Below are 72,089 nucleotides of genomic sequence, written 5' to 3'. Positions count from 1 at the left end.
AGCAATGCATGTGATGCCATCCGAATAGACGCAGGTGTATTTAAAGGAGTCAATGATTCACTGCGAAGAAGGGCGAAAGGATGTGTCAGGATGAGTGTCATCCACATGCAGCACTGCCTATACTGTCAACTTCTACATAACAGCCACATGGAAATGAGTCCAGAGACCCATATCTCAACGGGATCTATTATTATGGGAACTATTCTTCTAGTTTTGAGCACTTCTACGTCCCGTAAGAATATGGGAGGTTTTATTTGAACACCCTGTATAAAAAATAACACTTGCTAAGGATCTGTCGCACTAGTCGCACAACTGAGACCTTGTGGTCAAGGAAGGCAGGATTCGGTTAAGATTGTGGACGGGGTCATAATCAATTACTATTGGTTGGCCTTTCTTTTAATAACACACAGTTTATTTAAAATCAACAACAAATTAAAATAATGGCAATAATTTAAGAATTTTTTTCACGGCTGAAGGCCTTAAACGCCATGAATGGCAATTATTAAAATACTTTAACAAATATACATAAAATACAGACACAGCAAATTTTGTTTTGAAAACAAGCCAATGTGGTCGCAATTAGAATTTTAAGGCAAATAACCACAGTCACGGCTAAAGGCAATAATTTTAAAATAAATTTACAACATACAATAAAACAGCAAATATAATAACAAAGGTTAATTCAAAAGGACAAGTAACTGATCCCCAACCGGGCGAGACAAATGATGGTAACTTGGTAATACGATAATAAATTAATAACAATAAAAAACACAAGGGCCAGTCACAGATGGTGTTCCAGGAACAGGCCTCTGAGTAGGTCAGGCCAAAAACACTTTCGCGAACGATGAAAAAAATGTTCAAATGTGTGTGAAATCTTATGGGACTTAACTGCTAAGGTCATCAGTCCCTAACCTTACACACTACTTAACCTAAATCATCCTAAGGACAAATACACACACCCATGCCCGAGGGAGGACTCGAACCTCCGCCGGGACCAGGTGAGGATGAGAAAGGTAGCCAAAAGTTGCATTCCCACCACAAGATGGTAACTCAGATTAGTGGCAGTCTAACGAATGACTAATGATAATCTTGGTGAGGCTACCTGACGTCCAATAAACCAAATGCAATGATGTTAAAATACTCCAAAGCTGGAACCGGTGATGTGGACTCCGCCCGCTGAATACTATGCTTAGAGTGCCCGAAACAAAAAAGGAATCACTACCACCAAGGTAAAAGAATCGCCAACCATCCTAAAATCAAGAAATCTGTCAAACTTACACGCCACACCGGACAGCAGGGGAAAGGTAAGCAGACGTGCACTGCCGTTACATACACTAACCCCAATGGCAGGTAAATGGGGCGTTAGCGGCCACCAGGCAGAAAAATAGCACTGGTTGAACTTAACAATCATAACAAGCTGAAGGTGGTAAATAGTAATTTGAAGCCCAGGAAAGCTAATCAGATCCGCCTCCCCAAGCACTGTACTCGCTGCTCTTTGCCTCGGTGACACTACCAGCGGCAACATGAACCCAAGTGACTGGAGAATCGCGAGATTTCACACTGGTGGAGGTTTCTCTACTCGAATTGAAATGCACTCAACCTAAAACTTGCAGGGTCCGGTTTCGATGAGGTCGTGCACCCTCGTGACCACAGCCCTTCGATCCAGCAGTTCATGCGCGCCGCCAGTAGCCCGGCGTGTTGACGCTCTGCACGAACCTGGCTCCTCCTGCTTCCCCAACCGAACTGCTCACTCACACCACACAGAAGAACAACGGCGTCACCCCAAAGATACGGCCACAGTTACGACATATGGATAACGCCGCTGCTGCCACTAGCAGACAGTCAACGCTTGCGAAACCAAGTGGCGCCATTCAACACAAGAAGAAGACAAAGAACCGCAACCATGTCAACTAAACGATACAGCCTGGCCCCCAACAGAGGACGGGAACCTACAACAGCAGCAACGCGAGCCGGAGCACGGCTCAACAAGATACTTGAAATCCACGGAAAAATACGCGGAATGACATGTATGTACGGGAACAGAGACTTAAAAATGTAACAGATAGCAAAGAGAGAAATGTTCAGAGCAAAAGGGTGAAAGGTAGCTGTTCGTCCTGAACATCGAAGATGTAACGAAGGAAATAAAAAATCAGTTCTGACGATTGCTGTCCTTTGTGAAAGTGGAGAAGACTCGCGGGACATGTTGAGTGGAGTGAATAATTTACTGAGCACAGAATACCATTCGTTATGAAATAGAGGAAACGAACAGCACAAATATACTTAGCGACAAATTTAACGTCAAAATTGGGGAGCAATTCCTTGCCAAAAGACGTCTGTTACTATCAACCGCAGCCTTTATCTTCGGAATTCGTTAAAAGTGCATATGACAGATAATGTTGTAAGGAAGAGCATCATGGACTATAGCAAAAGCGGTCAAAAGGAGAATCGAAGCTTCACAGAAGTAGTGTTACAAAAGAATGTTGAAAATTAAGCTACCGCTGAAACTAAGAAAGAAGTTCTCCTTAGAAACGAGCAGGAAAAAAATGCCTGGAAAACAATGGCAGAAAGAAGGGGCAGAATGACAGGGCATATGTTACGGCATCAGTGAATAGATTCCAGATCGCCGTAGAGGAGAAAAATGTTTAGGGGATGTTCGTATATTTATAGTAAATAATTGATTACATTGGGTACAAGTGCTGCTCTGGCATGAAGAGATTGACACATAAGAGGGAACCGTGGTGGGCTGCTTGGAACCATTCATCATAGTCATGAGATTAGAAAATACTTGCATCTCTATAAATAAAAGGCAACGTCCTGACTAATTGGCTGACTCACCATCGCCCAGCCCAAAACGGTAAGGATCGAAACTTGAAATCTGGAGATAGTGTTGATCTTGAACTGTAGGTATCGTTTAAGAAGGAATTTTTCTAAATTCCACCCCTAAGGGTGTGAAATAAGGGATAAAAATTTTTCGAAAATATGTCGCTATTAATGCAATTTTGAAGCTAGAACTACGAAAATGCTTTTTTGTTTCTCGGTCAGATATAAAAGGATATGTGCTTTAGAATTTTTGGAAATTCAACAACTAAGGAGGTAAAATAATGAGTGATAGTTTTTATGGAACTATTTAATTACGAAAACATTTTTGAAACTTAATCTCTGAAAATTTTTGTATGGCCTCTCGGATAGAAATTTAAAAATACCTTTTCGATTTTTTCTTTACTGCAGCCCATAAAGTGGTGAAATAGGGGACGAAATTTTTTATGAAAATATTTCGTTCTATTAAAACGTTTTTAAAGCTAAATCTATGAAACCTGTATTTGACTTCTAACGAAATATGTGTTAGGGAATGAAATAGGGAATGAAATAATATATATAGAAATCATACAAGTAAATAGACAGGATTAACAAAGGTTTCCAACTGTAGCTACCAGAAGCGGATTTTGGTCAGAGGTACATTCTTACACGGCAACAATTAATGTAAAAAATTTGTTTAATTTGTGAACAACATAAAATTCCTATTAAAAAAAAAAAGCTGTGTACACTATACAGACTATGCGAGCGAAGGAGCGGAGCTGAGGTAGTAGTTCATAAAAACATAAAGGAATAGAAGTAACTTTTTTAGCGTTGTTTCATTCCCATTTAAGATAAGGTGTAGTTGGATGGGAAATTCCTCATGTTTAAAATTTATCTGCGAATGGAGAGAGAGAGAGAGAGATTATATTACTGTACTATCTATTAATTCTTGGTACATGATTATAGACGCAAGATAATTCCAGTAATCACGAGTAATTTCATCAGTAAAGGACAGTTGCTTCGGGCTTCGGGGATCTAATTCGGCATATCCTTATAGAACAAAGAAGAATGAAACTATTAAGATCAGCAGAGCCAACAATGGACTGTACGTCAACCTGTTGTTATACATTCTAAAACCAGGCTGTGTTGTACGATAAAACGCTAATCATTTTTACTTTCTTCACTGTCAGACTGACTAAGTAAGAGGGAAAATAACGTACTTTTACAGATGAAGTTTTATAAATTTAAGCTTGCATCAACTGGAAAAGGACCGGCTTTTGGCAGAGTTTACTACAGTTTTAAACCTTAAACCTTCAACGTACATCCATTTTCCGTTAGTCATGTATACTCAACACGTGTGTGTGTGTGTGTGTGTGTGTGTGTGTGTGTGTGTGTGCGCGCGCGCGCGTGTGTGCATCTGTGATATATTTAACTCTGTTCATTTGCGTGGCACATATATTTCAAATTAGAAAGTCTGACAGTGAACTGTAGCGTTCATTCGTTAGCCCTAGCGAGTGTTATAAATTTTTGCGAACTGCATATTACACCGCCACCGTGGCGATCCATTATCGGTGCAGCCCATAGAAAGACCAGTGACCTGTTAAACTATATATATCAGAAAATTTGAAGCTTTTAACACAGCCTCGAACAGCTATATATATTCGACGTTTTTAATTTAATGTAATGGTAAGAGCACTGCGTGGGTAACACTTCAGCTAACAAATTTTTATACATTATATTTTTTCTCTTGTGACATATAAACTATCACCGTAACCCATTTGGAAACATTCAAACTAACCATAGAATAATTTGATCTAAGCAGTAGCTGATGAATCAACCGAATAAAGGACTGGAATAAGCAGCTGCACTGCTATGAGGTCTACGAGTATCACTTTTGGTCGTCCAGAGTTTATATGAACAACTAACTGATGACAGTATCGTTCCCCACAGAGTCAAACGTACTTGCAAACAGCTGAGCTTCTCATAGAGAAGGAATACACAAATACCTTGTTTCGTCTTTGTAGATATACGTTTGCTATGCACCAAAATTCTCGAACAGTTCCTTACCGATTTACTTCAAATTTTTGCACAGTACTGTAATGAACATACGGATAAAGACTATATATTTCTTAATACTTATAATTTATAAATAACTAGATGCGGTATGTAAAGGGAAAATGTTGTTATCCAAAATCTCGAAACGTTCTTGACCGATTTACATCCAATTTTTACATGATACTCTATTGAACAAGGGCGTTTATATTTTAATGTAGGTAATATAATTATAAATATAAACGAGTACGTAATGTTACTAGCAAAAGCTCGACATGTTGTTGACTGATTTATTGCATATTTTGAAACGATACTTCAGTAAACATTCAGACAGACATAAGTCATTAATATTATTTATTTACAAGTGGGAAGGGCCTTATCGACCATACGTCAGCTCTACAAGCCTCTTCTATTCCTTCTGTTGAGTGAGCTATTTGTCCATTCAGTGTTGGTGTTCAACCTGGTTGTGTCCTCCTCTTCCTCTCGTTCCATCTATTGTCCTTCCAAATGCTATTTTACGTAGTCTCTTTTCTGCTTTCTTGTTATATGACCTCTCCAGTTCAAATTTCTCCTCTTAAGCACATCTACGATGTTAACGGTGTTTGTACAGCTCTATTCATTCTTCATTTTCTCTTATCCTCCATTCCTTGTTATCTTCATCATATACTTGACCAAAAATTTTCTTTGCATTTTTCTTTCAAATATTAATAGTTTTTCTTGATCTTCCTTTCTAAATATTAATGCTTCATCTCAATATAATGTTATTGGTATAATGGTTGACGAATACAAGCGGATTTTGAAGTTATTACTAGGTGATATTTTCTGTAAGTTTTTGATAAAACTAGAGAGTATTTTGTTCGCTGTTGCTAGACGCGCACCTACTTCTATACCCATTCCATTATTGTTACTAAATAGACTCCCTAAGTATTTGAAGCGGTCAACTGTTTTGAAAGTGCATCACTTTGGTTTTCCTTACTTATGACCAGATATTCTGTTTTTCTTCATTAACATATAATCCTGCTTTCTCAGCAATTTTGTAATAATTTTACATCATTTTGATTGATTCTATTTTGGAACCACTTATTAATGCTACATCATCTGCATAGGCAAGTCTAGTAATGTTCATCTCCTGCATTTGGATCCCTTGTGGATTAATTGTACCAAATTCTCTATCGATATTCTCGAAGACGAGGTTAAATGAAATAGATGAAATGGCGTCTCCTTGCCTCAGTCCAGGGAACACCTTAAAATTTTCAGTTTCTCCGACAGGTGTCCTCTTACGACATCAAGTTTCATCTGTACAGATTTTAATTAATCTGATTAGCCTCGATGGTATTTCAGATTCCCTCATCATATTTAGAAGTGTCTGTTGGTGTACGCTATTGTAGGCCTTTTTGAAATCTGCAAGTAATATGTGTACAAACACATTGAATGCGCACGGCTTTTCAGTTAGCTGTCTTAGAGTGAAAAGATCGCCTAATGTGGATATATTTCGGCTGAAACCGCATTGGTGGTCATCAATTAATACTTCAGTAATGGGGATCAGTCTGTTTAATAGGCACGTCGATAGGATTTTATAAGTAACATCCAGTAAAGCATTTAATCTATAGTTGTCGCACACAAGGGGATCATTCGTCTTAAATATGGGGCATATAATTGCGGATTTGCAGTCTGCGGGTATGTCTTCTCTCTATTGAATATTGTAGTTCTATTTCCAGTTATAGTCCTCCATTCTTTAATAATTCAGCGTACATCTGGTCTTCATCGCAGGCCTTGTTATTCTTTAAGTTCTTCACAAAAATTGGTTCAAATGGCTCTGAGCCAATGCTGTCTCTTCTTTCAAGTATACCTGTTATCTGGTCGTAGTGCACAGGACAACATGGAGTCGCCAATCAATAAAATTTTGCCTAGCTGGGCTTGTGCAGCGTATTTTAAATACAAGAAGTTAAAAATCAAGCTGGCGATCACAAGTCAACATATCCAGTTCAACAAAGAGTGTATTAAGAAAAATGTTACCCCACGGTATGTACAGAATTATTTTAATATACGAAGGCAAATGTGCGCAGTGACAATGAAAAAATGCGAACTGGTTTTGATGAGAAGTGAAATTAGGAAACTGTTTTTTAAAAAAAGTGTTATTAATTCTCAACTGTTCGAAGCACACGCCAATTTGGGTGAACTTGTCTCTCCTTTAACCTTAGATTTGCTACTCTCAAGAGTAAATGAGATTGTGTATAATGTAGTTAGTAAAGTAAGAGCTAAACATGTCAAAAAATAGCTAAGCTAATGGGACAAGGGAAAAGACAAATGTTAAATGGCGAACATAAATATAACTTCTATCCTAGAGTTAAAAATTTAACAGATATAGTATTTAATCAGGGAGAAAAGGAACTTTTGAATAAGGGTTTAAAGTACAACATACATAAACAATTAGATAGGAGGGCAATTAAGAATACACTAGTGCAGGTAAAATTCGCGATGGCTAGTTGTAAAATAAATAAGGTAGAACAGAATGAAATGGCTGTAGCGGTAGAAAAGCTATTAAAGAACGACGTAGAAAAAGAAAATAACCAAAACAGGAGGGACCGTTTGACAGTGAAAAGCTTGAATAATAAATTACAAGGAAGTAATGCAATTGTCACAAAGGCAGACAAAGGGAATTCTGTTATTATTGTTACAAAAGAAATGTATGTAGAAAAAACTTTACAATTTTTTCAAGAAAACGGTATTACATCAATTGCGAGAGACCCAACGAATGAGATCCAAAGAAAGTTAAATGAAAAACTTAAATCACTTTCAAATATAATAACCCCTCGTGAGATACAGTATCTCAAGATAATGAATCCAAAAATTCCTAAGCTACGATCACAATTCAAGGTTCATAAGCAATCTAATCCCGTTAGACCGATAGTTGATGGGAGAGGGGGCCCGTTGGTGAATATTGCGAAAAAATGCCTAACTATTTTGAATAAACATTATAAATTTGCGCAACAGTTCTCGATTAAAAATAGTACCCAATTAGTAGAGAAAATAAAAGATATACCTATTACAGGCACTATGACGTTTCTTTCGCTGGACATTGTCAATTTATATACGAATATCCCGATTGATGAAACAATACAAATTATTGACGCTAATCTCAGAAACCACAGTAATATGTCCAGCGTGGAAATAAACGAGTTCATAGAATTATTATCATTCTGCTTAAAGTATAACTACTTCACATTTAACGATAAAATTTATGTCCAAAAAGACGGACTCAGCATGGGAAACTCTGTATCAGGGATTATGGCAGACATCTTTATTAACTATCTTGAATTGAAATTACTAAAAGATTTTCCAACATTAGCTAAAAAGATCGTATACTACTATGAGTATGTAGACGACACGCTATTGCTTATTAATGGTAGTCAATCTGATATTGACGAAGTCGTCAGTACATTTAATAGCTTACACAACAAAATTGCTTTCACAGTTGAAAAAGAACAGAATGGAGTCATTAATTTTTTAGACCTAACCATTGGAAGGGAAAATGGAAAACATACATTTGACATTTACAGAAAATCAACATTCACAGATATCATCTTAGATTATGATTCACAACACCCAGACCAACACAAAAAAGCGTTTTTCCACTTTGCATTTCATCGTATGTTCCGATTACCATTATCTAATGAAAACCATGAGAAAGAGTTAAACATAGTTAAACAAATTGCAAGAAATAATAGTTACCCGTTGAAATACGTCATGAACATTTATGAGATGACATCCAAAAAATATAGTAAAGACAATTTAAGGCAGAATGAGACAAGCGAAACTAAAAATCAAAAATTTATCACATTGCCTTTCTATGGTCCCATTAGCAATAAAATTGCCAGTGTATTCAAGAAGAGAAATATTAATGTAGGTTCTCGACGGCGAACAGACTGGGCGTGCTTTTGAAGAATAACATTCATGAACGCAAAGTCTTACATGAATCAGGTGTTTACAAACTTATGTGTGCCACGTGTAATGCAGGTTACATAGGGCAAACCGGACGAAAATTAGAAACAAGGTTCCGTGAGCACGTTGCACTTGAGAGGAAAGATATTGCTGAAAAATCGAATTTCGCAGCCCATCTGGTAGCAACTGGTCATACAACTCCAGATTTGACATCGCAATTGAAGTTGTTGCACAAGGGTAAAAAAGGTCGCCTCCTCGACCTTATGGAAGAGATGGAGATCTTTTGTCATAATAAAGCTCCAGATATCGCGCTACTTAACGAGCAAACGATATCGAGAAGCACACATTTTTGGGAATGCTTCTCCGATTTCCTATGAAATAAAGTCAACTTGTGGTCAGTTATCACAATCAGCAATTCATAGTCAGTTGCTTGTTATCCCTTATATACAACGCCTCAGTCATAGTCGCTACGAGAACACGTACAATGGCCGCTATTTCAACTATCTCAACACATTGACACACATGTTTTCAGTTTGTTTTAATAACATTACTAATTTCGGTTTTTAAAAGATGCTTCTTCCTTTTTTGTTCTGTAATTTGCAGAACTCATGGACGCCTACTGAACATAATTTTACTACAGTCGACATCTCGTAGGCGTTAACACAAAGTAATACAAACCGGTTATCACTTTACGTAATTATTTTTAATGTATGTTAACAATTCCTTTGCTTTGAATAAGTGCTGGATATCGTGCATAGTGTATGTTTAATTTCTCTAAAGTACGATGTATATTTTGGTATAAGTGACACTATTACTTATCCTTCCTCATGATGGTTTCTCGATGATTGATGTATACTACTTGTTCGCACCTTATATTTTCACAGCATTTTAATTATTAAGTAACGGCAGTTTCGTACTGTTATTATTTTTATATATTTGACTCCTTGGTCTTAACGTTTGTTACATAAATTACGAACGTTGTACTTCTGACTTACCACGCCAGATGGTGGGTATTATGTTTTTTAAAAAACCTGTATTACACCTCATTTTATGTTATTCATTTATTATTCTTTTGCATTATCTTTTGCTTTTTATATGTTCTGCACTCTAACAACGTATCATCGATCTATTTTATGTTTTATAGTTAATAAAAAACAATACGCCAACGTATTTTAGATATTTCCTTCCCCCTGCGTCTGCTATGTGTTGCACGTACATTTTAAATTTGAATTACTACACCATTCACAAAAGTACAAGAGTTATTTAGTGTTAATAATTCGCAAAACCAGTAATAGTATGTCTTCACGTGACACATGTCACATAGAGGGCGTGTCAAGCCCGTCACACCGAGGTCTGCTGAACAAGTGCAGGTAAACAGCGACCTCAGTCTATGTGATTGCCGTAAGCTTAGTGACAACAGTGCATCCTAATTTCAGTTATACAATATAGGTTTGTTTCTACAAGTGTTATGTTCATATGCAGATGTAATTGTGATTTTCTATGTTATACTCTCTGATCGTAATGTGAAAAAAAAATTTTAACTTCTAGCACTGAAGATGGTCACTCAGTGACAGAAAATCGATTTTGCGATAGTAAAAAATATACGACCAATGCTGTCTCTTCTTTCAAGTATACCTGTTATCTGGTCGTAGTGCACAGGACAACATGGAGTCGCCAATCAACATAACATATACATCGGAATCTTGCTCACTCCGTAAAACAGAATAGTATGCTATCTATGGCAGAGTGCATTGGTGATACAGGCACAGGTGCTTACGAGCACACCGTTCAATGTACTTAGGTGAATAAGGAGCTACGTAGCACACACGTTGAGTTTTATCCAAACTTGTCCCCTGGTTGGATGAATTACGTTCCGATTGTCGTGTCCAGATATGCCATCACCTAGGCAAACGGATACTCTAAATATGCCCCACGCCATTTGACACAAGCCGGTTGGGACAGCATTATGCTGTTCAGGGCTTCACCTCGGTTACCAGTGTGCATGTGGTACTAACGAAATTCACCCTTACAGCTGTGTATTAAGTGCACATCCACAATTTTCATCACGGCTATTAACAGCAACTGTGAGTAACTTCAGTTGATAAAAAAAAATCCAACCAGTTGCTTGAAGTTTATACATTTAAACTTGACCTAGGTTTCAATATTACTATGAGTATATTCTTCAGAAGTACATTCTGTTACCTAAAAAGACAGTCAACAATTTCTAGCTACCGGTTTGATGAAGTTAAGTAAAATTCGCAATTGGAAAATCAAATCATTACTTACATTGGTTACATTCAAATATGTTACGTAAATCAAGAACTAACTAGCTCAAGTCACATGCATTTTAATTTTCTGAACTACTTCAATACTGTTACGTTATTTTCCTACTGTTACAAAAAGGACTCTTATTTGTTTGTTACGATGCCATGTAGGTGAATAAAAACATAAATTTTACATAACCGAGTTCTTCATTTCAGCTTAGGATCGCATAATGTGGTGCGTTCTAGAGTAGTTTACTATGGTTAGATGGTACGTGTTTTAGTTCGACGTTTTAGTTCGACGTTTGCCTTCGTTGAACAGCTATACCTATCTAAAATTTACAGTTTTAATGGAAATTTTAATTAGAGTTTAATTATATTGATGTGACTTGAGCTAGTTAACTCGTGATTCATGTAAAATATTTTAATGTAACAAATGTAAACTATTTCATTTCCCAGCTTACTTACCTTACATCTTAACTGGTAGCTAGAAATTATTGTTTGTCTTTATTAGATAACACCATATACTTCTGACGAGATATTCGTAGTAGCATTGAAACCTAGATCAAGTTTATTTATTTAAACTTATATTAACTGGTTGGATGTTTATTTTATGATTTCAAGTGAACGTTACTGCTGACCACAGGCATTCCTCCATTCTTGATGCGTTTTCCAATGGCGAGCATCAGGATAACTACTCACGTCACAAGACCAGAATCGTGTTACAGTGGTTTCTAACATGGTAGTGAACTCACGTTGATGTCTTGGTCTATCAAATTCGCTTAAAACTATGCCAATGGAAGACATTTTGGATGCTATCGAGCGCCAGGTCCACCCCAACAAACCATCGGTCCGTAATTGCCTGAGTTATGCATGGACATCTGGTGTCACCTCTGGAAGTATAGAAAGGGCGTGCAGAGTCCACGCCACCCAGAATTGCTGCTGTTTTGCTGTTCTAAAGTGGTTCAACACGCTATAAAGCAGGTCGTCAGTTCGATTTGGTTCATCATGTAACTGAGGACCACTGCAGGCAGAAGAGATTGTCACACGAGGTGAAAATCGTCGCCTGCCGAATCAATGAAGTAACCCCCAGCAACACCCTCACATTCAAATAAAAAAGTCGAGCTCCCTGAAACAAACTTATGCTTGCTTTAGCCAGTCAAATCCCATGCAAGGAAGAAACTTAGTTGTACTGTTTTTGGCTTTACAGATGTATCGCTTGCTTCAGTGCTTCACGGGCGTTGCGTCAGATAGCGTTGTGTAAACTGCACAATATTTTCACTAGGCAGCGCCTCGTTATCTTCAGATGCTTGTCAGTAGTCTCTTAGAAATATTGTGCAGTTTACACACTATCTGACGCAACGCCCATGGGAATATTGATCAGTTTACACAACACTAACCATGAACTACTGAAAAAAAGAGATTAGTATTTGACAAACCAGGGGAGCAGGAGTGGTTGCATCACGTTCCTGATCTCCATAAATTGTGGTCTTCGATTGAATTTCATATTCCGACTCTCTGCAAAGTATCTCATAGTAAGAATATGAGATACCATCAATGGTACCGTGTGACACAGATACAAACTTGAAAAATCATAACGAGTATGAGAAGGCCACTATGTCCACTAAGGCCATTTCACAGTACAGAACTACAGCGTGTTTCGCAAACACTAATTTCTTGAGTGAGCGTCTGACTTTCGATCTGCTAACTGAACCCCGGTGGGGGTAACAAACGACGTGAGTATGTGTGTCTGCATAATGTTGTCTCCACAGTAGAATTCTCATACCTATAAATTATTAAACTGACCTTAACATTGGATACCTAATTATTGGAATTTCCTTGGTCGTACCACAATTTAACGCATCAAACCATTCGTTCTTATCGAGAAGCTACTAGAGTGATTTATAAGAGGATACTATTAGTTGTTTAGACTTTCAATAGCATGCAGAATAGAATGCAGAAAGTTGTACAAATATGAAATAGACGATGTCGAATACTACCCTACATGTAATTTTGAGATTGGCAGAATATACATTACTGGCCATTAAAATTGCTACACCAAGAAGAAATGCAGATGATAAACGGGTATTCATTGGACAAATATATTATACTAGAACTGACATGTGATTACATTTTCACGCAATTTGGGTGCATAGATCCTGAGAAATCAGTACCCAGAACAACCACCTCTTGACGTAATAATGGCCTTGATACGCCTGGGCATTGAGTCAAACAGAGCTTGGATGGCGTGTACAGGGTAGAGCCACGGGTCGTAACACATCTGAATTGTGACGTCCACTGTTCAAAGTGCCGTCAATGCGAACAAGAGGTGACCGAGACGTGTAACCAATGGCATCCCATACCATCACGCCGGGTGATACGCCAGCATGGCGATGACGAATACACGCTTCCAATGTGCGTTCACCGCGATGTCGCCAAACACGGATGCGACCATCATGATGCTGTAAACAGAACCTGGATTCATCCGAAAAAGTGACGTTTTGCCATTCGTGCACCCAGGTTCGTCGTTGAGTACACCATCGCAGGCGCTCCTGTCTGTGATAGCGTCAAGGGTAACCGCAGCCATGGTCTCCGAGCTGATAGTCCATGCTGCTGCAAACGTCGTCGACCTGTTCGTGCAGATGGTTGTTGTTTAGCAAACGTCTCCATCTGTTGACTCATGGATCGAGACGTGGCTGCACGATGCGTTACAGCAATGCGGATCAGATGCCTGTCATCTCGACTGCTAGTGATACGAGGCCGTTGGGATCCAGCACGGCGTTCCGTATTACCCTCCTGAACCCACCGATTCCATATTCTGCTAACAGTCATTGGATCTCGACCAACGCGAGCAGCAATGTCGCGATACGATAAACCGCAATCGCGATAGGCTACAATCCGACCTTTATCAAAGTCGGAAACGTGGTGGTACGCATTTCTCCTCCTTACACGAGGCGTCACAACAACGTTTGACCAGGCAACGGCGGTCAACTGCTGTTTGTGTATGAGAAATCGGTTGGAAACTTTCCTCATGTCAGCACGTTGTAGGTGTCGCCACCGGCGCCAACCTTGTGTGAATGCTCTGAAAAGCTAATCCTTTGCATATCACTGCATATTCTTCCTGTCAGTTGAATTTCGCGTCTGTAGCACATCTTCGTGGTGTAGCAATTTTAATGGCCAGTAGTGTATGTTTCACTTCAGATAGCGTCGCCCTCCGTTATCAGACGGTCGCAGAATTGGTTGATACTGAATAGCGGTGAGAATCAGGAGACTCACACCCTGATTGGCACTTTCAGAAAAAAGCGCTGTGGACAATCAGATGGAACTCAACACATTAAAGGTGCGTTTACACATGTGCGTATTTCCTTGCGCACAAGCGGCCATTGTAGGAAGAGGCAAGGAGGTGCATACACCGGTGCGAAGTTGCACGTGCCTTTGAATTCTGCGCACAGGGGCGCAGGAGTCTCCCCATACCAGACGGGAAGACACGTTCCTCTGCTTGCGTGTGGCGGATGCACAGGCCCACGGCGACTAGCCACAAGCTGCACAGGTGTAAATGCATCTTTACAGTGATCGTGTCCCTGTCCGCCGAACTGGAGTGCGGACAGCAGTTGTATAGCACCGACGGTCTACTAACTGGTGGTTGGCCGCTGTGCAGATCATCTACGTGGCGTACCTGCAATTCTCTGTCTACTCACTGGACGCAGTACGCCGTCCGCAAACTGCTAGAGGTGAAATTTGTATAAGACAGAACAAGAGTCAAGATTTCTGTTTGCTCACTAGCCAGGAATAGAAATTAGACTCCAGTATTCTCCCGTAAAGAAGCACTTCAGTGTTTTTCAGTCTCCAGAGAGAGCTGAAGAATCGTCGCTCTAATAAGCAGCATAATAACTCCGTCTCAGAGAAACTACTCACGCGCTCTCTGGGTCGAATTCTTAAAATTTGACTGTCATCTCACCTGCTATGGCTATCTCCAGCGAATTCTTCTAGCGATGTTCAGTCCAGTGCTCTCGATCGCGTAGTTTGTGATCCTGCGCGTTCCTTTGCACTAAAAGGGTATCGTTTCCACATTCTTCAGCCCCCCAACGCTCTTTCTCCAGGGACACTATTCTGAAATTTTTTCGTCTCGCTAGAGGATATCTCCCGCCCTTTATGTCCGTGCTAAGTGGCATCTGTGGCCTCTAACATCACAAACCATCGCCGTCGCGCACTGTTCTCTTTCAGGGCAATAAATGTCGGCCCTTACAGAGTACAACAAGATGCTTCCCAGCCGCCCTTAGCCGAAAGCGGCATCTGAGGAACGCACCGCCACTCGGCCGTCAGTGCCCAGCCCTAGTTAACATCCAGACATTCAGTATCACAGAAATCGTTAGTGTAAGGTGCTAGATCCAATAACAGCCAATGAAATGATTAATCCGATTTTGCATCGTAGATATCATCTAAGGTAAATATAAAACTACAAGAATATTAAAGGTTTGGCAGCAATATCTTGAAACCTTACAGTGAAATTACGCGCTTCCTTTCGTATTTACTATCTGTACGTGTTATAACCATGAATAACACAATAACCTCTTCAGTCTGGTTTATTAAATCACAAATCACTTTTTAACAAATATGTTAGCCAAGCGTCTACCCAGGCTCACACTCTGAAATAATGCAGAATTAAAGTTTGGTTATACCAATGTCCTAATGTGCATGGTGGGGTGCACGTCCCGTAATTATTCCCAAGTCCAGTGAAGTTCAGTCTGTCCAAATGAAATCGCAAGATTTTCCGCCGAGCAGCCAGGTAACCTCGAGTGGTGCGGCGAGTCATCCACAAGCAGCTGGAACACGGCGTACTGCACTTCCCGATGAGAACTGTCGTTTGCGGCGGTGGCCGGGTTTATATAAGGCTTGCTAGTTAATGGAGCCGTCGGCTGGGGTCGGCAATGTTTCCTGGCGTAGCCAATTGCTGTGTACTGACTAACGCGCGCGCGTGAAGGCTGCCAGCGATGGTAGCCGCGAGCCGCCCGGAGAAGTGGCGGCCAGCGATGTATTTCTCGGCCAAGTAAGGGAGCGTGCGTGTGAAGACGGCCAGCGATGGAAGCAGCATGCCGCGCAGATAAGTGAGGCCAGCGATGTATTTGGCGGCCGAGTACTGGAGCGCGTTGTTCGATGTTTGTTAGAAGTGGTGTATACCACAGTACGTTTATCATGTAAACTGTGCTATTTAGCAATTAGCTCTTTGAGTGCACAGTTTGCTTTTCCTATCATGAGTAAATGAAAATAAAAAAATTACACCAAATTTCACTTCTACAAACTTGCTTCTGCTCGCACCAGTGAAGATGTAAACAAAATGCAGATGGACGGTTAAGATCAAGTACGCAAGCTCTGCCGTGCTGGCCAAGATTGAACAATCGGGACTGACTGAACGCCATGTCACTCTCTGCCAATAGAGCCATCTGGATGCAGTATGAAGGGACGTGGGTTCGGGATATCGTTCTCTCGGCCGTTGTCGGCTTTCTTGAACTCGGAGCCGCTACTTCTCGCTGAAGTAGCTCCTCAGCTGGGCTCAAGAGGCTGAGTGCACCCAATTCTATTACTCCCATTAAGGAAAACCCGGATCCATCACCGTTCTGCTGAATCAGACAGATAGAGAATGATTGCAAATCAGAAATTACAACATCTACAACTGGCTGTTATGATATACCTATTTCACAATTATGATTTCAGCACATATGACATTCTGAAGTGATAAATCACCATTTTTTTTATCATCAGTCTACCGACTGGTTTGATGCGGCCCGCCACGAACTCCTTTCCTGTGCTAACCTCTTCATCTCAGAGTAGCGCTTGCAACCTACGTCCTGAATTATTTGCTTGACGTATTCCAATCCCTGTCTTCCTCTACAGTCTTTGCCCTCTACAGCTCCCTCTAGTACCATGGAAGTCATTCCATCATGTCTTAGCAGATGTCCTATCATCCTGTCCCTTCTCCTTATCAGTGTTTCCCACATACTCCTTTCCTCTCCGATTCTGCGTAGAACCTCCTCATTCCTTACCTTATCAGTCCACCTAATTTTCAACATTCGTCTATAGCACCACATCTCAAATGCTTCGATTCTCTTCTGTTCCGGTTTACCCACAGTCCATGTTTCACTACCATACAATGCTGTACTCCAGACGTACATCCTCAGAAATTTCTTCCTCAAATTAAGGCCGGTATTTGATATTAGTATACTTCTCTCGGCCAGAAATGCCTTTTTTGCCATAGCGAGTCTGCTTTTGATGTCCTCCTTGCTCCGTCCGTCATTGGTTATTTTACTGCCTAGGTAGCAGAATTCCTTAACTTCATTGACTTCGTGACCATCAATCCTGATGTTAAGTTTCTCGCTGTTCTCATTTCTACTACTTCTCATTACCTTCGTCTTTCTCACCATTAAGTACGTTAATTTATACTGATAAGTATTACGATTTTTCCTCATGTTCAGCCACACTTGCTTACTTCAGTTCGATAACAAGTGAAGTCTGACGCAGACCAGTGAATCGGGATGCGCCCTGTAGCTAGAGCACATCCTAATTTCGTCATGGGAATAGGATGGTGAGGGTGCCAGGCCCATCGCCCCAACCGCCTAATATCCTCGGAAATTTTGAAATTTGTGGTAAGAGCGTATGGGACCATACTGCTGAGGTCATCGGTCCCTAAACTTATACACTACTTAATCTAACTTAAACTATCTTTTCGTAAGGACAACACACACACCCATGCCCGAGGGAGGACTCGAACCTCCGACAGGTGGAGCCGCGCGAACCGTGACAAGGCGCCCTAGACCTCGCGGCTACATCGCGCTGCAATGTCCTCAGAAGAGGCCCCAATACTCATTTGACAGATAGAATGGACCTGGGGCTTTCTGGACGGATTGGAACGAGGAAAAATCCCCGCTCTGTTACTGATCCTGAGTCTCCCAAGGCAGGAGGATAGTGCCCTACTCGTTAGAGTAATACGGCCAAATTCGATGCTTAGGAATAAGCAAAGATTTCTCGTTGTCTGAATAAAAGGAAGACGTGGCACCTCATACAATTCCTACTGAACTCAGTGTAAATACTGGATAAGTATCGTCACACTTCATGTTCGTAACGCAACACGTGCGGAAATTAAGAAAGTGAAATAAAGCACATCGATAACAGTTCAGACGAAAAATACGGAAATATCAACTGCAGCACTCTAGACGCGAATAAACCTGAAACTAATGCCTGGCAGTTATTTCTGTTTCGTATATTTTTAGGAGTTTAATATGGTACTGTAATGCAGTGTACATCAAAAACGTTTCGCTGTAATAGACAGCTAATGTAATATTTGGTGCTAGGGCTCACGTCGGTAGTTTTCAGAGAAGCATTTTCTCTTGAAGAGGGCCACTTCTTGCTCCAACTGGTCGAAAGGTGAAGGTCGACGTTCCGTCTGATATCGAATCGGAGTTGGCGCCAGCTTTTCTTCCAGGCGCAATCGGCAAACTCTCTCGAATGTCCATTACTTACGGAGCGCCGGAGGTAAACAATTCGGCGTAGAAAAGTCGAGGAAACAAAAGTTAGGATCTCCATCAGACCTCAGCCGCCTGCCTGAAGGATGGCGGCGGCAAGCGGTGGAACGCTGGGAGGGGGAACGCGAGGGATTGGCGGAATGGCGAGAGGGGTGGGGGCTGAAGGGAAAGGATTGGGCGGGAGGGGGGTGAAGGGGTGGCAAGTTTTAATCCCATCGCGAGGCGGCCTCTCGCCTCTTTCCCTCCGCGTTCCGCCTTGAGGAATGCGAGGAAGGCGTCGTGGTCCCAGTAGCATACCGCCACTTTGCGTGATTGTGGGAATGCCGACGCTCCCGTACCCTCGGCCACAGCCTTACCGCTTTCCTCTCGTAGTTGTCCACTTTAACTGCCCCTCAGCAACAAAGGGATATCTCGTCGATTTGTCACTCTTTGAATAATGCATCTGGAGACTCCTAGTAGTTCCGTTGCTTCGCTTTCACGTTGGTACACTGCTGGCCGTTAAAACTGCACTAAACGTGAGATTAAAGCTGCAGTCTCTTTCTGGTTCCATATGCCAACAGATATGCTGTCATTTTTGTATAATCTGATAAACTACTCCTAGTAATAGTCTTATCGTGGTTAATACTATCAGATGTCTTTGATGGCAATTACAGAGGAAACATGATACCACGTACGTAATTGCCATTGGACTGTAAAAATTTGACGATGTCAGTCTGTGCGGATACCGGAGTATGCGGCTATGATGAACATTACTCAAATGACTGTTTTAAGACAAAACTTGTTTTGTAAACGTACGCTTCCGCGACAGTTGTCACAGTCAATGAAATTCTTCTAGTACTGCAATACACCCTGAAGAAGCTGTCATGCAATAGTCGCCAAAAAGTCGGAATTTTATAGTTGACAATGCGGTCTCACGCCCAGAAGAATTTTATTGACTGCAACACTTCTTTTACTGCTACGATTTTGTCTCTTGTGTGAAAATGGGATGTTAACTTAAAAATGTCTGGATGTATAAATAAATAATAAAGCTTTGTTGTTGGCGATTGGCGGTGAGACATGACAAGGACAAAAAAAATCTCATACAACTGTCCAGCGATTAATTTGGAGTAAAACTACAGAAAGTTATTGTTTTTTCCTTCCTTAGGCATTAGACTTTAGTTAGTAGCTACACTGTAAATTGCAAGAGAAGGAAGAGGATATTATGAAATTTTAGAAATACTTTCAGACTATATTTCTCTCTGATAATGTAACGAAGAAGGCATTTCTGTACAAGACCTTGAGCAATTGCACGATGTCTACAGGCGTGCCACAGGGGAGTGTTATGGGACCATTGCTTTTCACAATATATATAAATGACCTAGTAGACTAGTGTCGGAAGTTCCATGCGGCTTTTCGCGGATGATGCTGTAGTATACAGAGAAGTTGCAGCATTAGAAAATTGTAGCGAAATGCAGGAAGATCTGCAGCGGATAGGCACTTGGTGCAGGGAGTGGCAACTGACCCTTAACATAGACAAATGTAATGTATTGCGAATACATAGAAATAAGGATCCTTTATTGTATGATTATATGATAGCGGAACAAACACTGGTAGCAGTTACTTCTGTAAAATATCTGGGAGTATGCGTGCGGAACGATTTGAAATGGAATGATCATATAAAATTAATTGTTGGTAAGGCGGGTACCAGGTTGAGATTCATTGGGAGAGTCCTTAGAAAATGTAGTCCATCAACAAAGGAGGTGGCTTACAAAACACTCGTTCGACCTATTCTTGAGTATTGCTCATCAGTGTGGGATCCGTACCAGATCGGGTTGACGGAGGAGATAGACAAGATCCAAAGAAGAGCGGCGCGTTTCGTCACAGGGTTATTTGGTAACCGTGATAGCGTTACGGAGATGTTTAACAAACTCAAGTGGCAGACTCTGCAAGAGAGGCGCTCTGCATCGCGGTGTAGCTTGCTCGCCAGGTTTCGAGAGGGTGCGTTTCTGGATGAGGTATCCAATATATTGCTTCCGCCTACTTATACCTCCCGAGGAGATCACGAATGTAAAATTAGAGAGAGTAGAGCGCGCACGGAGGCTTTCAGACAGTCGTTCTTCCCGCGAACCTTACGCGACTGGAACAGGACAGGGAGGTAATGACAGTGGCACGTAAAGTGCCCTCCGCCACACGCCGTTGTGTGGCTTGCGGAGTATAAATGTAGATGTAGTAGATGTAGATGTCTGTCCTTCGCTGAATTCGACGTTCCAATGAAGTGACGTTAACCTCACGTGAAGTGGACCTCATCAGTGACACACAACTAATTCAATTGCTAACGGATGCTAGTGCATAGTCCAGAAATAAATCCCCGACAGTAACAAAATTAATCGTCCCAGCATTCACAAAACTGATGTAACATAAATATGACAAATTAGGATTTCTGGACAAGATTTAAGCTAAACCTTCAAATAATTTCTTTCCTTCAGGTGAAAGTACAGATTATATTGGAAAGTAAGTTTAACTACAGCTTGACAGCCCGAACGTTCTATGTTATCGAAAACTATTTCTTCAAAACTACTCCTAATCCATGGACGAACTTTTATTCAAAAACTGGTAACCTGTGGAAAAGAACTCGACAAATGCGAGTAGGATTCGTGCTCTGAGAATTCCCTAAAAACTTAATTATTTATGTACATAATAATAATTTCGTGTGGCATCGTTTTTATGTGGCCGCCCGATTGTCGGAGAACGACCTCGTCCCCAACTTGGGCAACCAAGTGCACTGGCGCCCGACCACAAGGTGGCCAGACCTGTTGCCGGTGTAAAGGAACGCCGCAATACGAGCCAGAAGAACTAATAGAAGCAACGCAACCGTTAGGAAGATTCAGACGAGAAGACAACATCCAACACCCCCAGGAAGAAATAGGAAAGGCATGATCCGCCCATCCTGCAACTCATCGGAGTATGAAGCTCCGTGAATTTTCGTAGCGTAGCTCCGACAGTCAGTGAAATCCTCACGAGGATGGCGGAGATGGTCATCGAAAGCTCGAGGATTTTATTCGAATTGACGCAGCTTGAAAAAGGAGAACGTTTTATTCATGAGGAGCTACTTGATTGAGAAGTAGCGGCTCCGGTCTCGGAAACTGACATACGGCCGGGAGAGCGGTGTGCTGACCACATGCCCCGCCATATCCGCATCCAGTGACGCCCGTGGGCTGAGGATGACAGGGCGGCTGGTCGGTACCGCTGGATCCGCCAGAGCCTGTGGATAGAGTTTTATGGAGTGCCTTATGGTTACCATAATTTCTATTATGGCGTACCTTGTGATTTCCATACTACCTGATTATGGGGTGTTTTATAGTTACCATACTTCGGCTTGAATTCACTGCTTTGATGAGGATTTTGTGCTGTGGCCTTCGAGTTGAGTGGAATTGAAAGTTTACTTTATTGTCATCATTCCTCATTATGTGAGTGTGTCTTATAAATAAACCATAGAAATTTATATCAGTGTGACCAGGCACGAAACTATGCCTAACTATTAACAACGAGAGGGAGAACTGACAAGAAGTATAAATTCTTTTCACGGTTGAACCCTGAATTTACTTTCAAAATCTTTTCTTAAAGAATTTACTTTATTTACTATCGATTCATCAAGAACGTTAACACATTTAATCACACTAGGTGAACGTGGAAGTAGTTACCACGGAGTAACTGATGAAAATGAAATTACCTTTAACAAATGGGAATTTTATTCATAAAAGCCTTTTCAAAAACAGATTTAAAATTTATAAGCAGAAAAGCACCCTCTAAATATCAAGCTACAATTTTATTTAAAGGCAGAAAGAACAATATTGACAGTAGGAGCCTTCGGGCTGAGGAACCTGCCGCTCCCTTTCAACACGGCCGTAGTCACGACCGCTCACAACAACCTCTGAAAGACTACACTGGTGCAAATCTACAACACACCAGATTAATTTAAACTAAAAGTTTTAGCAACTCACACAAGCAGATTACCTATGCACCCTGTAAGAAGGATGGAAATGGTACAAACACTCACACTAAGAAATTATTTGCCACCGAAAGTGCAATTTGTTTTTAAAGGGACTCTTACGGTGGAAGGGTGGCAACGTTATAAAAATGACTATGTAAATAAAACCCATGAAATTCAGACTTACATAAAATGTACAACCTACTCTACATTACACATATACCGCCTCGCAAGATGACAGGCAATATAAAAACATATTTCAGGAATTCCGTCTTTACACCTTAATTCTATAAATTCAACACCGAATCCAGCCGGCCAGGGTGGCCGAGCGGTTGTAGGCGCTATAGTCTGGAGCTGCGCGACCGCTACTGTCGCAGGTTCGAATCCTGCCTCGGGCGTGGATGTGTGTGATGTCCTTAGGTTAGTTAGCTTTAAGTAGTTCTGATGACCTTAGAAGTTAAGTCCCATAGTGCTCAGAGCCATTTGAACACCGAATCCGACAAACAAGACAGAGGTAGCTAAATGGTTCAAATGGCTCTGAGCACTATGGGACTGAACATCTTAGGTAATCAGTCCCCTGGAATTTAGAACTACTTAAACCTAACTAACCTAAGGACATCACACACGTCCATGCCCGAGGCAGGATTCGATCCTGCGACCGTAGCAGTCCCGCGGTTCCGGACTGCAGCGCCTAGAACCGCACGGCCACCACGTCTGGCTAGAAGTAGCTATTAACGTATGGCAGACAGACAGACAGACAGACAGACACTAAGTACCTAACAAATGCAGACGAGAGACAGACGAGCAAGCTGGGGACGAGAGACTGACCAAGAAAACAAGTAGAATTTAGCAAGTAAATGAAACAACATGTCTGCATTCACTTAACTTCTAATAAACTGCGATTTCTGGCGAAAACCTGGCGCAGCACCCCCAAAACGCTCTCCCGAACCGTCCGCTGCCAGCCGCTTCAACGGACGCAGGAAGGCGCGCCGATCTCCCGTCTCACGGCGTCGCAGCTCGCCTCGGCCAGACCGATGTCGTGGGTTGACTTGACACCCCCGGGATAACAAGGCCGCCCAGCAGTGTTAGTGACGTCACACTAAGCGGCCCATAACCGACGCAGCAGTCCACGGACACCTCCGTACAGACGCGCCTGATGCTAACGATCCTCTGTCCGTCATACAGAAAGGAGCAAACTATAATTCGAACCAAAGACCAAATTATATATAATCTTGCAAACAGCATAAAGGTTCATAACGAAATACCGATTACATATACGGGCAGAAATAGGTTCTAGAACTCTTCTGAAAAGTGTTCATCTTCAGTACCAGAATGAACATCAAATTGTCAGGTTTTCTAAATAGAAAAGCACTTTGTTAGTAACAGACAGCAATAATGAGACTTGCACATGGTGATTTCTACGTGGAAAAGGAAATAAGCTGTAGAGAGATTGAAAATGGTAAGTAAAGAGAGCCTCAACCTTTTGCTCACACTCTTACACGTAATGCACTTGGTTGTTTTTAATTTCCTTACTTTTCATAACATTTTTGATATTGTTTCAAGAAATGTATCTTCAATGGCAGAGTGAACTTCAAATTTTCAGGCTTTTCTTAAAGGAAAGAGCAGTCCCTTAGTATCACAGTGCAAGACAGAATCTTGTGTTCAGTGATGTCTATGTTAAAAGGAGAATTATTGATATCTATCTTTTGTTTCCTTCTTTATTACTGGGGATACACTTATAAAAATTCTTGAAAAGAGCTGTCACCATGAACATATGAGTAAATTCCAAATAATCATGTGTTTTATGAGATAAAGCGCACTCTTGTTACCTTATTGTAAACGAAAGTTGTGAGGATTTTGCTATGTATGACAGTGTTTAAGATATTTACTTTCAGTGTAATAGCTGTCAGTTGGCATTTGTCACCACCTGTATGCGAGTTTTAAAGCTAAATAGTGTTCTGACAATTATAAAATAGTGGCGAAGTTCCTCAATCGATTAAACTTATTCCTGCCCGTATATGTAATCGGTATTTCGTTATGAACCTTTACGCTGTTTACAAGAATATATATAATTTGGTCTTTGGTTCGAATTATAGTTCGCTCCTTTCTGTATGACGGACAGAAGATCGTTAGCATCAGGCGCGTCTGTACGGAGGTGTCCGTGGACTGCTGCGTCGGTTATGGGCCGCTTAGTGTGACGTCACTAACACTGCTGGGCGGCCTTGTTATCCCGGGGGTGTCGGTTGACTCCTGTTGCTCTCGTGTAGGCCGCGAAGCCACTACCCCTCGCTATACGGCGCGGCCCACTGTACTCACGTGGCGACCTCATATGCGCCGACACTGAAGACGGACAAGTCATCTGGTGCCTCACTGCACGACCGACCAACCGATCGATCCAACCGCCAATGCCCATTGCCTGAGCAAACTCGAGAAGACTGGCGACCTAACACATACTAGCACTCCGGACGACAGACAGACACTGACCGCCCCACACTGACACGGCTGACCAACTGACCAGACTCGCCCTGAGACTGACACTGACCCCCTGCCGAGTTTTTTTTTCTTTATTGTGATTTTAATACCCGTATAAAAAACAGGTAGGCTGGCAGCAGCACATTACGCCACTCTTCAGCCCAAGATATACAATGGTAAAACAGAGAAGACACATAAGTTGTAACAAAACGGCGGGGAAAAAACAGTAGACACATGAACATAAAAAACATGAAGCCGTTCACACTCGATGACAATCCACACTACAAACTGTTGACACGACACACAAGCACTGATGACTTTGATGGTACACGTGAACGATGGAGCGTGACGGTGAACACTGAACACAAGACACGACGGCACACACGAGACACGGATGGCGATGATCTCCGGCGCGCGAATGTCCACGTAACGTGTGCGAGTCCAGGGACCTGCCAAGAGGGGAAGAAGGGTGAGGGGGGGAGAGGGGAGAACAAAGATGCCAATGGCAGAGGAGATGGGAGGAGGAGTAGAGGGACGAGGGAGGGGAAGCCCAGGGGAGGAGTGGGGAGAAAGGGAGGAGGGAGGGAAGGGGGAGAGAAGGGAGGGAGGGTGCCCAAAGGAACAAACACAGGAAGAGGGAGGGAGGATCAAAGTTGGTAGGAGGGGTAGATGGAGGGGAGGAGGGCATCATCAGGGAGGGGGAGCTCGCGGAAGCCACCTTGGGAGAGGGTAAGGAGGGTGGAGAGATGGAGAGCAGGTGGGACGTGGGAATACAGGCGCAGCAGCGGGCGGGGGTGGGAGAGGATGGATGAGATAAGCGGATGAGGAGGACCGAGTTTACAGGAGGTGTAGAGGATCTGTATCCTTTCAAGGAAAAGGAGGAGGTGGGGGAACGGAATGAGGTCGTACAGGATCCGCGTGGGGGAGGGGAGACGGATGCGATAGGCGAGGCGGAGAGCATGGCGTTCAAGGATCTGAAGGGATTTGTAAACGGTAGGGGGCGGAGATCCAGGCAGGATGGGCGTAACAGAGGATAGGGCGGATGAGGGATTTATAGGTGTGGAGGATGGTGGAGGGGTCCAGATCCCACGTACGGCCGGAAAGGAGCTTGAGGAGACGTAGTCGGGAGTGTGCCTTGGCTTGGATTGTCCGGAGATGGGGGGTCCAGGAGAGGCGACGGTCGAGGGTGACGCCAAGGTACTTAAGGGTGGAGGTGAGGGCGAGAGGACGGCCATAGATGGTTAGATAGAAATCTAGGAGGCGGAAGGAAGGGGTGGTTTTGCCTACAATGATCGCCTGGGTTTTGGCCCCTGCCGAGCTCATAGCGCCCCTTAAATGCACCGAACAGGCAACATTTCCCCTTCCCCGTCGGAGGGAGACACAAAGCTGCGATTGCCTCAGCGGCGCCACCACCAGAAACGGAGAGCGACTGCTTCACACTACGCGCTGCTGCGCGCTCTTCAAAACAGCAAATTTTACCACGGCTTTTATGCATAGGAAAAGTTTAAATTCTGTCCGAATTTGGAGTGTCATCGCCTATCTGCCACTGACACACTCGTATGAGAACCACGCTACCTCACAATTTGTTAAATCTTAACATATTTAAAAGTAATTGTTCACAAAAGAATGAACTGTTTCTTCTTTATTTTTCTGCCTGATGTAATTGATCAACTAAAGCTATTCTGACGCTATTAGTGACCTATTAATTTCAGTGAATTTACAAAAACTATTGTCGTATGATTTTGTGGCTTACCCTTCACTTTTTTCAAGTCTATATTCATCAGATGACTGTATCTACATTCTATCTTTCGCTAATCTCATTTCTAAGTAGTTATTATACCAGACTAACACCTTCTGTAACGTACACACATTCTGATGTCTGCTCTTAAGTCTCTCCCGACTATTTTTCCTTGCAGCGATTGTTAAAATGGCTCTGAGCACTATGCGACTTAACTTCTGAGGTCATCAGTCGCCTAGAACTTAGAACTAATTAAACCTAACTAACCTACGGACATCACACACATCCATGCCCGAGGCAGGATTCGAACCTGCGACCGTAGCAGTCCCGCGGTTCCGGACTGCACTTGCAGCGGTTGTTCCGGGCTACCATAGCAGATGTCTCATTAATCTGTTCCTGCTTTTAATATGATATACAGGCTTGTTTTTCAGCTACTGTTTTCAAATCTTCATTTAATACTTTACATACCCGCTTCATTTTTACCTAGCTTCGACAGCACAACATTTCAAATCCTTCCAGATTTCACAGTCCACATTTCACTATAGTAATTGCTGTGCTCCGGACATATCCTTTCTGGATGCTCTGCCTCAGTTCCATATCAGTATCTGATACCGATAGCGATCTATCATTAACGAAAGTTTTCTTTGCCTGAGTTAATCTACTACTGATAAAATCTTCTCGGGTTGACAGCCGAGTCAATGTGTTGTTCTCCAGCAACGTTTCAGCAAATTTCTTACTTGCCATCTTCAGGCGAAGATAAAGTAATAAACTTGCTGGAACGTTCCTGGAGAACAACACATTGACTCGGCTGTCAACCCGAGAAGATTTTATCATCGAGATTCGCCGAGAAATTCTGATATTAATCTACTACTGTTATCGTCCTTAGTTCGAGCACCCTGCATAGTCTTGCATGAAATACAGGGTGGTTAGAAACAGTTTGAAAAATCTTCTAGGGATCGTGCAGGGTAGCTTGTGAAATAAGTTAAGAAAAAGAATTCGATACGTTGGGTCGTTTTCGATTTAATTAGCACTGAAGTTAAGCAACCAGATCACTGTGCGCACTAATTCAAGCAAATTGCCAAAGGTGGTGTCGCCAAACGTGTTCTTCGTTTGGTTTACTCAAGCCGAAGAGACGTATGTTTTGCTCACCTAGCTTAAATTTATGACTCCCAAAAAACTATTCTCTAAGTGGTAATGATCATCTGAACAACTGGTAACCCACCGACCCACTACTGCATTATAGCGCGTACAAGTGCTTGAATTTGCGCGCGGAACAACCTGACTGGATAATGTCAACGCTAATTAAATCGGAAATGGCGCATTTCGGTGCGGTTGGAAGTCCACAGATTGCCATATTCAGCTGACCCATTCACTGAATTTTGATCCCGTAAAGGTACCATTTGCGAGGATGTTCCTTTCTACCTTTGACCCTAAAAAGCGGCAAGCATTTTGCATGCTGGTTTCATCAAAAATTAGAGGATACACTGAAGCAAAAAAACAAGGTCGCAACACAAAACTATAATTAATGTAGAGTAACGAAATTTGGAGAATGCATTTGACTAGGTAACTTATTTAAGTGATGAACACTGCAAGACCACAGGTTAATGTAAGCGTGACATAAGCAATTGCAAACCTGAAATGCTGCTACAATAATTACTGGCGTAACCGCCAAAATGTTGAATGTAAGCATACAGACGTGCACGCATTGTGTTGTACAGGTGCCGGATGTCAGGTTGTGTGGTGGATTTCCATACCTGTTGCAGTTAGTGGGTCAACACATAAACGATTGGTGCTGTTTGAGGATGACGCCAGAGTTGTCATCCCATCGTGTCCCGTATGTACTCGTTTGGAAACAAATATGGTGATCGATCAGGCCAAGGCAACAGGGCGGCGCTCTGCAGACTAGAACTCCCGGTGAAGGCCCAGTGTGTTTAGCATGCTGACAGGTTCGGTACAGATCGTCAACTGGCCTTATTGTCACCTACGCACTGCCATCACTGGCACCGAGGCAGACCCAGCTGTCATCAGGAAACGCAACAGGCCTCCAGCCTGTCATCCAGTCAGCTCTCGCTTGACATAAGGTCGCAAATGGCTGTAATTTGGGGTCAATAAAGCACGCCAGAGTGCGTCTGGCTAGGAGCCGTGCTTGAAGTAACCTATTTGTAGCAGTTCGTTGTGTCACTGTGGTCCCAACTCCTGCTCATATTGCTGCTGCAGCTGTAGTACCGTGAGCTAGAGCCATACAGTTAACTCCATGGCCTTTCCTTTTAGTAACGCCACCTGGTCGTCCGGAGCCCGTTCTTCTTGCGACCACCGCTGCCAGCAATGATGTACAATGGCTACACTCCTGCTAAGTCTTCCTGTATTACTGCGGAAGGAATATCCGGCTTCTCGTAACGCTATTACACGATCTCCTTGAAACTCAGTGAGACGCTGGTAATGGCGTTTTTGTCGCCCTGAAGGCATTCTTGACTAACATAAATTCACTACGTCCAATCTCAAAGGTAACTAACGCTCATCATCCTTACAGCGTGCATTTAAAGCAAATCTGATTAGCATCATCGTAGTGGCGCTACTAGCGTCTTCTTATCCGAAAGCCGCTTAATACGGCCGGCATAGTCCTCCGGGACGACTGCCGGAAGGCAGTATGGTGCCATGTGAAAGGCTCGGAGGCAGCTTTCCATGTTTTCTGACTTCTTTTAAAGACAAGCATCTGCCGTTTGTAGAAGGCGAGGGCCACAGGAAAGAAACCTTAGTCTTGTAGCGGTTCTTTCTGGATCAATCCAGTTATGAGTCTACAGACGGGAGAATGTGTGCTTTGCGCAAAGAAGTGTGACGTGGCTCACAGCGCTGAAATGAATGATTTTTTTGGTGTTAGGGGAGAGTTTCATATAGTCATATAGTCTCTGTTGGAGAGATCCTCGTGATTGCACCTCAGTGGTTCGAAATTTTGCGATTGGCGACTGGCACTTTCCGGCGGCAAGGAATAAGTAGAGCCTAAGTGAGCACCGCAAGACACCCAAATTACGGTAGGTTGCGAGAATGTCTGCATCGGATTCATGATAGGACGCCATAGTGTCCTGATCGCTTTAGCGTAGCAGAGCAGTAGAGGCCGCCACATCTTGGAGTCCCACAAAAGGGTTAACGACGTCGACTTGGTGAAGGAGCCGGCGCACATGCAGCGTACAGCCCAGCACCGCAGTCATGCTTACAGTGAGAATAATTCGCAGCAACGGTAGAGCAGTTTCGTTTGATTTTACACGTGTATAATACATGACGATCGCCGTCTCTTCTCCTTTTGCACTGGTAATGAATATAGGGACCTCTGAGTTTTAGTCAGGAACTTCTAGTCGCTGTTCTAGTAAGATATTAGCAACTAGATGAAAATTATAAACAAAACACTCTCCCACTGAGACAAGGTTAGTGAGAGTGAAATTTTGTGGAAATTCTCCACTTTAACAGGTATGCCTAGAGCTGTGTTTTTCGCGTCATCCACTTAACTTCGAGCACAAAAATTTAGAGGTTAGTTTTGAAAGGTTAACGAAATTCTACAACGCAGGGTTTTGCAACCCATGCTTTAAAAAGTGTGAGCTTAAGACCTAGTTATTTAGTGTCCCAGATAAGGAGTTCATCAAATCAGGAAAGTATGTTCGTAATGCTGTGTACATTGTTATTGTCATCCTGGAAGACGAGAGCCTCCATAACATATTCATCAGGATGATGTAAAGGAAGGGCAACAGTTGTTCATCGAGAATATTAAAATAAACATCCTGGTACATGTTCACAATGAGCGCAATGAATGGGTCAGGTCACGGTACGAAATGCGCCCCCAAAAATCACAGCTCGACCTCTGGCCTGAGCTACATACTCCACACAGTGCGGTTTAAACTCCCCATTGAGCCGTCGATAGACTCGACTCTTTGTATCGTTTTAAAAAAAGCAAATGCGGGACTAATCGTGTCACACTACACTCCGCCAGTCATTTAGTCAGCCTCCCCCCTCCCCCCTCCCCCCTCCCGTGTCCCATATTGTGCACCTTAACGTGGCAGTGTGAGCAATGTTCGTTGCATACATTTCTTTTCTGGACGTCAGCTCGGAAACTGAGCTAAACACGCATTCACTGATAGCAGAGATTCCCATGAGGTTTGAAACCGACTGTCTTTAACAGAACGTGTCACCTGTTCCTTTTGTTTTTCTTTTTTTTTTTCTCATCAGCCTTCTGACTGGTTTGTTGCGGCCCGCACCAAATTCCTCTTCTCTGCTAACCTTTTTATATCAGCATAACAATTGTGATCTACGCCCTCAATTATTTGCTGGAAATTTTGCAATCTCTGGCTTCCTCTAGAATTTTTGCCCTCCACATCTCCTTCTAGTACCATGGAAGTTATTCCGTGAAGTCTTAAGAGATGTCCTGTTATCTGCCTCTTGTTCTTGTCAGTGTTACCCATATGTTTCTTTCCTCTCCGATTCTGCGGTGAACCTCATTATCTATTACCTTTTCAGTCGACGTAATTTTCAACATTCTGATGTAGCAACATAGCTCAAATGCTTAGATTCTCTTCCTTTTCAGTCTTCCAACAGTCTACATTCCACTGCCGTACAATACTGTGCTCCAGACGTACATTCTCAGAAATTTCCTCCTCAAATTAAGGCCTATGTTTGCTACTAGTGGACTTCTCTCGACAAGGAATGCCCTTTTTGTCATAGCTAGCCGTTATGTCCCCCTTGCACAATTTATCATGTTTTATTTTGCTGCCAAAGTAGAAAATTCCTTAACTTCATCTATTTTGTGATCGCCAAGTTTGATGTTAGGTTCCTCGCTGTTATCATTTCTGCTACTCATGAGACTGTTCATTCCGTTCAACAGTTCCCGTAATTGTTCTTCAGGTTCACTCAGGATAGGAGTGTCATCAAGGAACCTTATTATTGATTATCCTTTCACTACGAATTTTAATCCCACTCTTGAACCTTCCTTTTGTATCATTGCTTCCTGGACGTGTAGATTCAACGGTTGAGGCGAAAGGCTATATCTCAATGTTACTCCCTTTTTAATCAGTGCACTTCGTTTTCTGGTATTCCACTCTTATTGTTCCCTCCTGGCTCCTGTAAATAGTGTATAACCCGTTTTTTCGCTATAGCTTACCAAAATTTCGAAGATTTTGAACGATCTGACGTTATCGAACCTTTTTCCAGGACGACATATCCTATGAACGCGTCTTGATATTTCTTCACTCTTGCTTCGATTATGAACCGCAACCTCATAACTGGCTGTCTAGTGACTTTACCTTTCAAAACGTCAACATTACTTTTCCATTCCACTGTATATTTTCCTTGGTAGCAACTTCGATGCATTAACTGTTAAGCTGATTGTGTGATAATTGTCGCAACTGACTCTTGTAATTATCGAAACTGTTCGGATAATTTTTTTCCGAAAATCTGGTGGTATATCGCCAATCGCATACATTCTTCGTCAATAATCGTTATCTTGCCAAATGATTTTCGAAATTCTTCATCTGTTTGTACATGGATACTCTGCAAATCACATTTAAGTGCCTGGCAGAGGGTCCTTCTTGTACCGTCATTCGGATCTTCGGTCTTGGCTAACACTCAGCGGTAGAGCAATGAGATTGTTATTTCTTATGTATCGGTATCGACGTTACAAACAGAAATTTGATGAACTGAACTCGCGACTTGTGCTAGATATTTACTTCACCAAATGTCTTAATTAAATCGTTTATAATCGGTGGTTTATCAGTTGATATTTAAATATTAATGATAAGTTCAAATTAGTTCCAGCGACACCAAATTCCCTATAGACTGTTTGTAATCTCTAATCTATAATCAGTCGTAACAGTGTTATCAATTCCTAACGTCAAGGAGTTTCTATATAAGCTCTGAGCGCTTCAGTCAAATAATATCGCAGCACGTTATCTCTGTAAATAATATTGTAAAACTTGAATGAAAAATGCGTGAATTGACACGATATGCTGGTTTTTAGTCATTTCCTAACAGAGCCGTGAGGAAGAAGCTTTCTCAGGTGTTGGGGGGAATTAGAAATTATATGCTTCATTATTATTGCCAGGTTCCATAGTCCATTAGTTATTACAAATGAAATTGTCTATCTGTGTTCACTTCCTACATAGTGTTAACTTTAGGTTACCTAATTAAAAGCCACTTCTGTCTAATATATGCAAGTCCTCTATCGAAATTCTAAATAACGTAATATTTGGAGTCAAAGTATCGTTTCACTGCGTCATACTAGATTGCAATAATCAGTTCTGAAAAAAAAATCTAATTGCGCCTACATATACGAGCATTCAAAAGTATGACCTGCTTCGGCTAACTCTAGTAACGCAGTGACAATGGATTGAATTATCCTTCGCCATTACTCACGAATCTCGAAAAGTAATCACACGCAGTATTCTTTGGGAACGTTGGTTCTACTTTGCGAATTTTAATTATAACGATTTTGCGATTTACTACGATTTTGAATTTTGAGTTTGATTTTACTGGAATCCTATCTTTCTTTCGTATGTTAATAAATTGCTAAGTATTAGATCCCTGATTCAATTAGTGGTTAATATCCAAATAATGGCGTTAACTGGAAATTTGTTTGCTTGTTCATTTTTCATGGAATTTGCAACTTGTTTTGGGGAAATCTTTGGGAATTTTGGAGCTAATTTTTGATTTTCATTTCTCGTCCGAGGAAGTGGCATTACATTAACCACCTTCAAACTCTCTATTATTCCAATGTCGTATAGCGCTCGGAAAGAACGAACACCAATCCGATTGAATGTTATCCATCTCCCCTGCCTTATTTGCTTTTAAGTCATCGTGGTCTCTTTTAAATTCTGATTCTAGTACTGGGTTCCATATCTCTTCCCTGCCGATTCCTGTATGCTAGGATCATTTTTTACGATTGATCTTCCGACATGCGAAAGGTACAGTTTACTGTTATCACTTAAGTTATCGGTGGAGCCACACATGGCCGTCTGGTACCAGTTCCACAGCGTCTACAGCTCTCCGAAACGAGCAGTGTGCTCTCTTAAGGAGGTGTGGTGAGGGTGCGTCGCACGAAGCAACAGTAGTTTAGCGCCGCTGCCCCTTACCTCTCGAGTCGACTGCATCGTTCGTCCCCTACCCTGCCCTCCCCTCCCCAATAACCGAGCCGCCGCGCGCGTCGCCTGCTCCCTCGTTACGTTCTGCATTCCGCGCCCCTGCGGCGTCGCCCCTGCTCTGTATTGACGGCACTAGCGCCAGCGCTGACACACTCCAGACGCCGACTCCATCCATCAGCGGTCTGCGGCCTCTGTCGCTGCGACACTCCATTCTGCGACGTCGAGGAGATTCTTATATTTCACCCGCTCCGTCTCTTCTTCGGCGGCTCACGCTTTCCCAGCTTCCGTATCGCCGAGCCGGCGAATATTGCGTCGTTGATTGCCAGACGAGATCCCGAAACTTTTCGAATAAGGGCGGAGACTGGGAGGCAGGAGTCAGTGGTAAAAACAGAAGCAAGACGATAAGCGCCCACTTTTCGTTGTGACTTTTCGTTGTGTAATTCGATGAAAAGTATTCCTAAATACACAAGTGATAAAAAATTTCGGCATCGTGCTCGAACGTCAGAGATTGTACATAATGAGACTAAAAAGGTATTCCTACTAATTTTACTTTTACTGGTGCTTACCAGTTCCGGTTACATAACATCACGAGACCAATACCTGAAGTACATGATACCGGGTGGTTATATCTGAAGTGCAGCTACTCACAGAGGTCCAGTGTGGGCTGTAATAATCGCGTGGTAGCAAAACTCCGTAGATATTCTAATGCGACAATGGAGTACCGATTTACGCAGGAAAAAAATTTGTTCCAATTTTGGCTACCAGGTCTAACTCTTGCGCTATGAACGCAAAAAAGATTTATAGAGAAATGAATCTGGAATGGGACGTGGGCAGAAAAGGTCAAACAAGTGAGAAAGACATAATGCTGATTTTATAATTGACCACCGCTTACACTGTTTGTTACGAGTAATGGTGGCGTCGACGAGATGCTGTACAGCGCCAGATTTTCACCTGGTGGCCATAGTTGGAACTAATTTATACCAGCGCAAATAGGTTCCACATGAAAGCATTAGCAAATCGACCAAGTTTTGCTGACATACTATAATTACAACTCACTCTGGATCTCCCTGGCTAGCTGCACTTTAATTATAACCACCCGGTGCAAAATGGGTCTTAGGCAGGGCATCTGATTCGCAGTGTGAAGTCAAAAAAAGAAATGGTTCAAATGGCTCTGAGCACTATGGGACTTAACTTCTGAGGTCATCAGTCCCCTAGAACTTAGAACTACTTAAACCTAAATAACCTAAGGACATCACACACATCCATGCCCGATGAAGGATTCGAACCTGCGACCGCGGCGGTCACGCGGTTCCAGACTGAAGCGCCTAGAACCGCAAGGCCACACCGACCGTCAGTGTGAAGTCATAATAAAATAATTTTTTAAGCGGTTTCTGGATTGGACCTCTTAGATTTTATGTTTATTTATAAGATTTGAAGTACTCAGGCATCAGTTTCCTTTTCTAGTACGACACAGGTAAAAAAAAAAGGAAAAAGAAATTCACCTCGAAAAAGTCGTTTGCAGATTAGAAAATCTCTTGGTGCTGTAAAGGGCAAAACGTTTCTCGTATGTTGCAACTGTGGCCGGCAGCTGAGCGCGTGACTTATTGAAAGGCTGCATAGCGTTTTGCGACATAAAATACAGGTGACAGGAGGATGCCAGAAAATATAATCCGCGCCAGTTATACAGTTCACGCTATTCTAATATTTCGCTGTCAGCTTCATTGCATTGGTGCTCTTGGAAGATCTTATTGTGTCGGTTGTCTGAGTGTCTCTGCACGTTCCTTAATGAGGCCAGCACCGTCGAGGAGCAAGCATTTCATCTCGCGTATTCACCTTCCTTTTCTACACCTCAGACTTTATCTAAATCAAGTGGCGTCAGGTCTGGAAGTCTTGATGTCCAGTTAATCAATATATGTTACAAACGTAAGTGTACAATGCGCGTGCCGCTAAAATTTAGAAACGAGTCCAGATCGATCAAGAAAGTTACATGCTGTGGTAGCCCTCCATACACCATCCGTGAAGAAAGCTCCCGTTTTTACCTAAGGGGCGTCCTTTTGGAGACATAAGGACCGGAAAGTTTCGTTCTCTAGAAGTTTCTAGAATATTCCAGGACTTTCGAAGCCTTTTTGGTATTTTCTGGAATTCGCCACTGATGGAACTGCTCATTGGTAGTGGTATATAAAGCAAGACCCATTCGTGGGTTCGAACGTTAGTTTTTTATCAGTGACGAAGGGAGGAACCAAAAAAGTAGTGCAGTGAGTGAATAAAAACAAACTGTGAAATGTGAGTATTCATAGTGATACAATGATTGAATATAAATCGAAAATACAGTGTGGAAAGTGCCTAAAGTGTGCATATTGTATTTGTTAATATAAAATTGATTTGCTTTATACTTTAGACAACGCTCAAACGCGAAAGAGGAGAAGATCTTGCCAGTTCTGAAGTAAATCGGTGAAAAAGAACAGTGAAATAGCGAAACAGACTATGAACGCGAAGCATGTTTAAGTTCCCAACGAATGGCAACGAGCACCGTGAGAAGCAGAAAAACCGGAGAACAACGAAATCAACTGACTGATGAATCAAGAATTGCAAGAGAATTTTATAATAAAAGACTGCGAACTAAAGCCAGGCATGAAGAGATCACCAACGAGAATCGCAGACGAGGCCACGTAAACAGTTCAACCTAACAAATGAAACATTCCACTACGATCCGCCGAAAGAATATAACAAAACAAAAGTGTAGTAATCGGAAAAATGGATACCGTCTACCAATTTTGCAACGTGAAAAAATTCAGTAGAGATATGCCAGGATTCTGTTGCGTGAATAGAAATTTCGACTACCACCACTGGAAGTAAATCCGCAGAAATGTTTACATTATTTGACCAGTGAAATTCCAGAATCAAAACACATTTTTCAAAATATAATATCATATAACGCCTCCTTCCATATGACTTCTTTCGGTGTCACTACCATCAACACTAACAAAGATGAAACGCTTATGGTTTTTTTTCATGCAAGGACAAATCTATCACAATATAGGATCATTACTACCACTACCCAATAAAGACCATAAATTTCTGCGAGTATATTTCATTGGAAATGAAGAAACAGAAATTGATCAACGATGCATATGTATCAGTGAATTGAGGCGAGAAATAGTTGAAGACGCACAGAGGATCTTCAACAAATACAATCATCTGATTCACTTATTCAAAACAGCACCGCACCGAATTATTTCTGATGACTATAAAGTTAAAATTCGAGTCGATGAAAGACCACGCGAAAATCGATTTAATGCAACTCTAAGAGACGAAGTCACCATCGTAATTGTAGATAGTGGAAAAGCTAGCAGTGACATACACTATGTGATCAAAAGTATCCGGACGTCTCAAAAAATATACGGTGTTCATAGTAGATGCATTGTGCTGCCACCTATGCCAGGTACTCCATATCAAAGACCTCAATAGTAATTAGACGAGAGAGCAGAATGGAGCGCTCCGCGGAGCTCACGGACTTTCGATGTGGTCAGGTGATAGGGTGTCACTTGTGCCATACGTCCGTACACAAGATTTCCACATCCCTAGCTCCACTGCTTCCGATGTAATAGTGAAGTGGAAACGTGAAGGGACACGTACAGCACAAAAGCGTACAGGCCGACCTCGTAATGTGTAATAGGCAGACATCTATACAGACCATCATACAGGACTTCCAAACTGCACCAGGGTCCACTGCAAGTACTATGACAGATTGGCGGGAGGTGAGAAAACTTGAATTTCACGGTCGAGTGGCGGCTTATAAGCCACACATCACGCCGGTAAATGCAAAACGATGCCCCGCTTGGTGTAAGGAGCGTAAACATTGGACGATTGAACCGTGGAAAAACATTTTATGTAGTGACGAATCATGTTACACAATGTGCCGATCCGATGCCAGGGTGTGGGTATGGCGAATGCCTGGTGTAGTGCCAACAGTAAAATTTGGAGGCGGTGGTGTTATGGTGCGGTCGTGTTTTTCATGGAGGGTACTTGCACCCTTCGTTGTTTTGCGTGGCACTAACACAGCATAGGTCTACATTGATGATTTAAGCATTTTCTTGCTTCTCACTGTTGAACTGCATTTCGAGGATGGCGATTGCATCTTTCATTACGATCGAGCACCTGTTCATAATGCACGGCCTGTGGCGGAGTGGTTACACGACAATAACATCTCTGTAATGGACTAGTCTGCACAGAGTCCTGACCTGAGTCCTATAGAACACCTTTGCGTTGGTTTGGAACGCCGCCTTCGTGCCAGGCCTCACCGACCGACATCGATACCTCAGATCAGTGCATCACTCTTAAGAGTGGGCTGCCATTCGCCAAGAAACCTTCCAGCATGCCTGCGAGAATGTAAGATGTCATCAAGGCTAAAGGTTGTCCAACACCATATTTAATTGCAGCATTACCGATGGAGGGGTCCACGAATGTGTAAGTCATTTTCAGCCAGGTGTCCGGATACTTTTGATCACATAGTGTAATTTTACAACGAAGAAGAGAAGGACTACAATGTATTGCAGAGACATACCGTTCATATGATGCCCTCCAATATCGATTAATATTTCTGCACGGAGAGGATGGATATTATTTTAATGTGAAACAAATCCAATCTGAAACAGACATAGAAACAAAAAAACAGTCAGTTCCAAGGAGTTCTATGCTTACTGCTTAATGATCAGAGACAATGAAACATCAGTCACGTTCTCAAAGCTCGCCCTTTATTCCTCCAGTTCCTGGTAGACAAGTGTGTAAAAATAGAAGCGAACGGATGCTTTACATAAGGCTGAATCACAAGAAACTACGTACGGAAGACTATATCCACCGTCGAAGCGTAATCCTAAGTGACAGGAACATTGACGAAATTGGAACAATGGTCATTTTACCCTCGTCATACGTAGGAAGTCCGAGACACATGCACGAATACATACAAGATGGCATGACTTACATAAGAAGACATGGACGACCTGTCCTCTTCATAATATTCACACGCAACTCCTTGCGGCCAGAAATCATAAATAACTAAGATACGGATAAGCCCTTTCCATCGACGCGATATAATATCCCCATTTTCCTACAAAAACGAATGAGATTCACCGAAATCATCACAAAATACCACATCTTTGTAACCGTTAGATGCTGAATGTACACAAGAGTGAGGACTGCCTCGTTCACACGATGTCATATGGCTACACGACAGAATTCATCCCACGGATATCGTCAAAATGATCCAAGCTTAATTTTCCAATCCACAAGAAGATCCGGAACTGTACGACGTAGTAGTGAAGAACTTGCGGGTCATTAAACCCCAATTCGCCATGTATGAGTGATAGAAAATGTACAAAATAATACCCAAAACTATACTTGGACGACACACAAGCCGGAGTTGATCGCTACCCCAAATGCAGAAGACAATCACCCAAAAACGATAGCTTCACACCAAGAAGACGAATATGAGTCAACGACGAACTGGAAACGTAATTAATGGGTAGTACACATAACACAGTACTTACCAAAATGTTCCAAGCACGCGTAGAATACTGAAATCCATCATAAATGTCTCTAAGTATTTGAACAAGGGCAGTGACATGGCAGTATGTCAAATAGCCAAAAATAACGAACAACAAAACAGGAACGACGGGATCCTCATGTACCGAATGGGAAGATATACCAACAGTAACGAAGCAGCGTGATGGAATTTCGCTTTTCCCATACGCGAATGTGAACCAACATCTAGCAGTACATTGGGAGAAAATGGAGTAAATGAATCGACTTCATTTACTTCCGTTACGATGGACGTGGAAGAATTATGGGAAAATTTTAAACACATTGTAAATCACGCATTGGACAAATATGTGCAGAAAAATTGGGTTACGGACGGAAAAGACCCACCGTGGTTTAACAGCGTAATTTGGAGAATGCTCAGGAAGCAAAGGCAGTTGCACTCGCGGTACAAGAAAGATCGGGAGAATGAGGACAGGTAAAAGTTAGTAGAGACTCGTGTTGCTGTAAAAAGAGCGATGCGTGAAGCATACAACCACTACCACCGTCATACCTTAGCAGAAGATCTTGCTCAAAACCCAAGGAAATTCTGGTGTTACGTAAAATCGGTAAGCGGGTCGAAGGCTCCCATCCAGTCACTCACAGACCAGTATGGCCTGGCAACGGAAGACAGCAAAACGAAAGCTGAAATTTTAATTTTAGCATTTGAGAAATCTTTCACACAGGAGGATCGTACAAACATACTGCCGTTTGAGGCTCGTACAGATTCCCGTATGGAGGACATAGTGATAGACATCCCTGGGGTTGTGAAGCAGCTGAATGGGTTGAAAATAAATAAATCGCCAGGTCCTGATGGGATTCCAATTAGGTTTTACAGAGAGTACTGCATTGACTCCTTACTTATCTAGCATTTATCGCGAATCTCTTGCCCAACGTAAAGTCCCGAGCGACTGGAAAATAGCGCAGGTAACGCCTGTATATAAGAAGGGTAGAAGGACGGCTCCTCAAAATTACAGAGCGATATCCTTAATATCGGTTTGTTGCAGGATTCTCGAACATATTCTTAGTTCGAATATAATGAATTTCCTTGAGACAGAGAAGTTGCTGTCCATGCATCAGCACGGCTTTAGAAAACATCGCTCCTGCGAAACGCAACTCGCCCTTTTTTCACATGATACCTTGCGAACCATGGATGAAGGGTATCAGACGGATGCCATATTCCTTGACTTCCGGAAAGCGTTTGACTCAGTCCCCCACTGCACACTCCTAACTAAGGTACGAGCATATGGGATTGGTTCCCAAGTATGTGAGTGGCTCGAACACTTCTTAAATAATAGAACCCAGTAGGTTGTCCTCGATGGTGAGTGTTCATCGGAGGTGAGCGTATAATCTGGAGTGCCCCAGGGAAGTGTGGTAGGTCCGCTGTTGTTTTCTATCTACATAAATGATCTTTTGGATAGGGTGGATAGCAATGTGCGGCTGTTTGCTGATGATGCTGTGGTGTACGGAAAGGTGTCGTCGTTGAGTGACTGTAGGAGGATACAAGATGATTGGACAGGATTTGTGACTGGTGTGAAGAATGGCAGCTAACTCTAAATATAGATAAATGTAAATTACTGCAGATGAATAGGAAAAAGAATCCCGTAATGTTTGAATACTCCATTAGTAGTGTAGCGCTTGACACAGTCACGTCGATTAAATATTTGGGCGTAACATTGCAGAGCGACATGAAGTGGCACAAGCATGTAATGGCAGTTGTGGGGAAGGCGGATAGTCGTCTTCGGTGCACTGGTAGAATTTTGAGTCGATGTGGTTCATCTGTAAAGGAGACCGCTTATAAAACACTAATACTATCTATTCTTGAGTACTGCTCGAGCGTTTGGGATCCCTGTCAGGTCGGATAGAGGGAGGACATAGAAGCAATTCAGTGGCGGGCTGCTGGATTTGTTACTGGTAGGTTTGATCATCACGCGAGTGTTACGGAAATGCTTCAGGAACTCCGGTGGGAGTCTCTGGAGGAAAGGAGGCGTTCTTATCGTGAATCGCTACTGAGGAAATATAGAGAACCAGCATTTGAGGGTGACTGCAGTACAATTTTACTGCCGCCAACTTACATGTCGCGGAAAGACCACAAAGATACGATAAGAGAGATTAGGGCTCGTACAGAGGCATATAGGCAGTCATTTTTCCCTCGTTCTGTTTGGGTGTGGAACAGGGAGAGAAGATGCTAGTTGTGGTACGAGGTACCCTCCGCCACGCACCGTATGGTGGATTGCGGAGTATGTATGTAGATGTAGTTGTAGATGTAGATGAGAATGGACAGAATGTTTATTTCACAAAAGACACCGACAGAAAAATTGCAAGCTAACCATTTCACAACACAAGAAATGGCTCTGAGCAATATGGGATTTAACATTGAGGTCATCAATCCCCTAGAACTTAGAACTATTTACACCTAACTAACCTAAGGACATCACACACATCCATGTTCGAGGCATGATTAGAACCTGCGACCGTAGCGGTCGTGTGGTTCCAGACTGAAGCGCCTAGGACCGCTCGGCCGCCGGCGGCCAGCAGAACACAACAATAACAGCTTTTTACTAACTGTGCCAAACGGATCCATTCGCGAAAACATGATTATATGTTAAAACGTGGTACACAACAAGAAAATCTTTGAATGACGAAAACAAGGAATTCCAGTAGAAGATCATCCAGGAATCATGAAAACTGGCGCACTAGACGAGTATACACCGTACATCCGATCACCGCCAAATGTTTCTATCTACAGACTTTGGTACTACAAATATGGGGACCAACAGGTTTCAAAGAACTCAGGACTGTTGACGGTCGCGTATGCCAGACGTACAGAGAAGTATGACACGCTTAGGACTACAGGAAAACGACAACCACTAGGAAGCACTATAGGAAGCCTCACTCACAGCCCTAACTAAACAAAAGAAAGATTTATTTGTCATAACTCTAACAACATGTAACCCATCGAATCCGAAAGCTACAGGATTCCTTCGAAGATAGTATGAGAGATAACATACTGTACCAAATCCGACAAGCTCATCCTGAAGTGACCGTCGAATTCAATATCTTCAATGAAACGCTCATACTCCTAGAAGATAAATGTTTGGTAATAACCAGACCTTAGTACAACTTGGGATGCAAGCAAGGTGTTATCAGTATGCTAAACTTCGTAATTACATAGGAAAAAAGCTACTACATCAACGAACTACTTCAATACATTGCTCACAATAAACCACTCCTCAGTGACAATCAGAATGAAATTTACAACCTTATCATGGGCCGGATCCACACAAACACTGGCCGAATTACTAACTTCAGTGAGCCAGGCGGCTTTGGGAAAACGTTTCTAATAATTCTATGGCTACCGTAAATATGTGCTAAGCAACTCATCGCACTTGCACTGGCATCATCCAAGCATTGCAGCCACACTTTTGGAAGGATGAAGAGCTGTCCAGTCCGTCCTACAATTCCTGGTATGTAAAATCTCAAGAGCATCTGAACGGAGTGAATTTCTACAGCAGGCTCAAATTATCTCCTGGGACAAATGCACAATGGCTCATAAAAAATTACTCAAAGCCATGGACAGAACATTACAAGACTTGCGAGGAAACTCTGAAGTGGACTCATACACTGAGAAGATTTTCGACAAACACTTGCAGCTATCCCCAAGTCAATACCAACAGACGACATCAATGCATGCTTTAAAAAAGTCACATATCTGGCCATACATACAAATACTGAGACTAACAAAAAATATGGAACTATCGAAAGAAGACAGAATAGCATATTTTACTCAACAGCTTTTACAAATAGGCGAAGTCACATATCCTACTGACCAGATGACAGGTCTCAATAAACTCAATGGTGATTACTGTAACATAGTCACTGTCGAAGACGAACTCATCGACCAAATTTAACCAAACATAGTTCACAGCTATACCAGTCCGCACCGACTACTTGAAGGCGGAATTTTGGCAACTAAAAGTAATATTGTCAACGATATCAATTTTAAAATTCAAAAGAAAATTTCTGTGAAGAGAGAATATATAAATCGATCGAAACGATGGTAAACACTGAAGAAAGTGTAAATTTTCCTACACATCTTCTTATCTCTTTGAAAGTATCAGGAATGCCGTTACACTGCCTTCGATTTGAAATTGGATCTCCGATCGTACTACTCAGAAATCTCAGCTCACCAAAACTATGTGATGGAACAAGGATGATCGTCAAACAGCTATCGAATAAGATCATCTAAGTCCGAACTTATGAGTGGAAAGCACAAAGGACACACACTATTTATCCACTGAAAACCACTCATCTCTACTGAACTGCCATTCCAATTTAAAATACTGCAATTTTCAGTCAGATTAGCCTACGGTTTTACAATCAACAAAGCGCAAGGGCAAACTTTAAAATATTGTGACATCAAACTCAGAGGCTGCTGCTTCTTTCACGGTCAACTGTATGCAGCTTTCTGTCGCGTAGGAAACTCGAAAAATTTGTAAATATATACCCTCGATAACAAAATGAAAAAATACTGTTTATAAATAAGTATTTTAAATAGTTAGAATACGTTTTCAATATTTTTTACCTCTTACATTTTAAATTTTATGAATTTATGCGAAGTATCACACAATCTCGTATCACTCCCTGAGTGAAGCCTGGTACCCCCGCCAGCTGTAGTATAATGAACAATCTCGCTATTAGGGCAAATACGGCTCCCAAGTTCCCTCACACGTCTAGTAAAATGTGGAGGGACTCCGCCATGCTTGAAGTACATAGTTGTCAGAGAGGCCAAACGGACATCCCCAAAGCGTTCAACAAACGATTTTAAAAAAAATTGTGCAAGTAATTCTGTCCCGTCAATCGCTCTTCTAAAACGACTGGACCTATCAATGTGTTACTAATCATGCCGCAGCAAACATTGATCGAAAAACGAATCTGGAAATTGGTTTTTGTTGTAGTGTGTGGATTTTCCTGTGACCGTCGATGATTATTAAGTGTGATTCTATTCCATGTATACGTCTCTTCATCAGTGAATATTATTAATGGAAGCAAACGATGATTGTCATATAACTAGTAACAAAGTTCAAGTCGCATGCCTCTGTCGCTAATGTGAAGATTGTGTGACGCTGTAAGTGAAATGGGTACATACTTTCTGCATGTAATGTTTTACATATAGCTTTCGAGAAATACTGACGCGTGAAAAAAGTCCCCGTGTGCTGGTAGAAGGTCTACGCTGCACCATTTCAGCAATGTGTAACTGTTTATACGAAGTCGTTGATCTTCATGTTCAAAAGGAAAATGGAAATTTGGAAGAATACGTGTTTTACGCGCGACGTGCTGAAACTCTTGTAAACAATCGACAATCAGGATATCGACGTGTCGGAAAGCGTCAACGGTATTCTTCGACAGTAGCAGGAGCATTACCAACAGTAAATATACACCATACCCGCATATCCTTCATCAGCGTAGATGTCTGGCAACTTAGCAAGCTCGCGCACGAACACTTTCAACTGATACTTCTTTCTGATACACTTCAAATCCCTCGCAGTACTTCATTCACAAAACACCATGGACAACTGCACGTTCAACATGCTGTTTTAATGGCACAAAGACAGCCGGAGCAAAGAGGTTGACGTAGAGAGGTAGGTTGTGCTAGAATCAAACATCAAAAAGTTCAAATGGTTCAAATGGCTCTGAGCACTATGGGACTCAACAGCTTAGGTCATAAGTCCCCTAGAACTTAGAACTACTTAAACCTAACTAACCTATGGACATCACACACACTCATGCCCGAGGCAGGATTCGAACCTGCGACCGTAGCAGTCCCGCGGTTCCGGACTGCAGCGCCAGAACCACTAGACCACCGCGGCCGGCAAACATCAAAATGTTTGGGTGGGTAGACACATACGTGTGCACCACTAGCACAGAATCAAACGTGTAATAAATGTGTTCTATCCCGGAAACAATTCGGAATAGGTCATGTGCCCATATGAAAATTTTTACATTAAAAAATGACAAGCGTTTCTATAATATCCCTTAATAGTGACCACTGCTTCTGGGACATCGTGCGTGTTTTTGAGATTTCCAGTGTTAGATTTTACACGACATAGAAGATAGTCGAAACTATTGGGCAACTATGTGCCCACCAACGAATTAGGTGGAACACAAAGACTTAAACTAGAAGACAAAGTGAGAAAATTTTGCACATGATACATAAGTTCAAGGTTGTGCTCGGAACGCCTTATGTCTATAAATTATTTCATCCGACAGCTGCATGATGTTCAAAAATTACAGGTCTGTGGAAATGAATGAAATTTAAATCAGCGAGTTTACTGTCAATGAAATCAACAGTAATAAAATAATATACATGAACGGTTTCCAGCATCCAAGACTGGAAGATGGAATAGTTCATGTATTGTTTTGCTAGCTGTGAAACAGTAAATTAAAAAATACTGAAACATAACTTGTTAACAAAAATATTTTATTTTTAACTACCAAATGCGGAATATTCGCGATAAATTAAAACTTGGAAAAAGATGCCAATCATCAAACAGAAAATATTCTTTACAATTTGTAGAGGGTGAATAGCATTATCAATGTGCATAATTTTTCTATTTAATAATGTAGCATTTTGCATGTCTATCAAATTTTAAATTATTTTCATGCGAATAGTGATTAAAAATAGAAAGACATTATTTTTATTAAAATTTTGTAGTTCCGTACTTGTAAAATAAAAAAGACTTGTTAGCAAACTCAATTTATTACCTGACTGCTGAAGATTTAGTCAGAATAAAAAGTATGAATGTAAATGCCCTTAGCGCTACTCTCCATGAAACAGCGAAGGTGGTCTAGGTGAGATTTGCGCAGTCGTGAGATATGAAACCAAATTAAAACAACATCTGTGATCGCACTGCGCTGTTGTTTCGAATAACTCTGTGACTATGGCATTCATCGAATTGTTGTCCGTTCGATAAGTATGTTATTCCTATTCCTTGTTGTAGTACAAGTTAAAACACATTAAAATCTATACAGTGGATGTCATTTATTAAAAAAAAATCCTGACTCTCAGTATAAGACCAGAAAATTATTATTTGTCCTTTTAATTCAGCATCAGTCTATGGAGAAAGCTTACGTAGGCCATTGAAAGCAGAAGATGAAGATTCGAAAACAATTCAGCGAGAACATTAAGGGAAATTACGCCGATCAAATCGTTGTGCAGAGGTGAATGAGAAATGCACATCAATATCGCTTTCAATGACTTTCATAAATTTTATTTTTGTCTCAATCAAAGTAATTTTACAGTAGTGTCCTGTAATTACGCCGATCAAATCGTTGTGTAAAGGTGAATGAGAAACGCACATCAATATCGCTTTCAATGACTTTCATAAATTTTATATTTGTCTCAATCAAAGTAGTTTTAGAACAGTGTCCTGTAACTAGTAATTTTTATGATTTTCACATGTCTGTTGTAGCCCTAAGACTGCTTTCAAGGAAGTCTCTATGCTACTGTTTCCTGTGCAAGCCTGCCGCACCTACTTCCTTCTGAATCTGCTTACTGTAATCATCTCGTGGTCTCCCTCGACAATGTTGACCTCCAACACTTACCTCCAATACTAAACTGGTGATCCCTTGAGGTCTCCTATCAAACGATCCCTTCTTCTTCTGTATACCTGTACACACATGGAAACTGAATACTTTATCAATTATGTCCATTTACTGTTTCGGTTGTTTGTTCTAATACATAGGGTTAAATGTTGTTAAATGTCTTTTAAATGTTGTAATCTAGTTGTGCACTTATACTTTAAAATTCTGAAATAAATGTTCATTGGGTTTAATGGATTCTTCCATCAGATCCTATAACGTTTCAAATTTTTTCAGTTGAACTTAATCGAACAATTTGAGGTAATCATAAAGTCAACGTCCCTTAATAACAGATGCGACCTTCCACAACGAATATTTTCCGGTTCTGAATAACACATCACCATGTCTTTAAAAAGAAAGTTGTTTATAAAAATCAACAACAACTTACAAAATCCAAATTTTTTGTGTTAGTCATGAAAGATGCCGCCCCCCCCCTTTCTATTGGTAGTACACATTAGTGAAAATATGTTGGTATTGTTAAGTCAGTGCCAAAGATATTATCAGGTCCTGGATCCAATTACGCAAGTGTCTCTTTAGAAAGTATTTTGTAATAGAAGTCAGCAACAATTAGTAATTTTTGTTGGGTTTGTGAAGTGCCACCACCCACATCCCAGTGCAGTTCAGTAATTAATTTAGTTAGAGATAACAGCAATTGTTTATTTTGTACTTAGGAGGCTACATCGTTATTTTACCAAGTAACTTCTTTTCCTCGAAATTTTAATTCAAATTCAACTGACTAAAACAAACTTCTTTGTACGAATGAACGTCCACTTAGTATTGTTTCCTTATCTTCAGCTTTTTAAGTTGCATGTAATTGAGTAATACATCTAATTTACCATCAAATGTTGTGAAAGATCAGCTCAAGACAATCATGACAAGCATGACATGAAACAGTGTTTTTGACAGCAAAGTGCTACTGCTTTCATAGGTTACAACGGTTTTATTTTCATTCTATTGTTTCTTGTAGGCTCTGTTTGTAGCAGAAAGCTGTTTACCAATCACTCCTCGGCACGAAACACAATTACTTTTAACGACCTGTCTGTTTCACGTCTCTCTTGCAAAGCTTCAAAACGGCTTTAGCAGTGGAAACGGCCATTGAATCGCGTAAAAACAACTGAGTAGTGACCACACAAAACGAAATAGAAGCTGCGAATTTATACTACAGCGCAACAGTGACATGGGATGTAGAGTTTATCTTACATTTACAAATTTATCTACAGTTACGAGATCATTGTTTGCTCCATATCTCTCCAGTTCATCGTGCCGTATAATTTTGAAGTTAACTAAAATAATGAAGTGTCACTGAGGGGCAGTACACTTATCTCGGATCAAATCAACCACGTAAGAGCAAAAACAAATTTTCCACCACTGAAACAACCAGTTCACGTACATGCAGTAAGTCGCCAGCAAAATATCGCTGAAAATAGTTACACAATGAGACAAAGTAAGTTGTAGGCAATCAATATGTGATTTCAGCTCCTGATAACGATTAACTTTTTTCTTTGTCTGATTTTTATCTTATCTGCATATAGTACTTACATAATTTACATGCTTTGTCTGATTTTTATCTTATCTGCATATAGTACTTACATAATTTACATGCTTTGTCTGATTTTTATCTTATCTGCATATAGTACTTACATAATTTACATGCAGTACTCACATAAATATTTCCAACCGTTTCTAGGCTGAATTACCTAGGATGAATTATCCAGGATGAATTTTATTTAGCTTCATTATTTACTTTATTATGTTTAACGTGGTGATTATTCAAATATACGTGACTTTCACGAAAGTGTTACTAATCAAAATATATGAGTAAATCTTTTACTGCAGTATAAATTATTAGATGTCGTGCAAGATTAAAAGTATATATGGGCTTAGCGACACCATTCATTGCAGTGAGGTGACAAAAGTGATGGGACACCTTCTAACATCGTGTCGGACCTTCTTTTGCCCGGCCTAGTGCAGCGGCTTGACGTGGCATGGATTCAACATGTCGTCGCAAGCTCCATACTGAACTACTGAGCCATGATGCCTGTACAGCCGTCCTTAATTGCGATAATGTTGCCACTGCAGCATTTTGTGCACTAACTGACCTCTCGATAATGTCCGATAAGTGTGCGATGGAATTCATGTCGTGCGATCTGGCTCACCAAATCTTTCGCTCTAATTGTACAGAATGTTCTTAAAACCAATCGCGTGTAGCCTAGTGACATGGCGAATTGTCATTCATAAAAACTCGATCGCTTTTTGGGAACATGAAGTTTTGAACGGCTGAATATGGTCTCCAAGTAGCCGAACATAATCATTTCCAGTCAATGATCGGTTCAGTTGGACCAGAGGACCCCGTCCATTAAACGTAAACACAGCCCATACCATTCTGGAGCGACCACCAGCTTGCACAACCCCTTTCGACAACTTGGGTCCATGGCTCCGTGGGATCTAAGCCACACTCGAATTCTACTGTCAGTTCTTCCCAACCGATATCGGACTCAACTGGAAGAAAAACCACGGTTTTTCTGTCTACAGTGGCATCTACAAATAAATAAGATATTTAGGAAGTCATTCAATGTAACTCACCAAACAGTTCACAATTTAAAAAAAAAAAGTCTGAAAACAAGTGTCCAGCAATGCTTGTAATGCAACGTTCCGGTTGGAAGGTTACAATATCAATAACGAGATAAACATTACACTAGTTTCGGGAAAGAAGCCTTTCCTGAGTGGTCATATGCAATTACGACACATTTTAGACGTTAGAATGTACGTGCCTGAATCGGACGAATTATTGACATTGTCTGGTACATATTCAGAACCGCTATCAGAAAACGGTGTATTTTCAACGAGTGGAGAGGACATCCTAAAGTAAAAATCACGTATTGTGTAACATTAGTAGATTACTGTGTCTAACAGTACGCCAAGACAAAGAACCCGATGTTGCAAACTGACTTACACTAAATGACTTCGGAACATTTCGACTCATTTACTCTGTGGTCAGTACATAGCTGCCATCTAGAGTAAGAAATGTCAAATTGTGATTTACTCGTCTCGGCAAATGAAAGATTGAATACTCAAGAATCTGTTACGTCATATAAGTCTCTTGCAGAAAACCGATGACTTACACTGATTGGCTTCTGAACCCTCCATTTAATGCTTTTACTATCCAGGCGATTTTATTTTATGCATGTAGGACATCAGTTTCCTGAATCTGTACGTCTAAAAGAATCTAGTTTGATGATTAAAGATTTTCAGAGCGACGTTAAATAGAAAAGTTTCTAATTTATTTTAATAGTCGTCAGTAGGTCAGAGCGTAGCATAAAAGCCTGATAAATGTTCAGCCGGTGCCTAGAATCTCAAGCCCGCCGCGGTGGCCGAGCGGTTCCAGGTGCTTCAGTCCGGAACCGCGTGACTGCTGCGGTCGCAGGTTCGAATCCTTCCCGCGGGCATGGATGTGTATGATGTCCTTAGGTTAATTAGGTTTAAGTAGTTCTATGTTCTAGGGGACTGATGACCTCAGATGTTAAGTCACATAGTGCTCAGAGCCATTTGAACCTAGAATCTCGCTATTAGAAACTTGTGTTTTTCTTTTACTTAAATTCCCTATTTATGAACAAATAAAAATGATAATTAACAAAAATTGAATTTTAAATACATTATTACCAGTGTGAATTCTTGATTCTTCTGAAGAGAATATTTCTAAAGACGTCGAAACCTGTGTCAAGGGGTTCTCCATAAACCTTGTTCTATTGCAACTGATTTGGCTATTTTTTCACCTTTTACTTCAGGAAAATTGTTGAATTACAACCTTTTAATCAGTATAGTATTTTTCTACACTCCTGGAAATTGAAATAAGAACACCGTGAATTCATTGTCCCAGGAAGGGGAAACTTTATTGACACATTCCTGGGGTCAGATACATCACATGATCACACTGACAGAACCACAGGCACATAGACACAGGCAACAGAGCATGCACAATGTCGGCACTAGTACAGTGTATATCCACCTTTCGCAGCAATGCAGGCTGCTATTCTCCCATGGAGACGATCGTAGAGATGCTGGATGTAGTCCTGTGGAACGGCTTGCCATGCCATTTCCACCTGGCGCCTCAGTTGGACCAGCGTTCGTGCTGGACGTGCAGACCGCGTGAGACGACGCTTCATCCAGTCCCAAACATGCTCAATGGGGGTCAGATCCGGAGATCTTGATGGCCAGGGTAGTTGACTTACACCTTCTAGAGCACGTTGGGTGGCACGGGATACATGCGGACGTGCATTGTCCTGTTGGAACAGCAAGTTCCCTTGCCGGTCTAGGAATGGTAGAACGATGGGTTCGATGACGGTTTGGATGTACCGTGCACTATTCAGTGTACCATCGACGATCACCAGTGGTGTACGGCCAGTGTAGGAGATCGCTCCCCACACCATGATGCCGGGTATTGGCCCTGTGTGCCTCGGTCGTATGCAGTCCTGATTGTGGCGCTCACCTGCACGGCGCCAAACACGCATACGACCATCATTGGCACCAAGGCAGAAGCGACTCTCATCGCTGAAGACGACACGTCTCCATTCGTCCCTCCATTCACGCCTGTCGCGACACCACTGGAGGCGGGCTGCACGATGTTGGGGCGTGAGCGGAAGACGGCCTAACGGTGTGCGGGACCGTAGCCCAGCTTCATGGAGACGGTTGCGAATGGTCCTCGCCGATACCTCAGGAGCAACAGTGTCCCTAATTTGCTGGGAAGTGGCGGTGCGGTCCCCTACGGCACTGCGTAGAATCCTACGGTCTTGGCGTGCATCCGTGCGTCGCTGCGGTCCGGTCCCAGGTTGACGGGCACGTGCACCTTCCGCCGACCACTGGCGACAACATCGATGTACTGTGGAGACCTCACGCCCCACGTGTTGAGCAATTCGGCGGTACGTCCACCCGGCCTCCCGCATGCCCACTATACGCCCTCGCTCAAAGTCCGTCAACTGCACATACGGTTCACGTCCACGCTGTCGCGGCATGCTACCAGTGTTAAAGACTGCGATGGAGCTCCGTATGCCACGGCAAACTGGCTGACAGTGACGGCGGCGGTGCACAAATGCTGCGCAGCTAGCGCCATTCGACGGCCAACACCGCGGTTCCTGGTGTGTCCGCTGTGCCGTGCGTGTGATCATTGCTTGTACAGCCCTCTCGCAGTGTCCGGAGCAAGTATGGTGGGTCTGACACACCGGTGTCAATGTGTTCTTTTTTCCATTTCCAGGAGTGTATTTTTAAACACTAGTCGTATGAAAATAAAATTTGATGGCAATGTGAAACGCCAATTTATTAAATCGAAACACTGTTCACTCCTTATAAATAACGAAGTATTACATTTTCTGTTTGACGCTTTTGTACCAAGTTTTAATTTATCGCGAATGTTCCACATTTTCAAGCGATTAGAGGTTAAAAATTAAAAAGATTTTTTTAATAAGTTATGATTCAGTATTTGTTAATTCATCTTTTAATTCATTAACAAATTTTGATTTAAATAAAAGTGTAAAAGCTGAAGAAAATCTCGGAAATGCTCGCGATATTTTTACGTGTATGGTGAAATACCGATGTAATTTTCGATAACAACTTTCTATATCCCTTTCTTAGAACAGGGATAAGCGGTTAAAAACATTCACACTAAATATCAAGTGGTCCCCTAACACACAACGATTTAGATTTAATCGGTTAGTAATTTACAATGATTATAACGCACTCATTTCAGAGGGACTGCGGTAATCGTTTGCGATAAAGGAAAGGGGGCAGCCTCTCGCGTTCATTTAAGATCCACTGGGGAAGCATGCTATAGTATCATTTACAGTAATACGGTGGTAACAGAGTGGGGATGAGAGCTGTCTGGAAGGTGGGGGAGGGGGAGGGGGGATGGGGAACTGGAGTCCAACGAAACTCTTACACATACTCTTACATCGATTGTCGCAATGTACGAGAGTATAATACTGAAACCCTTTCAGCACACCGGTACTCCTCTGCTCGATACTGGTTAAACCCTTCTTCAGTGATACTCCCGAGCTCCATGGACAGCATCGCGAAAATAACTATTGTCATGACAATCACCAATGTACACCGGCGACTGAGACTCACACAGAAACTCATAAGAACGAACAACAGAGAAAATGAGCCTAAACCTTTTCAAAGCAAGGTTGGTTAGTTATAACAGAAGTTGCAATGAGGGATCTCAGACAAAAACCAACTACAACTACACATAAGTAACCACATTTGCGATCAACTCTCACCACACTACACGTTACTAAACAAGCCAGAATACCGCCAAAATGGAATAAATAACACCAATCATTTCCCTATCATAATAAGATTAAAGTAGGAGGAACTGAAAACGATAAATCGCAAAATGATCACATTCTGATATCTTCCTCGTAAGACCAGAAACAACTTCTCCAAGAAACACTTTTTGTCCACATACTGCAGAAGTGAAAAAGCGTCTGAAAGCCACCCCTGCTAGTGAAACAGCTCCTGTACTTAAAAGGGTGCTTGGAAGGGATTTGCTGATCTTAAGGTGACCAAATGAGTCTCTCATACCACGCCTTTCCATTCTTAGGGTCTGCTAACTTCTCTGTCTCCTATGTTTTACTTTCCAAGTACGAAAGAGTCCAACGTCAATCACACTTGGAATGCAGCATAAAGGAAAAGTTTTCCAGTGCGACAAGTGAAATAAAACAAACAGCTTGGTCCATCATTTTTCCAGAGGTTTAGTACAGTCTTGCACATTGCTTAAAAAGCTTTTTCGTAAGTTATTCCACAATAATTTCCTAAACTGCAATTAAGAATACACTACAGCGCCTACAGATACGCATTTCTGGAATGTTAACATTGCAGTCAATGTCGTCATAAAACCATTGAATCCCTGATGTTGAATAAATCACCTTGTAATTTACATTATCGTAGTAAAAACACTACTGAAAAGACTGTGGGCAGATATTATAATCAAGTATTCCACTGATCATTTCTGTAAGGGGGCAGTCAGATGAAAATGCGACAGTTCGACAAAAAGTAAGACAGCTGTTGACACATTTACGCCACTGTGACACAAGACCGGCAATGCCTTCGTCGCTTCCCACGCCCGGGTTCCCAGGTTCGATTCCCGGCGGGATCAGGGATTTTCTCTGCCTCGTGATGACTGGGTGTTGTGTGCTGTCCTTAGGTTAGTTAGGTTTAAGTAGTTGTAAGTTCTAGGGGACTGATGGCCATAGATGTTAAGTCCCATAGTGCTCAGAGCCATTTGAACCAATGCCTTCGTGGATATTTGTTTGTGTTTGCCTAAGGAACCATGATTGTAGACGTCCGCGTCTTGGTTCGAAGATAGTCGACGGCCGCAAATGTCTTAGTTCAGGGCTTCAAAAATGTGGAAATCGCATGGGGAGAGATCGGGACTCTATGAAGGATGTGTAAGGCGGGCTGGCCGACATGTTGCAAAGGACGTTTCGACAACGTTGAAGAAGCCCTTACACATCGCTCATACAATCCAGATCTCTCTCTTGTAATTTCAAAATTTTTTGAGCCCTGAAGAAATTTGCTTCGGACGAATAGGTGCACGCGTGTGGCTCCGTGAAGGCATTGATCGTCTTGTCTCACAATTGGACAAATGTATAAATAATGACGCTTTCTTTTGAAGTAATTAATAGGTCACTTACTTTTTTCCCATCTGTCTTGTTTTGTTTTTACTGCCCCTCACGTCTACACTAAACTACGAAAGATTCCAATACTGCTTCTCAGACGTTTATAAAACACCCACTCTTATTAGTCACTTTACGGACAGGATTGTTCATGTTCCAATAGAGCCACCTATTGTAAGCCAACCCTAGTGGGAGCGAGGGGCTGGGGAGGTTCATTGTGACAGGTAAGCGATAACTCTCAGAAGCCGGGCCATGGTGAGTTATGCGCTGTCAGTGAACGACATTTTTCATTAACGCTACAGACGGGCATGGACGCTTATTGAATTTCCAGACGCCAGTGCAGCTCGTTCAGAGCCGGCGCTATTGTGATCGTTGCGACACGTGGCATTCACTTCAGCGCCAACGCACTACTATACACACTGCAGCTGAATCCCCGGAGACAATCACTTAGTCGCCATTCACAGTTCACGTTGAATTACATTTTTGACGAGTATACTAGTGAATTTAGCATTTCCCATTGATAATAAAGAAGAATGATTTATGTTGAGATGACAGTGAGGCTCAAGTCTTCATCATTAGCCGTTTCATATTGACTACTTGACAAAGGCCGACTGTTGATTTTCTTGTTCACTGCAGTCTTCAGACATCGGCAGGAATGTAAATGGTTGGTGCTGCAATTCTCTGGTGTCAGGTTGGACTACTACGATAGTACGTTACTGTTGCCACCGTTCAGTGTTGCGTGGCTGCTACGGTCGCAGGTTCGAATCCTGCCTCGGGCATGGACGTGTGTGATGTCCTTAGATTAGTTAGGTTTAAGTAGTTCTAAGTTCTAGGAGACTGATGACCTCAGATGTTAAGTCCCATAGTGCTCAGAGCCATTTGAACCATTTGAACCGTTCAGTGTTGTCACAGGAATAGTAGGACGTATACATGGCATGAACATCACCATATGTTGAGTGATCACTGTGAAGTAACAAGAGATGCTGCGTACTCGTGTAGAACAGAATTATCATCACTTGTCTAAGTTTGCAAGAGGCCTCATTGTAGGTGTCCATTTGACGGGGTGGTCGAAAGACGCCTTATCTATCTTTGCTAGACATTCAGTTTTGACAGTGACATAATGTTGGACTGTGACAGTGACCTAATGTTGGACTGTATGGGAAGTAAATGGCAGATGTTCCGGTCAACCATGCCTAACCATCACAAGGAAGGTATGCCATTTTATACACCACTACGCACATCGTAACCCTTTCAGATGCGTACCTGACATCCTAGATCAAGTAATGGACTTCCTGCAACGTTCTGTTTCATCCTGCTGCATTGGTCGGAGGATATCTGCAGCCGGATTAGATTATTACCATGCCATAAGCAGGTGGCCGTTAATAACACAAAAAAACAGTTGCTTTTGGAGCAGTGCTGTTACCTGAAAGCATGGCCTGTTGTCTAAAGGCCTCGCATTGTGTTCAGCGCTGAATCGCGGTCTGCCCTACCCTGGATGACAATGCCAGCGGGTATGGCGGTGACCTGGGGAGAGGTTCCATTCTTCCAATGTTTTGGACAGGGATAGCGGCGTTACTACTGGCGTCATGGTATGGGGAGCTGTCGACTTCAGGTCACGGCTGCTTGTGACTGATGTACTCAGACCGCCCGAAGGTACGTCACAGACTTTATGCACCCTTATTCGTTACCAACCATAAGGCAGTATCGTGCTGCCATTTTTCAACAGGATAATGCTCCTACGCACACGACAGTGCCTCCATGATCTGTGTGCTTGATGCTGAGGTACTCTCATGGCTAACAAGCTCTCCAGATCTGTGCCCGACACAAGAAGTGTAGGACTAGCTCCGACGACAAATCTTTCCCAATCCGTTATCCAGGACATTAAGAACCAGTTACAACAGTTGTGGGTCTTTTTGCCTCAAGCGAGGGTGCAACGGCTTTGTGACACCCTTCCCGACTGGATCAGTCCATGCATCCAGGCCAGAGGTAGTGTAACGTCATACTGGTAAGTGGACTCTTACTGCCAAGATGTGAGACGACCTTGCAATCACTGAAACAACACCACACACTCTCTCAACGCGTTTCTATTTTGTTTCCTCTCCTCTCTTTGGTGCTTCACTGTTTTTATCAGCGAATGTATGTAAATGATGCACTGGACTACGTCGGGTGTTCCAATCGCAAATTCGCACATCATTCTGTTGTATACAGAGAAGTCGTACCGCTAGATAATTGTAGCAAAATGCAGAGACGTCTGCATAGGACCGACGCTTGGTGCAGATATTATCAGCTGATCCACAACACAAATAAGTGTAACGTATTGAGCGTGGAATGGTAAAAAAGGCATTCTCAATGGAGAGAAGTCTTCCGAAGTAAGAGTGATTTCAGATGTGCCGCAGGGGAGTGTCGTAGGACCGTTGATATTCACAATATACATAAATGACCTTGTAGATAACATCGGAAGTTCACCGAGGCTTTTTGCAGATGATGCTGTGATATATCGAGAGTTTGTAACAATGGAAAATTGTACTGAAATTCAGGAGGATCTGCAACGAATTGACGCATGGTGCAGCGAATGGCAATTGAATCTCAATGTAGACAAGTGTAACGTGCTGCGAATACATAGAAAGAAAGATTCTTTATCATTTAGCTACAATATAGCAGGTCAGGAACTGGAAACAGTTAATTCCATAAATTATCTGAGAGCAGGCATTAGGAGTGATTTAAAATGGAATGATTATATAAAGATGATCGTCGGTAAAGCAGATGCCAGACTGAGATTCATTGGAAGAATCCTAAGGAAATGCAGTCAGAAAAGAAAGGAAGTAGGTTACAGTACACTTGTTCGCCCACTGCTTGAATACTGCTCACCAGTGTGGGATCCGTACCAGGTAGGGTTGATAGAAGAGATAGAGAAGATCCAACGGAGAGCAGCGCGTTTCGTTACAGGATCATTTAGTAATCGCGAAAGCGTTACGGAGATGATAGATACACTACAGTGGAAGGCTCTGAAGGAGAGACGCTCAGTAGCTCGGTACGGGCTTTTGTTGAAGTTTCGAGAACATACCTTCACCTACGTATATTGCTCCCCCCTACGCATATCTTGCTAAGAGACCATGAGGATAAAATCAGAGAGATTAGAGCCCACACGGAGGCATACCGACAATCTTTCTTTCCACGAACAATACGAGACTGGAATAGAAGGGAGGACCGATAGAGGTACTCAAAGTACCCTCCGCCACAAACGGTCAGGTGGTTTGCGGAGCATGGATGTAGATGTAGATGTAGATACCATATGTTGACACGACTGTAGTACAATCATTGGAAGAGGTCACATTAAGTACCTGAGCGTGTGCGTTCAGAGGAATTCAAAGTTAAGCGATCATATAAAACTAATCGCAGGACAGGAAGATGCCACACAGATTCATTGGAAGTATCCTCAGAAGGTGTAGTCCACCCACGGAGGAAACAGTTCACAAAATTATCTTTCGATCAATACTTGAACGTTGCTCGTCAGTCTGGAAACTGTAGCAGATAGAGTAGGGAGAAGGTCCAAAGGAGAGCAGCACATTTCCTTACAGGTTCATTTTGTAAGCATAAGAGCGTAACAGAGATGCACAGCCAACTCCAGTGGCAGCCACTGCAAGAGAGACTCTGTGCACCACGATGTAGTCTGCTGTTAAAATTCTGAGAACATAAGTTCTTAGAAGACCCAAGCAGTATATTACTTTCTCCTACGCATAACTCACGACAAGACTCTGAAGTGAAAATTGGATTCGAGCAATCGTTGTTCCAGCTGACCACTCGCAACTGAAACAAGAAATGCTGAGGGGCTAGTGGTACACCCAAGTACCCTGCGCGACACTACATAAGGTAGATTGTAGTGCGTAGATGTAGATACTTTCTTGTCTGCCTAAATCGTAAAACTCCCGCCCTTTGAATGTTCGTTTATTCCCTTTTGGGCACTATTGTAATTTCGGCTCTACAGCCATTTTCAAGTAATTATTATTCTATCGTAATTACTGTGCGTCGTGTAACGTTATTGGTATTAGATTTATCACTGAAAGTTTTTTTTTAAGGTGTAAGTCATCGCCTCTGCGGACTATGTCGTCATTTTATCGCCTTGTAACAGATCATTGTGGATATTAGTGAGTTGGTCGCCACTAGTATACCAACATTCGGTGCAAAACTCTACAGGTAAACCATCCGCTATCACCGGTAACACCGCCTCCTACGTTATGACGACGTGCACCAGCTGTTGCTGGTGATAGCTACTTTCCTTTCCATAGTTTAGTTCTGTAGATTGATTGATACTGCCGAAACTGGTCACTACAACAAAATGCACATGAACTAGACTGTGTTTTGTTCATATAATGGAAGAATTTCTTTGTTAGGGGATCACGCGTCACTGCAGCCTAACGGCACTTGTACCTCCGCGCTCCGAAGCCACCGTTCTCATTGATGCAGACGTAAGCCTTCATATTACCACTCTCTGTAAAATTGGTAGTATTGATAACCACCGCGTAAGAGCTCTGTTAACGTGCTTGTCAGTGATGTATTTTATCTTTTCGGCACGATAAAATTACATTTTCAGTGCAACAACAAAAAAGAAAAAGTGGATCTGTGTGTTTTGCAGCGTAGGGAAAGACCGCAGTTTCAAAATTAACGGCTACATTTTCAAATCCCTGTATGTTACAAATTACACTACCGCTAGTAATTTCGTAAATATAAGACCTAGAAGTCTTAATAATGGATATAAAAGTGTAGACGTTGTCCGCGTGTTGCTTGAGTGATTGACTAGTTACTGTCTTCGAATGTAGTCCATGCGTAGAATACTTCATTTATGTGAAGTTGTACATAGAAATAATTCTACGAGGCTCGTTCAATATGCAATGTATCAATTTTTTCTCGCCCAATTTCGGTTGAAAAAAATCAGAATTTGTTGTAGGACATCTTGGAATATTCCGGCTTCGTCCCCTATAGTTTCACGACATTCCGATAGATGTCTGTACAGTAGAGGAATAGTGTTTAGGTGATAGCATGTCCTGACATCATCTAGTATCATGAATTTTTAGGTTTTGATGCCATCAATATTCCAACCAGTATGGCCCAAGGACTGCTAGCAACATATCATCAATGAAGGCTGTTTCTCCTGTACAGTTGTAGACTAAAGCGTTTCTAATCATAGAATTAAATACGTATTATAATGTAGCTGCACGGTCTGTTTTCTGGTACTACAGTCATCAAGTCTTAGACAGAGTATTAGATCTATTATTTGGTTCAGTGACAAAGTACCGCAGAGGAATACACGGAAAAATTATTATAACGAAAGACCTCGGCATTTCATACCCAATCGATTGAGACACTCTCCAAGATGATCCGCACCATTTTGTGAACAGCAGTGCATTGTACGGTGCATGTGCGCGAATGCACTCAAATGTTTGCTGTGCAGCACGTAGACATTCTCCATACAAACTTCTCACGGTCAGGGTTTGCAGAATTTACACGTAAACAGAGTGCTAGAACATTTATTTATACATATATACGTGAATGATCTCAACATTGGGAACGTTTCAAGTAACTTACATCATTTCACGATGTACAGAGCTTCGCACTGGTCTGACATTATATTTCTACAGGGAAAAGGCCTATCTTTGATAATGACATTGCACCCTCCAAACCCACCTTGACCAGTTCACCACTTTCTGTCACCAGTGGTTTCTTCATATCAACCTCTCAAAAACCAGGCAATTATCTAAGGCCGCAGCACCCACTCCTTCCGTCTCCACGATTTCTACATCACCATTTGTGGTCGTCCTATCCAGTTAAACCCCACCCTGAGATAACTTGGCCTCACCCTCGACTGTCACCTCACCTGGACCCCTCATCTCCTGACCATCCAGCAGAAAGAAACTCCTGTCTGGCCGGACGTGGGGATTGCATCCTTCCACGATCCTCCACACCTACAAATCCCTTGTCTGTCCTATCCTATGTTATGCCAGCGTTGCCTGGATCTCCGCCCCCCCCCCCCCACTCGCCGCTTTTATAAGGCCCTCCAAATCCTCCAACGGCACACGCTCTGCCTTGCCTACCATATCTACCTTCCTCCCTCCACACGACTCCTGTATGGCCTCATCCCCTTCCCCAACTCCTCCTTTTCCTCCAATATCTCCACCTCCTTTACACTGTCCACAGGCTTGATCCCCCCACCCCCTGGTTTCCTCCTTCCTCTCCACCTCCCGCCCATTGCTTCACCTCTATCGCTATATCCCTCCCTCTCTCCACCTCCACACCCTCCATCTCCTTCATCAGGGCAATTTCTAGCACCTTCCCCTTCCGTATGTTGAACTTCGCCATGACCTCTACCCTTCCTTCCAACTGTAATCTGGTCTTGTTCCCCTCCTCTCCCCATGGTCCCCCTCCTCCTCCTAGAGTGGCTTTCCCTCCTTCCCCCTGAGTCCCTGCACACCCTCCTCGACTGTTATCCTCTCCTGTCCCTTCCTCCCCCAGCCCTCTTTCGGCGTGCCACCCCCCCACCCACCTCATCCCCCTTTCATTTCCCTTGTCCTCCCCCCAAGAGATCCTCCCAGGTTTTTATTAGTTCTCAGTGTGCTGTGTTAGTGAAGCGTTTCGGTGCCATTATACAGTGTCATCTAGTGAAGTGATTTTACTTGTGTGCTCGAGCTGTTTATCGTCCATCATTGTTCTGTGCTATACCATCCATCACATGGCTGTTTTAATCGTTCTGCGACTTTTTATGCTCTGGCCCTACTTTGCCTGGTGCCTTTTAGTCCAGTATGTGTTTTTCTTGTAAAATACTTCTTTAGATTTTTATCTCCATTTTACAGTCATCGCTTTGTATGCTTTCTTTTCGTCTGTTCCTCCTTTTTGGTTTCTATATTCCGGCATGTTTTCTTCTTTATATTGTTTTAAATGTCTTCCTGTCTATTTATGTCTCTCAGCTGAAGAACAGCGCTTATGCTGCTACCAGCCTGTCCCTGATAGGAAATGGAAATTACAATAAAGGAAAAAAAGATGACATTTTTAGATGTTGGAGGAATTTAAAGTGTCACTTGTACTGAAGCAAAATATTTGGCAGTACGGCTTCAAAATAACTGCAGTTGTGAAGTAAATAATTTCTGCAGTCAACGGCGAATATGATATCCTTTAAAAAATGCTCCTGAGAGTGAATATGTAGTCGCCACAACGAAAGGTGCGATGTGTTCCATTGTTAGCGGACTTAAAATCTGTAACATGTGTTCAACAGTATGCAAGAAAAGAATGGAACGTGGATTCCACCACACGTAAATCTCTTTATCAGTGGGACAGAAATTTTCGTGAAATTGGAAGTTTGATTTCAAATGCTGGAAAACATCCCAAAACGCATGTCAATGAAGAGAGAGTGGAATGTGTGTGCGAGGCTCATGCTGTACGCCCACATAAAACCACGAGACAAACTAGTCGGAAACTAGCCATCCCCCATTCGACGGTGACCTACACTGTGCACAAACTCCAACTTCTCATCTACATGCTCACGCATATTCATACCACAATACACACAGACAGGAAAGAACATAAATATCAATTCGTACACAGGACTGCTGGGACGGAGAAACATCAGGTATTCAGTCGGTAGTTTTCATAGAAAATTCTCCATCTTGCAGGCACAAAACATAAAGAAATGTATAGAATATAATCAGATTCTAATTCCATTGAAATTTAACTGAACGCCTGACTGAATAATAACGTTGAGTTGAAGCTCTCCACGTGGCCGAATATCGCACGTCTAGTTGATCTAAGCAAAACAAAGAACCACCGAACCCCTTGAATTTGAAATTAAAAAGGCAGAAAAGGAGTGCTAGCTCGACAAACGGATAAAACACACACATACAAAGCATTCACACTTTGTCATTTTCACTAACTGAAGCCATAAATGGATTGAACACGAGCTTCCCCAAATAGTGACAGGATAAAGAATTAATTATTGGAGTATCAACAAGCATCGTCGTACTACGTAACTAAATCGATACTGTGGTGTGAGTTAGGGATTATACTCCTAAGAAACATATTAGGATCTCAACTTCAACAAACTCCTCATACATTCCAACTATCAAACCTACATTATAGGAGATGACTAGAAAAGGCAGTCCGACGCTTCTCCCCAAAATCGAAAGCACAGATCTACCGCCCAGTAGAGGTGCAAGTAAGTAGGGAAAGGCTGAAGGCAGATACTAGAGCTATTGCAATGGCTCACATTGAGACTTTTAACTTTTTATCATATTTAATTAGAAAGAGAACATGTTCATTATATGATAACTAAATTTGCCACTCTTTCTTATTCAGGTGTGTTCACAGGTAAAATGACACATTTGTTCAAGGGAAGCAATGTAGGTATCAGCTTCCATACCGATAATAAACTAGGAAAGATGATTCGACACAACTCCTGTGAAACTAACTCGCTTAAGAGTCTGTGGTTTACCAAATTGAATGTGGAACAGGCATTAAATATTACCTTACGCAAACAGGAAGGGCATTCAGTGGCAGATTTAAAAAGCATTTTAGGCAGAGAGCAGTACTTTCAAATTTAGTAAACATTTAAATAATAACGAACATGAAGTAAATAAGAGTAACTTTGCCCCAAAATATCTTTACATATTGCCTAAAAGTAGAGCTATGAACTTACTCGAAGGAATGGAAATATAGAACTACCTTAAAAAAACCATCTGGGCGACTTACTAAACGATCAGACAGGTCTAATAAATAGAAGCTCTTTAGACGATTTCAAGGCAGAATTTCGTGCTAACAACAGAAGATAACAAATATGAGATTCTATTCAAGTGATTATCTACCCCTGTCCTCCCTCTCCTGCCTGTTAGTGGAATCGCCTGTGTATCAGGTATCTTAGTTCGAACATCGTACTGTTGTTGTTTTTGTTGTTATTTATATAGTTTTCATCATGTATGAAACCTCAGAATAAACTGGTATCCAGTACAGTATACTGAAACAGTCTCATACTAACATTTCAGACATATGAATATACGTAACGGACAACTTTTATATGCACTTGTCTCGTATCCAGGATGAAGTTAAATGCGTTGTTATGTGAAATTATTTATAAATTTGTCCAAAATACGTTGCAAGGTTGAATTATTTTGAAGAAGCTTATTAAACACGCAGAATATGTGCCAAGTTACATAACAATAAGTCACTTAAAATACAAGCCTCGTTAAACTGAACTAGACATACCAACATGTGTGTGATTTAAGGATATGTGCCCAGGTATGTGTGTGCTGGTTATGTAATATGAATAGAGGTTATGCCGTTATTATTATGTGGTCATTATGTGGCATCATTCTACGTGAAAACGAAGGAGTCTCAAGAGCACTTCCACATGTGTTTTATATTTATGCTTATATGTTAACAGAGGTCTTGTATTTTAATAAATCACCAAGAATATTGTGTAAATATCCTTAGCAATGGAACCTAAGAAGCCCTTTCAGGCCAAACATTCTGAGAACCTTGGGACTGCATGAATACATTAGCGTAAGTGCCTTACAGACTTGTAATGCAGCTCACAATATTATGTTTTCTGTACAAGTAATGTTCCTTAAGTATTGGGAAGTACCTCAATATACGTACTTACTTTATTTATCCGTCACTCAGCAATATATCCCTAAATATGAGCCTCTTTTGCGTAGTGCACAACCAAATTCTAACCCATATACTGGTATATAAAAATATCACACTTGTATTGCAGGAAGGACGTGTCGCTCAACCGAACTGAAAAACGAATATAAACTGCAGTCCCTGTCTGCTTACAGAACAAAGAAATCTTGGTCATTAGGGTGAAAGCTACAGTCGTAGAATATATGTTGTTGTTGTGGTCTTCAGTCCAGAGAATGGTTTGATGCAGCTCTCCATGCTACTCTATCCTGTGCAAGCTTGTTCATCTCGAAGTACCTACTGTAACCTACATCCTTCTTAGTGAATTCATCTCTTGGTCTCCCTCTACGATTTTTACCCTCCACGCTGCCATCCAATAATAAATTGGTGATCCCTTGATGATTCAGAACATGACCTACCAACTCTTCTCTACAATTTTATTCAGTACGTCCAAATTCGTTACATGATCTATCCATCTAATCTTCAGCATTCCGTAGCACCACATTTCGGAAGCCTGTATTCTCTTCTTGTCCAAACTATTTATCGTCCATGTTTCACTTCCATACATGGCTACACTCCATACAAATACTTTCAGAAACGACTTCCTGACACTTAAATCAATACTCGATGTTAACAAATTTCTCTTCTTCAGAAACGCTTTTCTTGCCATTGCGAGTCTACATTTTGTATCCTCTCTACTTCGACCATCACCAAATACCAAAACTCATCTACTACTTTAAGTGTCTCATTTCCTAACCTAATTCCCCCGGCAACGCCTGATTTAATTCCACTATATTCCATTATCCTCGTTTTGCTTTTGTTGGTGTTCATCTTATATCCTCCTTTCAAGAAACTGTCCATTCAGTTCAAATGCCCTTCCAGGTCCTTTGCTGTCTCTGACAGAATAACAATGTAATCGGCAAACCTAAAAGTTTTTACTTCTTCTCCATGGACTTTAATTCCTACTCCAAATGTTTCCTTTTTCTCCTTTACTGCTTGCTCAATATATAGGTTGAATAACATGGGGGACAGGCTACAACCGTATCTTATTCCTTCTCAACCACTGCTTCCCTTTCATGCCCCTCGACTCTTATAATTGCCATCTGTTTTCTGTACAAATTGTAAATAGTCTTTCGCTCCCTGTATTTGACCCCTGCCACCTTCAGAATTTGAAAGAGAGTATTCCAGTAAGCATTGTCAAAAGCTTTCTCTAAGAATATGTAACAAACAATTTATAAACCACAAAAAGAGAACACTCTCTGCCTCTACTTTACATTAATTGTAAAGCATAGACAAAAAAGTGTGCACTCTGGTTTAATAATTCAGTGATTCACCAGGGATCCACAACCGAGTACCTTGTTTGTCATTGAAACTGATCAGTCGCAAGCCAATTAAAAAGTATTTACCCTTTTCATGAAAGTTATCAATCACAACGGAATGCTCAGTTCTGTATTTTCAGGATCAGTTACGTTTTCTCTTGCCGCCTTGACAGTGAATCGCTTCGCGTTGTTGGAGAATCATAAAAACTTTTATTGTAGGTTGAAGGCAGATCTCACCTCAGAAGGAAACAGCAAAAGCACGCATGTCAATATTTTAGTTGTGTGCCCGCAGATTTTGTTTCATTGCGGTTGGGGGTTGTAACACCTCAGTTTATAACCGAGGAAGATAACAATATTCCGTTACATTTTTTTAGAGTAGCTGCGTTATAGTTAAAGGATTTTTTTCATGCAATGAAACATGTTCTTTATTATTGTAAAAGTTTATGCAGGCATTCTTCGAAACTACAAACCCACGGATAAGTAAACAAAACCACTTTTTGATAACTGAGAGACTAGAAATAAGATACGGGATGGGTTTCTATGGTGGTTCAAGCGCATTTAGGAATATTACATTTTCGTTATTTGCCACAGTACCTGCCATTTATAGCTGGTACAGATCGTATCACTCAGCTTACACGATATGATACGAAGTGTTGTTTTGAATTGGCCGAGGGCGACGTCACGCAACACAAAAGGTCGCCGGATAAGCAACGTATATTCCTTTTCGGCGGTAGTAGGCACAAGATCTAAATACAAAAACCTTCTTCACTAAGGAAACATACAGCACCAAATCCACTCGATTCCTCTACGCACCTAATTCCATGCTTTCATTGAAATCGGTCTCTTGTGTCATATAGTTGGTAGACATTCGACTATAACGTGTCTGTATGCGGGTGTGTGTGTCTGTGTGTGTGTGTGTGTGTGTGTGTGTGTGAGAGAGAGAGAGAGAGAGAGAGAGAGAGAGAGAGAGAGCGACGGCGTATCCGATTACGACCGTAAACCTATTGTAACAAGAAACGGGATTCATTCGACCAGAAGGTAATTGATCTGCTGTCCAATCTTGACTACTCCCGTGCGCACTAGAATCGTAACCTATAATTTCGTTGGCTCAACACGGAAACGAAGGGGGGCGCCTGCTGCGGCGCATCATGTTCACAAATGTGGAATGAACAGTGTGCTCCGAAACATTTGTGCCTCCACCAGCGTCATACTCTGTCATCAGAATAGCCACAGATCGCCGCCTATCCTGCTTCAAGGATCGAGCAAGCCTCAGACTTTCTCATTCTATGATGAGACATGAGAGTCTAAAGTTTTATCGCTCACTCGTGGTTTCACCGTCCTTCAGTCGCTCTCCAAGGGTGTTCGCGACAGTAGCCTGCGTTGAGTCGACGAGCTGCGTCATTTCCGAGATTCTCGTTCCCATGTGCCGGACCATAACAATCTGCCATTTGTCACTGCCATTTATATCAATGGATCCCCCTATCTGATGCCCGTAAAGTTGCTATAATCATTCCCCTTTCACCTCTGCTCCACGTATGTACTTTGCTTATTGTGTGACGTGTTCACAATGCCACTAGGCGGCACTGAATGTCACTGTGAGAAGTGGTCATTATGTTTCGGGATACCAGTGTACTTCGTACGTTGTGTCAGCCACTGAATTAGAAAGTTGTTTCCCCACTTTCCTCTGTAAGTAGTGGCAATGCAACTCCGTTTCAGAAAATCGAGAACTGTGAACCTTCACGTCTGTGTAAGTCAGAAGTAAAGAGAGGCAAGAGTGCACAACTTGCCCGCAGTTTAGACAGCATTCTTGCTTCAGCCACTGCCCTTTCTTTCCATCTGTTGCACGCTGACGACATATTAATGACAAATTCTGAAAATGAGCTACAAATATCAATCCATCTTTTAAAGTTAATTGGAAATGTTTGTAACTTTAAGATAGCAGTAAATAAAACTAAGACAGTGGCGTTGCATGAGAAATACCGGGTACAAAACAAAACTGTAACTTAAGATCAGATTTTGGAACCAGTTCAGCACTACAATTACCTATCGAGCTGTATTACCTTTATTTTTAACGAAGATAGATAGGTAGGCATTAAATTGTAAAGGTTCCAGAGTATAAATTCAAAAATACCCGAACAGACACGAAACCAAAATTCTGTACGTTGGCAGCTGCACAAGTTTTACATCCTGAATCCTGGATTATGAAGAGAAAAGATTCTAACCATGTTCAGGTGGCTGAAATGAAACTTTTTCAGTAGTCAAAAATTGCACTAAGTTTAAAGGAAAAGTCAAGAAAACATTAGACATCAACTGAATACATTTGCAGTACATCACAAAATAGACGAATTTAAATAAAACTGAAAGGATTATCTGGAGTGACTGGAAGAAACAATAATTCCAAAGACGGCTTTATAATATAAAACCAAAGGAACGAGGGATGTAATACTGCCAGTTGAAACATGGAACTGAGGCCAGAACAGGTCGATAGGTCCCGTGTGTGTGAAAGACAAAAGGTGACCTTCACGTGGATTGAGAATGCATTCACTGACATTTTCGGCAAGATGTGGTTCGCAAGTTTTGATACGAATACTTTACGGTGAAGTGAGGTGAGTTTTCCACGTATCTTCCTAGTACTTTCTGGTTCAAGTCACGGCTTTGGTGTGGCATGCGACCCCGCACCCCATCTTTTTATTCAACCTCCAATAGTGTCTCAGTTTAGTTAGTGAGTCCCTAGAGGGTGATATAACAGACGTAAGGTACGTGTGGCCGTGCCTTATGATCCGGGACTTACGGACGTTAAGAAAACTGTCACTGGATTACCTTAGTGAGTCGTCGCGTAGAATATCCTCCTACCTGTTTCGTCGCAAAGCTGTCGTAATTGATGTACCTCGCAAAAGCCGTACGAGCGCCGTCGAATTCTCTGGAAAGTGTCCTATAATTTCCAGGTGATGAAACCGGGAAGGTACGTTACTTGAAATAATGTTCGTGTTGATTTACGGAAACACTGTCATCTGATAATAAATGAAACTCTATGTTACTTAATAATTCAAAACCAGAATATTCTTGAGAACATCGTCTTACGACAGAAGTAGATCGAAAGGCTCCTATCAGCGACTATCGACTATGACGCGCAGTCTAGATCTCATATGCTTGCAATCGTGGAACATCGTAGCTCTTCGTGCGACTTCGTTGTCTTAAAAATTATTTGTTTTACTGAAATAACTGTTTTTTTTTTTTTTTTGCATTGTAATATTGTAAGTACTTATGTCGAATAGGCTCGTTCTAATATATGCAGTGGAGAAATGGCTTTTATTAGTGAATATTTGTTGAACAAAATCACTTGCTTCGCGCCAGGATGGCTGTGGTTTCCTTATGTATGGTGACTGTCTTTCTCACCGCTAACCTCCACACCTCACCCTACCGTCTATCGACAATGCCAGATGGTCCAGCGGCTACTTCAGTCTGCGTGGAATCTGTGAACTTACTGCCCACCATACGTTCTACAGTACTGCCTTAGTTTACTGAATGCTACTGATATTCGCAGGTGTAATATAACACGTAGATCTGGAGAATACGGAAATAAAATATGGTTTGAAAATAAGGGGTACCTTATACAGGTCTTTAGGTTCTTCAGTGTGCTATGGGACAGGCTGAGGAGTATGCAGGTCAGCAGCCTACAATATTTTGCAGCCGGGCATTAAAATAACGCTAGCGCAGCGTTCTGTAGCGCATTTGCCTCCTACAGCTGTGGCTGGAATTTCTACAAGCTCTAGCACAACGCTGAGCTTACACTGTCGGCTGTGCGAAGCTGATTCCTGTCAGAACACAGCCAGCCGGAACGAGTATAAATGCTTCCCGCTCAGCTTCAGCAGCACTTCGACTTCTATTGGCGACGTAACAGTCTCCGCATCAGTCATCGTTGCATTGGGTGGCCGAGCAGCTACGACCTTATCAAGCAGCGTCATAAGCTAGGCGAAACCGCTGTCTATGAGGTGACAGGTAGCCCCGATGGTCCTGGGCTTCGAATTGGCACCGTCATGGTGTGGCCACCAATTGGACGTCATTGCCTAACACTGTAAGCAATCTCCGGGAGTCCTCCTAGGTTCAACTTGGGAAGTCGGCACCAGCTTGACTATCACTTGGGCCGCGTGCGGTGTCACCCTCCTCACAGTTGCTGTAAAATGGGAAGCCAACTTGCAACATGAAGGACACAGTCGCCGTTAACCGCTGTTAGGGTGTGGAAGGACTCTACTGCCTCTGTTTCTCACTCGCCGCCCGCTAGTCACGGACGGCTCCTGGGCGCAGTCATCGACCGCCTGTATGGAAGTAGCGATAAATAAGGAATATTGTCATGCAGTAAGCAATCTGTAGAGGGAATAACAAGAGTGGAAGAGCGAGAACGAAGTGCTCAGATTAAAAAGATTGTAAGACAGGGATGTAATATTTCGCCCTTCTGTTAAATACATGTAATGAAGAAGCAATGAGGGAAATAAGAAACAAAAGTTTCCGCACTGGAATTCAAATTCACGGTGAAAGGATATCAATGATACGATTACCTGTTGACTCTGCTATGCTCAGTGAAAGTGCGACAGAATTACATTATCTTTTGAATGCAATGAACAGTCTTATCAGAGCAGAATGTGGATTCAGAGTAAATCGAAGAAAGACGAAAGTAATGAGAAGTAGCAGAAATGAGAACAGTGAGGAACTTAACATCAGGATTGTTGATCACGAAGCAGATGAAGTTAAGGAATTCTACCACCTAGAATAACCGAAGACGGACCGAGCAAGGAACACACAAAAAACGGACTAGCTCCGGTAAAAAAAAAGGCCGGCCGAAGTGGCCGTGCGGTTAAAGGCGCTGCAGTCTGGAACCGCAAGACCGCTACGGTCGCAAGTTCGAATCCTGCCTCGGGCATGGATGTTTGTGATGTCCTTAGGTTAGTTAGGTTTAACTAGTTCTAAGTTCTAGGGGACTAATGACCTCAGAAGTTGAGTCCCATAGTGCTCAGAGCCATTTTTGAACGGTAAAAAGAGCATTCCTCGTCAAGAGGAGTGTACTGCTATCAAACATACACTGAAGCGTCAAAGAAACTAGTATACTTTCCTAATGTCGTGTAGGACCCCGCGAGCACGCAGAAGTGCCGCAACACGACGTGGCATGGACTCAACTAATGTCTGAGGTAGTGTTGTAGGGGATTGACAGCATGAATCCTGCAGATCTGTCCATAATTCCGTAAAACTACGAGGGAGTGGAGATCTCTTCTGAACAGCATTTAGCAAGTCATCGCAGATATGCTTAATAATGTTCATGTCCGGAGAGTTTGATAGCCAGTGGGTGTTTAAACTCAGAAGAGTGTTCCTGGAGTCACTCTGTAGCAATTCTGGACGTGTGGGATGTCGCATTGTCCTGCTGCAATTGCTCAAGTCCGTTGGAATGCACAGTGGACATGAATGGATGTAGGTGATCACACAGGATGCTTACACATGTATCACCTGTCAGAGTCGTATCTATACGCATCTGGGATCCAATATCATTCCAACTGCACACGCCCCACACCATTACCGAGCCTCGACCAGCATGGAAAGTCTCCTGCTGACATGCAGGATCCATTGATTCATGAGGTTGTCCCCATATCCCCATACGTCCATCCGCTCGATACAATTTGAAACGAGACTCGTCCGACCGGGCAACATGTTTCCAGTCATCAACAGTCCAATGTCGGTGTTGACGGAAGCAGGCGAGGCGTAAAGCTTTGCGTCGTGCTGTTATCAAGGGTATGCGAGTGTAACTTCGGCTCCGAAAGCTCATATCGATTATGTTTCGTTGAATGGTTCGCACGCTGACACTTGTTGATGGCCCATATTGAAATCTGCAGCAATTTGCGGAAGGGTTGCACTTCTGTCAAGTTGAACGATTCTCTTTAGTCGTTATTGGTCCCGTTCTTGCAGGGAGTTTTTCCGGCCGCAGTGATGTCGGAGACTTGATGTTTTACCGGATTCCTGATATTCACGGTATGCTGAATTGGTCGTACGGGAAAGTCCCCACTTCATAGCTATCTCAGAGATACTGTGTCCCATCGCTCGCGCCGACATATCACTACACTCAGACTCACTTAAATCTTGACAATTTGCCATTGTAGCAGCAGTGACCGATCTAGCAAATGCGGAAGATACTTGTTGTCTTACTTAGGCGTTGCCGATCGTAGCGCCATATTCGGCCTGTTTACATATCTCTGCATTTGAATACGTTTGCCTATACCATTTACTTTGGCGCTTCAGTGTAGGTCTTAACTTGAGGAAGACATTTCTGAGAATGTACTTTCGGAGCATGACACTGTATGGTTGTGAAACATGGACTGTGG

This window comes from Schistocerca cancellata, chromosome 3, assembly GCF_023864275.1.
Source record: "Schistocerca cancellata isolate TAMUIC-IGC-003103 chromosome 3, iqSchCanc2.1, whole genome shotgun sequence".
Classification (NCBI taxonomy): Eukaryota; Metazoa; Arthropoda; class Insecta; order Orthoptera; family Acrididae; genus Schistocerca; species Schistocerca cancellata.
Note: the sequence above shows the minus strand (reverse complement) of the source record.